Here is a 72089-nt window from a genome sequence, read left to right as displayed (position 1 = left end):
CTGTCACAATTATTACATAATCGTCTAATCGTGATTATTTGACATTATCGCAATTATTTTGTCATAATCGTCATAATCGTGAATGTTGAAAAATTTCAAAGCCAGTCAGAAAACAAGCCATAGTGTCTAATAATGGAGTGCAGTCCACAAATGAATCCACACAAACCACGATGCATGTTCAGTGGTGAAGCCGCACTATATGGGACAAATTCGGATGATATACTGTATCGTCACGCCATTGAAAAACTGCCTGCTTGTGGGCATGTCAACTAGTGTAGTGAGGCTACATGTACCATTGTTTCCTGTTGAGATTGGCACATTTCACCCAGGTTTTCATCTCACTCACGTCACTTTGTCTGCTGACCTCACTCAGCAACAAAATAAACAGAAAATAAATAACATAAAACATTTCACAGGAGGCAAGCAGTGATCACCCCATGATGTGCACTGCAGTGTAGTTTCAAATGCACTACATTGCATGCGTTTTTTGAGAGTGAAAAAATAAGAAGACACATGTGACATGTGTGATCTGGGCAGCTTGCCCCAGGAAATGTGCCAAGCTCAATAGGCAACAACGGTATATGGAAATTGCGATCTTTATAAATACTTCATCAATATGTATAAAAGTACTTTTCAAGAACAATGTTGGTGATTTACAACTACGATACAACTTTAACACATGGGTTTCACATTGACTTTCACTTCACCAAGCATTTCCTGGCTGTGAAGACTGTTCACTCCGTGTTCGATTATGCCCGGAAGTGGTTCTGTTTCATGATGTCATGCACATGGCAGCATGAGCTGGGATGACAAACCTAAATCCCAAATCTGGGAAATCCTGCATTTCAGCTTCAACATTTTATATAATTCTTTGCTCCATTGTTGCCCTTTAACACAGTCATACACAGTGTGTAAAGCTTTAAACCCCACCAGACCATTGCCATAATCCTCTTGAATCGCTAATCGGTAATGAATATTTATTTACATACGTCCAAAACCATATCTTGTTTGTCTTTTAAGATATAGATCATGTATATTACTAAAAGAGCTGCTGGTGTGTCCGTCTGTCTTCACTTATAGCTTATAACATTTTAAAAGCCTCTTGCCTCCCCGGGCGTTCCTTTTCACATGCATAATTTAAGAAATCAACCCCCCCCCCCCCGCTGCTTTACAGAGAGACAGGCGAGGAAGCTGTTTGGAGACATAATCAATTACCAGAGGTCTCTTCTGTATACTTTGCCAGGACCATTTCCAAGTTGCATTGTGGTTTGCTGTGAAACAATGTGCCATGTGCCTTCCGAGCAGCCTTTGCCAAATGGTGTCCCCGTGGGTGCAATCAAGCGTGAAATCACCGGACGAGGACACTGACCACAAATAGACAGTGTTCTTCTGAGACTTTTTCTGGTCCTTATAGCCGGTGACCCCGACCAGTGTACTTTGCATAAGGAGGACGCAGAATTCACCAAAGTAATGGCCATGCACAGAGAGAGAAAGTGTCATGAAAATGCGCACACTACACTATGAATTACTATTCTTATATAATACAAGAGGCTCACAAAAATTGGAAATGGTGCTTAAAACATGTTCAAACAGCATACATTGTAAACTAATGTCACTTCTAGAGGACTTATTAAATATCTAATCAGTGCTTTGTTGTTTACTGATCTGCATTGTTAATAATTCAAGGACATTAGTACATATGTAATCAATTATGTTGCTTCATTTAGTGAGGCTTCCCACTCCCGTGGCCATCATTTACATTAAACTTTTTTTCCCCCTTCAGTTTCAGTCTGTAAATTATTCACACATCTTCATTATTGATGATATGAACTGCATTTAAACATTCTTTGCATGGTACAGTATAGGCATACGGCATGTATTTGTCAGATTCTTTATTCTGTCTGTTGTGTTATTATCATGTATACCAGTAAGACTCCCTAATCGGGAGATAAGCGACCGTAGGTCACATGTATACACAAAGAGTAGGGAGCAGTGTCCCCAAAAAATGTGGACGGATCCATGTTGATGACATGAGTGTAGACATACTGTGTACCGAGTTGAGTGATTTTAGGGCAAAAATTGGAGGAGCAGTGTCCAAAAATGTGTTTTGCAAGAATCGGCCTCATGGTGGCGCTAGAAGAGGGCCATGTGAGAAATGAGGGGTGGGGTCTCCGCGCCGCCGAGGCGGACGAATAGGTACCGGCCCCGGCTCTCCCGGTGGCTCCTAGGCCAAGTTAGGGCATTTTATGTGCGCTGCAGTGGCAGGGGGTCCTCCACTGGGGGCGCCACCACTTTTGCATCCGTTCTGGAGCACAAGGAGTCGGTGGTCCCCGGGAATTCCCCGTGAGCAGCCCCGTTGGGGTGGTCATTTGGTCATTTTTGCACATTTGGTCATTTTTTACATCTGGGGGTCCCCCAGGGACCTGGGGGTCCCTGGAGCTCCGGGGGTCCTTGGAGGTTGTAGTTTGGCAGGCAAGGAGTGTGTGTGCAAAATCTGGCATGGATCGGGGCAACGGTTGCGGAGATATGAGCAGGGCAAAAGTGTGACGTGTGACGGACTGACGCACGGACACCTGGTGGAGCTTTCTGTAGTAAGTGCGACCTACGGTCGCAATTAATCATCATTCCTATTATATTAGCTAAAAAAAAGCACAAAAAAAACAAGAACGACGAAAAACAAAACAACTTTTTGCCTTAAGTAATGAAGCATTCTATGTCTTGTCCCAAGTGATATGCCATGAATGCTATTAAGCTCTATGGAGTAGTCATTTCATGAGCGTAATTGTAACGGCATCAGATCCAGGCTTGTGTGTGGATGAATGAAGCACTAGTGTTACTAACCTCCTATGTCACTGTGCTGAGAAGAGGAAAGCGAGTCTGCAGTTGAGGAGCACGAAGAGGGAGATCTTGCCATCAACTTTTGTGTTGTGAATGGCGAGGAGGCGGGGCTAGCACACTCCCCAGACTGCTGCTGCCCACTGGCATCCCCGCATCCTCTCTGGGGACTGGGACTGGGTGTCCCATCAGTGACTGGAGCAGTTATTTGGATGCCCTCTGTCAGAGAAGAAAGGATTAGGGATGGGACGATAAGCGATATTATCATTTATCGTGATAAAAAAACACTCACGATAATCGTATCGTGGAGATTTCATTTATCATGATATCGTCCTCCGTCATGCACTGGGATCAATTCACCTTTCATTTGCCGAGCTGCATATCCAGAACCACTTAAACACTCTATAATTGGTAAAAGTTACTTATAATATACGTATTTGATAGTCTTTTTTTTCACTCTCTATCAAATGTCTTTGACAAAAAAATAGTCGATCTACAAGCTCACAACGCGTCGCAAAACGCGACACGTTGTGAGCTTGTAGATCTGCTATTTCTTTGGCAAATTTTCCACCCCAGGATAATGGATTTGGGATTTTGATTATCGCGATAATATTGTAAATCGCAATTTCTTTTGTCACAATAAACGTGATATGAAATTTTCATATCGTCCCATCCCTAGAAAGGATGCATAACGTTGTTGCCAAGGATGCCAACCTTGTATGTCCAAAAGCATTTGTCCATTTCGTATTCATCGTTTTAAAAATGATTTAAACGCCTCCGCGATGACGATGAGGCGGGGTTTTACTTTACAAAGAAATGTACACATTTGGAACTTGGATATACAAGGTTTCTGCCCGACACAGTGACAATAAAATATCCTCTGACCATGACATTTCAGCAATACGCCCCACTTATGATTTGAAGTAACGTCTCCAGCTGGTGCCAGCGGTGGGTTTGTTGATGACTCACGGTGCCCATGCAAGCACTTCCCTGTGCCATCACCTCAATCCAAATGCCAACAAATCAGCGGAAACATCACTTTGAGATGAAGGTCTAAGTACTGGCCATCAATATCAAACCTTTCATGTGGCTGCATTTCAGTGGGGAAGGAGAATGCTTCTTTGAAGTTATCAATCACAGAGATTATTCACCGAATGATGGACATTATCGATTGCAGAGTGTGAGTTTGTGACCTAAAATGAACTTGACAACTGTATATTCTTCAGCTTCTGCTTATACAGTAAGCCGTCCTCTATTTCTGCTAATGTATCATGTTGAAGGGGGAGCCAAACAGCTGTCAGAACTTTATAAGGTGCCGCCCTGGAGACTGGGCAAAAGAAACGTCATGTGGCAGCTAAGATGTGTGGTCCAGTAGTTCATGACAGTAATGCCCAGTGGCCTCTTAAACATTGAACCATGAATATAGTGCTGGCACCTCTGTCATTCATTAAAAAAATAATACTGGTAACACTACACATATACAACAATTTGTGATTAAAGAGAACATTCTAATTCCTTAAATAACGTTTGGAAAAGACAGGTTTTGACCACAGAGAGCAAAATGTGTGTTAATCTGTATAATTTCCAAGACACGGACAGATAAATGTGTGAGAAGAACATTAATGTGTTTGTTAAGAGCAGATTTCAATAGCTATTTAATGAATTATTGGTGTTGCTGCCGCTTGTTTACTTTTCTACTACCTAATTCAAATGCATTATTTACCATTCTATTCTCCAATTTATTTAACATTTAATGTGTAATGATTTATTCACACACTCACACAAACACATCCACAAGCGCATGCACGCACGTACGTACGCACGCACATGCGCGCACACGCGCACACACACACACACACACACACACACACACACACACACACACACACACACACACAAACTTATTTTGTAATAGGGAATAAGCATTATTGGTTTTGACAACATTTGGGGAATAGAGATACAAATGAATGGACATTGCTCATGGCTGTCCACCTATAGCCTTCTGTCAACTTGAACTTCTGATAGTGTCTGACAATGATCAAAACAGTCTGACAATGATCAAGACATAATTGATGGAGGGATTAGTACATCAGTACATTAAGTATATTTACAATTTAGAACAAGCTAAGGGGCTTCAATTTATGCAATAAATAAGGTATCAGATGCAGCCGGTCTATGACCATTAGCTGATAGAGAAATAAGGCCTGCAGGCATGCTATGCATTTTTCAGGTTTTGTTCCAGTGATGAACCATACCTCTCATTAGCAACCACAAAGTTATTATTGGGAAACTTTAAAGGCATAGTATGTATGTAACTTTGCCCTGTGTTTACATTCATATATCATTATATGTAATAATACCCAAGTGGATCCGAGAAGACCCGGCCTACTACTGTGTGATTGTGTGTGTGGCGCGCTGCCAGGCTGATTTGAAAACACTGGCGTTTTCTAATTTAATAGCCTATACCGATCTGCATGTGTATCACCTATTTATTTATTATTTATTTTTGTATTTGTTTCACTTTTTGAAGGGGTGTCTGGGTCCTCTGGGACAGGTCTCTCGGAATCTAGGAAATAATCGGATTTCGGAAAACAAATTTCACAGGTTACGGTAATTTCACAGGGCCATTTCGGTTCAGGTTCATTTTTTGAGACCTGTGAAGAGCCACACTACTCAGTGGCTGATGACTGCAAGTATTGAGGGAAATGATGGGTAAACATTTTATGTTGTTTGGATGTAAACAAGTTACATACTATGCCTTTAAAGGAGGATTCAAATCGAAGACACAACAAAGTGTACAAAACATGTGTCAATGCAATGACCATTTAAAGAGATTGACAAAGTCTGTTTTGAGATCTGTTCTATTCCTAAACTTTTAGGTAAATGTTTCAAAGTATTTGGTCCAAACTAATGTAACTTTTACAGTTGTTATCATGTCAGAGTACTGAATAAAGTAATTTCAAAACAACATTAGTGCCAAAATAAACAAGCAATTGAGATAATATTAATCCTATTGCAATAGGTTCAGGGACTGTCCTAAAAAAAAAGAAAAACACCACTTACCCTCTCTTACTTTGCATTTTGCTTTAGCTTTTTCATATGCCATCTGATCCATCTATTCAACACAAATGAAAGAAATTGCACATATTATGACAAAAAAATAGTGGCCATGCTTATGCACAAAACTCATGCAGCTATGCAACTCCACATCATGTCCAGCACAATACAGTAGCCTACACTGAGTACAGTAGCCTATAATAGCTATTTCCATGCACACTAGCCTGAATAAGGCTAGACTAGTGTGAGATCTCTCTGTGATTATTTTGCAGCGAGACAAACAAAAGGTCTCAAACCTCAACAGAAGAATGCAACATGCAAACTAGCCTATAGTTTTACCTGTCAGTCTGTGTGCATTTCGCTGTTGGAGTGTTATCCTCCTCGGCTCTGGCTGTCAATGCCCACAGCACTGTGTAGCAGTACACTGCATGCTTCCATTTGGCCTGCTGCCCAAACCATCCTGTTCCGTTGACGCTAGCAAGAAGAATATACTGTTGTTGATCATCAAGTTGTATCAACACGTTAGCATCAGAAGCTATGCTAAACACCCTGTCTGCACGTCATATTGTGATATGAAGAAAATAGACGAAGACCACACAACTCGGTGTGTATTTAGTTTTAAAAGTTACAAGTAACTCTCTCTCTCTCTCTCTCTCTCTCTCTCTCTCTCTCTCTCTCTCTGGTGGAAAAAGTAGCCTACAGTAATTTCTTTTTACTCAGGTAAAGGTAGAAGTATCAATATTGCACCAAAGCAAAGCATCAAAATTACTTAAAGTAGAAAGTACTCATTATCTAAACCTCCATAATTATCCCATTTCACAAGTTTTCAAAAGTGTAAAATGTATAAAAAATATCTTGAAAATAGCTAGTAACTAAAGTTTTCAAATGTAGTGGAGTAAAAGTATTCACCATAATTTAGCCTATGCCTCTGAGATGTAGACTAGTGGAGTAGAAATAAAAGTACTGAAAATACTTGAGTAAATGTACTCACACCACTGCTTATCAACTAGTTTCATGTAGCCTAAATGGTAAATGTATATAGCACCTTTATCCAAGGCACTTTACAAGGATCTCAACATTCACCTATGGCGGAGGAAACCATGCAATTAGTGCCTTGCTCAAGGACACTTCGACACTAACTCTAGGGGAGCCCGGTATCGAACTGGGAACCTTCGGGTTCCCAAACAGCCACTCTACCTCCTGAGCCACTGCTGCCCCCATGCCCAACATGGTCCCTAAATGTGACCTAGTCAACAAAGACACACACACACACACACACACACACACACACACACACACACACACACACACACACCACTCGACTTCAAGCTTGTGAGTCAAAACCGTTCTGTTGGTTAGGGTGAGATATGGTGCGAGTGTGTGAGACATACTGCGCTGCATTCCAATTTCTCTGTGCACAAGCAGGCCAATCTACTCTAATTAGGCTGAACACCAGAGTTGCATTTTAAAAGACACCCTGCTGTGTTTGCATATGTTTAGAGAACAAGAGGCATGCTAATTGAAAAATTAAGATGTGAGAGTATTTGTCTACTGGGCTCCCACTATGCACTGCAGTGCAAATATAACTTCTGAAGAGAAAGAAGTACCCAATTTCTTAGCCCAAAAGCCCCCCTCCTCTCCTCTCCACCGCTCTTTAACTATCTAGGGTGCAACAGTTATTCAAACTAATCGAGGTATTTGATTCTAAAATAGATGCTCGGTCATTTAACACTTATGTTGCAATGATTTTTTCTCTTCAATGTCTCGCGTTGCCATGGTTACCATAGACTTCCATGTAATTGTGCAATTGTGTAAAAAGTGCACGCCCATGCCTAGATGATGCACCACGTGTGTAGATGCTGTTCACAGCTTTCAAACAAAAAAATCCGCTTGGAAATCCGTTCAGGCATTCATGATTTAAGGGCCATTATGTTTTCTTCAGATGTAAACAAACATGGCTGCCATGTTTGAAAGAATGGGTTGGTATGGGGGTTAAACATGCAATTTCGCGATCGCGATCATGCCTAATACATTTCTGGAGGTCAAAAAAACTTTTTTGAAAAAAAAGAAATTTGATTTTTTTTTTTTTTTTTTTTCAAAAACGTCCCAAACTCGGTAAACTCGGGGTTGGCACAGCGTTGATATCAATACAAACTCGGGAAACTCGGGGTTGGCACCAGATGTGTTAATACAACTAGACATGTTGTACCCATTGTCACCGTAGTGTATGTACCTATTGTGAAATCATCCATCCATCCATCTTCAACCGCTTATCTGGAGTTGGGTCGTGGGGACAGCAGCTCCAGTTGAGAGCTCCAACTTCCCTCTCCAAGGCAACATTAGCAACTTCCTCCTGGGGGATCCCGAGGCGTTCCCAGGCCAGATTGGAGATGTAATCCCTCGTCTGGCCCTCGGTCTGCCCCAGGGTTTCTTCCCAGACATACAGTGAGGACCTCCCTATAGGGAGACGCTCGGGAGGCTTGAACATGGTGTTTGTTATCGTCATTCCATGACTAGCACAGAAGTCCAACAACAAATCAACACTAAGGTTCCAATCAGGGAGACCGTTCCTATCAATCACACCAGTCCAAGTATCTTTGTCATTGCCCATGTGTGCGTTGAAGTCCCCCAGTAAGACTATGGAATCCCCTGACGGCGCCCCCTGCAGGACACCATGCAGGGTATCCATTATCCAAGAAGGCCGAATACTCTGAAATCTTGTTCGGCGCGTACGCCGTACGCACAAACAACAGTCAGAGGATGCCAGGGCGTGTCCACACACCGGTGGGCTTGCGCAGCTCACCTCTGGGGCCCACTGCTGCTCTGAGATCCCCTTCAGTTTAGTTTATTGTCTGCAAGGACACCGTATCCGTGTGTGGCCACAAGGAGGTACTGTAGGAGTCTTGTCGGTTGAGAGGCTGTGTACCGAGAGGAGGCTTACACACGGAAGGCTAGTCGGTGGAAGTAGCTAAAAGCAGTGAGTAGCAGGAGCAACATGCAACATACAACATGCAACATGCACTAGCTACACGCACTTATACCCAGTACTACTGCACTGATGCATCACACACACCCTGTGTGCAAGCACACCCACACACCTATTTATTGGGTATCAATATGATATAATTGAAGCACGTTTCCCACTATTGCGTATTTATGTTGGCCCTGGTTGTGACAGCTGCTTCTATTTCATTGGTCAACGTCAATCAGCATTAGTGAGGTGCTGCAGGTGACACGGTTAATTTGGCTATTATGGAAATGTGTTCCCGGTAAAAATGAGCCGTGTGTGCATTTGCGTGCAGAAAAGTCACAATGGCTGACATCGTACTCCATTAGAGCTTTGGTTAATGTAGCCGTAGATGGACCCAGATCAGGTTCTGGTACAAATTACAGTACATCTGAGTGACAGCTTGCTGACCCCTCCGCGGCTCTTATCGTCCACTCCATTATTTACAGTTGTAAACAGGCACCTCTGTCCTCCAGTGCATTTGCACATCCCTTTCAACCCTATGGTGACGTCCTGCTCTCCATTCCCTCAGTCTTACCCATGGGCAGGGAGTGGATCTTCTTAGACCAATACTGTATATTGTAGGCTGCTAAACACAAGCATAGAATAAGTAAATAATTAAATAGCAAAAACCTAACAAAGAATGAGTCAATATAATGTAATGGTAATAATAAAGTTAAATAAATTCTGACTATCTGGGGAGAAAAGGTTTGTGCACATCATCAAGCCATAATGGTTTAACCACTTGAACCTAGCTGATCTAGCAGCATGACATGTGAGCTTGTAGACTCCGGCACACAACCAAGCATACTGTATACCAGTGTTTCTCAATGGGGGGATACGCAGGGGTACTGCAGGGGGTACAGGAGAACATCAGAATATGTATTTACTGTTATGGTAATGACAAAACATTGAACGTCATCTGTAAATTGTTAAACCAAATTACATCAATACCTCGACTAGTAAAACTGTTATTGAATAGAAAGCAATGTTTATTTGCCATTATGCTGTTTTATTTTCAACATATTGGCATTGGAACTGGACTTTTGATGTCAATTTTATAAGCAAAATGCCGTAGTCAGGGGAAGGGGGTACTTGGCTTCAGAAATCAGTATAAGGGGGTTCTGCAACCAAAAATGTTTGAGAACCACTGTCTGTATGCTGTATCAGCCACTGGTCAGTAGGGCTGTCACAATTATTACATAATCGTCTAATCGCAATTATTTGACATAATCGTGATTATTTTTCATAATCGTCATAATCGTTTCCATGTTGAAAAATGTCCATATATTTTTTTTAAAAGTCAAAAATAGTGGAAATAGCAGATCTACAAGCTCACAACGCGTCGCATCGCGACGCGTTGTGAGCTTGTAGATCGGCTATTTCCACTATCAATGTTCTTTTTTAAGTATAAAGTTGTCAAATATATCAGTAATTTCTTTGTATATTTAGGTTATGTGTCATATCTACCATCTGCAACTTCAAAGCCTAAAAGCCAAGCAGAAATGTAATTGTCAACGACAAAAACACAATTAAATTGTTAATCGCAATTATTTAGTCGTGTAAAATGTCATAATCGTGACAGCCCTACTGGTCAGTGCACAGGGACTCGCTCCACCTCTAAGGCCAGTGCCCCTTGGTCAAGCATTGTGTGTGTGTATACTCTTTCTTGGCAGGTGTTTCATAGGGGTGTTGGAATGGGCAGCTTTGTTGATAATCTTGTGATGGTGGTCTTAATGCCGTAGTTTGCTGAACATGCTGTGTGCCCTGTAATGAGGCCCATGGAGACTTAAGTGTCATAGTCGGGCATCACTGATAAGAGCATGTCACCTTGAGAGAGGCTGAGACAAAGACAGAAGGCGAGATCTGATATCATAATTCAACTTTACTGTTTAGGGAGGTATTCATTTTGTAAATAATTCATAATGAAGTCACCGTGGTCACGTGGTGACATAGGTTTGCTATTTTTCATGATTAGATTTTTCATTTTCCTAAACTATTACAGAAATAAATCAAATCTTTTACGGATATGATGGCAAATGATTGACATACTTGATTAAAGGAGTAGATGACCCCATCAATCATTTGCTCTGCTCACCCTGTGATGAGTTGAATACAAGGAGAATTTTCTTTACGGTAAATGAAGAATCCAAAAACGAAGTTAAGTAAATTGGGTGATTAGAAGCAGAAGGTTAAGACAACAAAACTATATCAGAAAACTGTGTGATTCCAAGTGTCTTCCATACAGTCATATAGCACTCATTTCAAAACACTGAGATTTGCGCCCGCTTCTACTGTTTTATATGTCATTTGAAGCTCACCAATCCACCAATCCTCAAGCTTATCGGACATATGCCCGTTTATGCCCATTTATGCCTATCTGGCATATGCTTTTCTATGGGCATAGACAGCCGCTCTCGTGGCCCATATGCCTCTATAATGTTATATGATGGCATAAACACAGACACTCAGTCTGGGACAGCTGTCCCTGTTGACATGTTTGTCCCCTTCTCATCTCTGCCACATCTCTCGTGTGACAGTTCAATGTCAGCTGACATTTCTCCATTTCCCTCCCCTTCTCATCTCTGTCACCTCGTTCGTATGACTGTCTGTTGTCCGTCGACAGAGCTTTTCTCTTCATGCCGAATCTTTTTCTGGGAAGATTACTTAAAAATTCGGATTATAACATTATTGCCAGATTTTCTCATTCTTTTATAGTCTAGGTCAGTGTTTCTCAATCTTTTTTGGCTTGAGTACCCCCTTCCCCAGATATTTGAATCCAAGTACCCCCTTTACCCGACAAAAAAACGTTTCCTTATAAAACTGCAGTAAAACCATGAAACCATCACAAATAAGAAGGGGAGTGAGAGTTTCAAATGGTGCTTCCTGAACATATTTTCAACACTGTGGCCATAACATTTCAGTCCAGTTTTCATGTCAATAACTTACATTCAAACATCATTTATAACTAGACCAGGTCAACCTGGTTGTGCCAGACCCCCTGTCTGTCATCATCATTTATGACATCATGCCTTTTGTAGGCATGTCATCATCATATATACCCTTTATATAGAAAAGGGACAGACCGACATTTGCTTATGTAGGCCTACCCATTTCATGGGTCTGGCAAAAACTGGTCTAAGTGACGTCATCACTCCCTTGTCACTGTTCTTTCAAGGGCTTTCCCATTGGATGACGTAAACACAGACAGTCTTACTCATTTATGCCTTACCCGTATATTTATAGTCCTTACCCGTTACTACGGGCATAAACACAGACACTCACAGACATACATAGATTTGTATGGCCCGTGTGGCCTACTTGTGCGCCAGAAGAGCGCGCCTTGTAATTTATATCAGGCCGCATTTGTTGCGTAGCCAAGAATATTGGTCCCTCATTAGCTGTTGATGGTGACGTAATCACTCAGTTGATGACGTCACTCAAGGGTTTTCCCATTGGATGACATCACCCTGTGTTATTTCAAGGGTCGCAGACACACAGACAATGTATAGATAGATACTGTTGTTTAGATCTTTCTTTGCAGCACTGGTACTAGCTTACAATAAATGTCTAGAAGCCTTAGTAATTTAGCCATTGAAATATATATGACACTATCCATATACAGTAGTTGAGATGCAACTGAAAACAAGATTTTGTTCTGTATTGACTTTCCTGTTTCTGGGAACGTTGCCCAAAATGTTGCCCGGTGTATCAATGCATTACTTAGAGATAAGTGCATTCATCTTTTGGGCTCTGAATGTCCTATACTGTGTTAGCTACTTTGCTCATCAACTTCTTGTAAATCACACAGAGAAAACTCCTATTTATAGCAAAAAAATAAAGGGGGGAAAAGTGGGAACAATCCCTTGCTTGTCACCATGGACAATAGGACTTTGATTGAGAATCACAGTATTTCAGAGAGTTTGACTGATTTAATGTAGATAGATAGATAGATAGATACCTTTATTATCCCAAGGGGGAAATTTAGTTGTCCAGTAGTAGCACAGCAGTATACAGTTATTTACAAAGTTACAGAGACGTAAGAAAGATAGATAAGAGGGAAAAAAAACAAAACAAAGACAAGAGCAGTACAGTACCAATAAGGAGAAGGTGCATCAATAGAGGGGGGCGAATAATATATAAGTATATATACATAAAGTGTCTTGCAAAAGAGACCATAGCAGTCAATGCTAGTTAGTGCAAACAAGTATCTCACTGTCATTGTTAAACAAAGCAAAGATACTCAGAAACTACCAACACTAACAACCTAATAGTGCAGTTTCAAAAATCAGTGCGAAAAAACGAAGAAACTAGGAAGCGTGTCACCGCAAGGCGCACCTGAGCACTCTTCCTGGAAGGTCCTTAGAGTTCAAAGTCAATACAGCAATTGTTCCTTAGAGTCAATACAGCAATGGTTCCGAAGTCTAAGTTAGGAAGGGAGACCTTTTCAAGCGTCCGTTATGTGTCTCGTTGTACAGCTTAAGGGCAGCCGGTACAAAAGATTTTCCTAATCTCTCACATCTCCGTACTGGGTAGGTAAAGCGGTCGTTTCCTCTCTTACTCCAGTAACTGGTGATCTCTAGATGGAGGGGGTGGGAGGAGTTCTCCAAGATGGAATCTAGCTTCTTCCCAGTGCGCACCCTGGTTACTTCCTCCACCCCCTGCAGAGAGGACCCAACGACAGAGCCAGCTTTCTTCACCAGTCTGTTTAGGTTAAACGTGTCACCTGCTCTGTTGTTGCCACCCCAGCATGTTATGCCAAAAAAGAGGACACTTGCCATGACAGACTGATAGAACATCTGTAGCATCCTATTGCACACCCCAAACGATCTCAGTCTTCTCAGGAGGAACAGCCTGCTTTTCCCCTTGCTGTGAATCGCCTGCGCGTTGTCCGACCAGTCCAGTGAACTATTCAGGTGTACTCCAAGGAATTTGTAGTTATCCACGAGCTCAACCACCTCACCGTTAATGGTGCTTGGCACCGGGGGGACTCTCTTGGAGGTGCGGAAGTCCACCACCATCTCCTTAGTCTTGCTTGCGTTGAGCTTGAGATGGTTGTCCTCGCTCCACTGCACAAAGTCCCTAACCACACCATCGTGCTCAGCCGTGTTGTCACCCGAGATCTTGCTGATCACTACGGTATCATCTGAGAACTTCTGCAGATGACAGGTCTTGGAGTTGAAGCGGAAGTCCGATGTATAGAGAGTGAACAGGAAGGGTGAGAGCACAGTTCCTTGAGGGGCCCCCGTGTTGCTCACCAGCACATCGGACCGACAGCCCTGCAGTCTCACAGACTGTGGTCTTTCTGAAAGGTAGTCTGTGATCCATGCCACAAAGCCCTTGTCCACCCCCATCAGCGTAAGCTTCTCCGCAAGCAGAGACGGTTGGATAGTGTTGAAAGCACTGGAGAAGTCAAAAAACATAATTCTGACTGTGCTGCCCAGATCTTCCAGATGGGTGAGAGACTTATGGAGCATGTAGGTGATGGCGTCATCAACCCCAATATCAGCCTGGTAGGCAAACTGAAGGGGGTCCAGGTGATCACTGACCGCCGGTCTCAGTAGGTTCATGTAACTAGCCCTTACCCGTTCAAAGATATGAGCTCCGAAATGATGTGCAGTGTGTGGGTTATGGGATGTGCACTGTGCACACAGTATATGAGGGATGGAAAGTAACTTTAACTGGTGCTTGCATGCTAATATGTAGGAGCATCAATGTAAGAAATACCCGTTCCATTTAACAGCTACAGAGATACTGTGTACCGATCTGCATGATTTTTGGACAACATCTGTAACAGGGCCAGAACCCCCCCCCCCCCCCACCCCACCCCACCCCCCTGTGTGTGTGTGTGTGTGTGTGTGTGTGTGTGTGTGGGTTTGTGTGTGATTGTGCATGGCCTGAACAACAGCGCCCCTCCCTTAACATGTGTGGTCACAAAAGGTACTGTAGGCTAAATAGATATAGATACACCATAAAAATGCGAAAATACAGCATATGATTTGTGAAAGTGACAAACGGGCTTCACAGTTATGTCAGGTGTGTTCATATGCTAATGGTGATGCGATTTCAGATCAATTGCTCCAGCCACTGAGGAGAAACGCTGTTTCAGACAGACAGACAGACAGACAGACACTCACTCACTCACTCAGACAGACAGACAGACAGACAGACAGACAGAAACTCACTCACTCACTCAGACATTCGCAAAATTATAGTATAGATGTAGGACAGTGTACTGTAGGTACATTTTGAACACATATCTTACATTGTGCCTATTGTAGTGCGTTCCGTGTTCGAACGAGGCTGAATTCCGAACACTTCATAATGAGTTCTGTTGTGAGATTGTAGATCTGCTATATTCACTTTCTTTACCATTTCTTTTTGGGGACATTTTTCATTTCTCAAAATTTAAAATGTAAAAAGAAAAATGTAAAGAAAATAAATAAATTACTTTGTAATGTGTACGTTTAAATACTTTAAAAAATGTTTTAAATTCAAGTACTCCAGAAATGTTTTACAGAGCAACTTTCACTTGTTTGGGCAATATTTGACCAGGACTATCTGGAGTATACTGGAGTTCAGTACTTTGTTCATCACTGCTAGTGAGTAACTCAGACCACCTTGTGTTGAAAAAATATTATATTCTTTTATCATCACTCCAGTTCCTCATTCTGAGCCTTATGGTTGAAATCACCTTGTGTGCTTTGGGGAGTGTCTCAGTCCAACCCATTAAGCAGTGCTGTCATTTGTCTGTAATTGGACATGTCTGTCATATTCAATTCCTTCAACATTTTTGAGGACACCACCTGCTGCCTTTATACCTTTATGACAGGGAAGTCGTCATGGAAGCAAAGAAACTCCTGCAGGTTGACATTGAGAAGCGAAATCACCGTTTCCAAATTAAGATTTTAGATAAATGACCTTACAAAAAAAGGAAATCAAAGAAGTGTGGCAATGGGGTAAATTGGATTCTTTGGCGTCTAACAGTATATGACTTAAACCAACTGGGGATTCTCTCTGCGGCGGAGGAAGTGTGTGTTTCCTAAGGCGATGGTCACCCCTGGGACACCCTGATGATCCATGGGACCTTCGTAAAAAGCCTTGAAGTTATTCAACCCACTAAAAAAGGCTAAATAGATTTCTTTTTCTATTAACATTATTTCAGAAGTTCTGTTTTTTGGTTCAGGCGATCTGTTTCACTTTACTCAGTCAATATTCTGTATTTAGTTTGCATAGCTGAAAGGATTGATGGAAGAAATCAACACTGTTCAAATAATGGAACTTAAGGCCAGTCATCAAAACTTGAGACAAAAAAAGACTAGCCTACCCTTAATTTAAAATAATTAAAAACTGAGTTTACAGTATATAAAAAAGGTTCGATTTAGGATATTACTGTTTTGCAGGTAAGGCGACTCAAGATGATTCAACTGTAATGTCAATTGGTTTAAAATTTTTACAATAATGTGGTTACAAAATACATAAATACTGTATTAGTAGACTTAGTAGAATAGCATACATTTTTTGAAAAACGTCTCGGGCTTCACACACATGTGAAATAATCATTATGGACACATTTTCTCCCCAACAGATAATCAATGTTGGCAATGACTTAGTCAAGCCATGCTCCACAGGCTAAATGCTTGAATTGATCATGAACGCTTTCTCACCAATAAGCAGTTTAAAATGACTAATTGGGTGGGGCCGAGAGTAGCCCAGGCTTTTTGCTATTAGTGTAATGATGATATGACATCAGACAATTTTCTGTAAAGTATTGTCTTGTTGTTATTGCAAAAGACGGATTATGATTGGGTTTAGTCGGTGCACATTATGAGATGCTCCTTAAGTAGTGTTCATAAAGAAGCACTACTTGCTGTGTCAGAGTGATAATAAGCCTAGTGATTCATATATACTTTAGGAGTCAAGGGGAGCATTGGGCCAGACCTGTATTTTCTCATATTTGTCCTTGCTGTTAGGGATCGCGGGGTGGAAGCTTGGCAGCGTTTGTCCCACAATACCGTAGTACATCAGAGATTAGAAGAGCTGTCTGGAAAAGGAGCTGGCCAGTCATTGATATGCCACCTCTGTTTTTACAGACTGTCAATTTATCTTTCTCATTACCATCGTTAATAAAGACACAGATACTGTACATCTTATTACAAGGTTAATTGGGACAAATCTAAAATTGAGTCCCATTCACTCACTAATTTGGATATCTTTCAATTGCTCAAAGTAGATAAGCGTCATGTTAGGTCCCCAATAGATGTTAATGTTTCACAACATTATATAGTCATTATCACAAAAAAAATGCTTGTTTTTGGATCGTTTTTGATGGCATGTTAAAATGGCAAGTTAATTATAGGGAAATAATCTACAGAAACTTGAACATACTGTAGATCTGCAACTGTACACCCACGCAGAGACCACTAGTGGACAATCAGTGCATATATACTGTACACACACACACACACACACACACACACACACACACACACACACACACACACACACACACACACACACACACACACATTAATTTTCCCTACCCATTTAAATGTGCATACAGGCGAGAAGACTCTCTCGCGCACACACATACACACACAGACACAATCACACAATCACACTACAGATGTATTTTTAGCCATTCCCCGTTACTGTTGGACTTCCATGAAGTCTTTCTCATCTACAACTTAGTTCCTTAGCCAAATATTGACTTTGGGATCTGATTATTAAGCAATTTCCACAAAACTTGAAAATGACTATCTGAACAATTATTTTAAAGACGTTACCAAGGCCCAGTAGACCCCCAAGGTCCTGAAACTGATTATGCAAAAAGATAATTGCTATGAAGATTTAAAAAGAATTAAATTGGTTTGACAGACCTATAAGTTGTTAACTACTGCTCAGTGCAAAAGAATACATTTGCTGACAAGGCCACAAAGAACCAGAGTGGAAGGCTTTTCCCTCATGCTCAGGTGGGCGGGAGGTATCCCTCTCTTTATTATCACAGCTAATGGCGTTCCAGATCTGTCCTCAATTATGCAGGATGAGATGAACTATTAATTAATAATTCTTCTGATAGATAAATTGTGCCACGTTCAGCAGATGTGCCGTTCCCGGAGATGAAAAGAAACAGACTGAGGCTATTGACCAATACTGGCCTTTTACTTTAGTCTGCCTTGAAAAGACTCTCGATTGTGTTCTCTCCGTCTGACACACATATACGTTCGGTGTCCCCTATATGGTCTGATTTAACCGCCAAATACATCATCTACAGTTCAGTATGTTTTCCTGATTTAGTTACTGGACAAAGCCAATGTAGCATAATTTGTGTTTTAAAAGGGATATTAATCGTTCTTTTCCTCACAGAAAATCTTTTTTTCCCCCTCTCCTTCCCTAGGTTAAGTGTACATTGCACTGAAAAATGATACATTCACAATATAATGCTGAGGCCGAATCGTATAATTTTCTCATAAGCTTGGAGCATTTAAGTGTAGAAAGGAGGAATTATATGGCTATGAATGGCTTCCTTAATAGTGATATCACTTCCCCAGAACAAAAGAGAGAGGCACTGCAATGTGCTGAGAGCTATATGCGGACGCTGCTCGATTGGCCATTTCCCCGGCTTCCATTAAGGTCACGGACTGCGCCACCACGCCGGAGAAGAGTGCATGAGTGACAACACGGCCCAAGACGAATGGGGCACTCTTCCCCACAAACCTCGTTAAGACTGAAATCACCGAAAAAATAATAGTTATTAAATTAATTGCAGTCGTAATCTCGTAAAATATGTGTCAAAAAATTATATGCGGTTCGATTAACACATAACATGGGTGTCAAATCTGTAATAAAAACCTGATCAATAAAACAATAACCATGTTGTTAAAAGCAGCCATTGAAAGGTGTTGCTGGCAGCGGGCTCCAGGGGTGAGCAACCCTTTTAATATAAACGGATTTCATCTTTCCACCGTGTCATCTAAATCACCTCAATGTTTGTGTATACAATTAATATAAGATAATAAATTGCGGCGATGGATGGATTACGAATGCTCTCTTCGACCCCATATATCAGCCTTTGTCAGTGGCCCAGAAAATGCATGTCTAACAATCTGTTGATTACAATGCGGTGCAGGGAAGGGCCCCGCCGAGGGGAGACCATGACGGTTGCAGGATACATTATTTTAACATATTGTTATGTTTAAATCGATAAAGTTTTAAACGAGCGCTAACGACTGCTATTAATTAGACTTTCAAGAATCTTTATTAGAAATGTTACCGCCTCTGCTGTTGATTTAATGAATGGTTTATTATTTCATTTTGGTGGCCTTGACCGTTATGTCCAAACGACTGGCCCTTTATCTTGGAAAAAAAAGAAATAAGTCAAGGCACAGTTTATTTGCAGTGCCGAGAAGATAACTGAGTTGAAGGGCATATTTGTTTAAAAGCTTGGGAGGAGTAACCATGAGTAGTTCTTGATACGGCCTGCCTGCCTCTAAACCATATAGATATCATTTTCCACTCTGGTGTGCTATTTGGCCCTAGAGATATTATTATTTTTATCAGTGTGTTTATATGAAATCATTTGAGTGTGAATGTCAATTTGGAAATGAAATTGTCTGTGCAAGGGAATCATTCAAATTGGAAATTAATGGTATTGCAATTAAAACTCGGGTACTGTTTTTGCTAACAATTATGATAATGATTCTAGCTGGAGGTGTGAATTTTACAGGGCCTGCGTGTTAACATGTGTGTGCAGCACTGGGAAGCTCCCTGTACTCCGGTAGCACATGTGCAGCACAAGAACATATTAGAGTTAAATATCACTGAGGATTTCACTGCAGAAGCAGCCAGCAATGTGTGTCACAATTACGAAGGAGATCCTCTGTGAAAGGAATGGCGAATGCATTTCTACCACTTCCCTCATAGCTTAATAGAGTACACTTGCAAAAAAATATATATATATCTTTGCTTCTTCTCTTTGAAAAGTGTGTTATTCCATTACTGAGTGCAGATAAACTGCCTTTTTTTGTGTGTCATTGCTGGAGGAAAGCCTTTGCTCTCAGGCTGCCATTGACAGAATGTGTCCTACATTGTGCTGTGGTAATAGAGTGGTTTATCAGCTCATGTTGAGAGTAGCTATAGGCTAAGTATGGTTGAGAGTCACAATTACCAACAGACACAACATGCTGTTTGTCTGCTCATGATTAATGCGCTGGATCAGCGTGGGCCTCGTTTTTTCTTGGTCTTTTTTTTTGTTCTCCTCGCACAGACGGAGGGTGATGGAGGATTCCTGGGAGATCTTTTTTTTTCTTCTTTTTTTCTTCTTTTATTCTACACACTGCTATCAGCCAAATTGGATGATCAGGGGGGGGAATTCTCCCACTCTCTTGGGTTTTCGCTGTGGTTTGTAGATTTTGCCTTCAGGTTTAAAAATCACTCAGACTGGAGAAGTCCTCCATCGAGGGACTGGGCTTTTTTCAATTGAGCATTAAGTGGGGGTCCAGATGGGGGGGGGGGGGGGGGGGGGGGACAATCGTCTTTTTTTAGCAGTGCCAGAATGTTTACTCTGCCACTCGCAAGCATTGGTAATAGTAGGAGCGCACTGTTACAGCGTGAACTGAGGATCGCTGTCTACATCAATGAATACAGCTTTCTGTGGTGCCTTATTGGATGAGAGGGCCACTCCTGATTGAGTTTGTAAGGACTGCATTAGCCATTTACTTCTATTGAACAGTCACTCCAATACACTTAACCATTAAGCAATTTAACAACCAGCTGCTCACTTTGCGACCATTTAATGCCATTCCAGTCAGTTTTCTGATGGAGGCTGGATTATTTTGTCAGATTTGTGGCAGGTACTAGCAGGCACTAGCAAATTTATGCTTGCGTGTGAGTGTGTGTACAAGTAAATGCTTATTTGTCTGTTGCATCTCAAGGCCAATGGCCTGAGGGAGGGAGTGAAGTTGGTCAGATCTGCGGTTGACTAGTGCCATGTTTCTCAAAGTTTTATATTTCAAGTTCTCCCCTTAACTCTGACAGTGTACAATTGGAACCAAATGGACCCGTTAGGGTCCATTTGGTTCCATTTGTACACGGTCAGAGTTACAGACTTGTATGGGTCCATTTAGACCCCTTAAAGGAACCCACAGTCCCTGGAATCCACTTTGAGAAACACTGCACTAGTGGGCACCAGTCTACTGTATATGGTATTAATGCACAAAAAACAGTATATCAGTATACCGTACTTCATAAGATTTTATGGTTTGGGTGCCAAGTATGTAGCCCAATCCCCGAGTGTATCAAACAATATTACACTGTAATGTGCTTTTTCTTTCTCCTTTTTTTTAAACAATACCCAGAACGGTTCATTTAAACAATGTACAGTGCATGGCACCACAGGGACCAGTCTTGGCTTTTTACCTAGGTACAGATGATTAAGCCCTGGAGCCTTCGTCGGAGAATAAGATGAGAATTGCACATCCATTCTTTAGCAGATTCAGTGGTCAATAATTGAATGAGTGAAGCCCATTGTCCAATTACCCGCATTATCTGTGGATACTCCTCTCATTAAAAGGCTAGGGAGGAAGGAGAATAATTAAAAAGATTTGCGGCATGGGCATTTAATGATCACGCTACTTTTGCCTGATATACTCTCCTGGACCAGTGAGCTCATGTGGGATTGAGGGCAGAGGAGCCCCCCCCCCCTCTCCTCCACCCTCCCATCCTCCACCCACCCACCCACCCATCCTCCAGCTTCTTGACTTCCTTTCTTCTGACAGCGAGTGGGCCACAGCACTCATCTCCGTCTGTAGGGAGGAGCTCTCACTACGCTTGCTTGCTGTGGTCCTGGCGGGGCCTACTACAGTATAAGTCTGAAAATGTGCCGCTCAAAGGGTTCACAGTTCACCGTTTTGCATTATATTCCTCCCGCTTGCAAACATGGCAAATTTGCTTTCTTTATGTAAATACATGCGGAATGTTCAAATCAGCACAGCACATTAAAAACAAAGCGCAAAGTGCAGTGTAAACACTTGTTAGATGAGTGCTAAATTACTGTTTGGCTGACAGTGCTTGTTGGCAGTTGGGGCACATACCTGTGGTGGGAAGGAACACCCCCCGGTCAGGTAGAGATTCTTTGCACCATTAAGCATGTTATGTACTCCAGCCTCCCCTCCGTTCCCCGCAACCCCTCCATGGTGAAGCATGGCTTTAATTAGCGTAATCTCAATGAATAACACAAGTGCAATTTGGTGGAGATCTTACACCACGGGAGACTGCTTACTTCAAGATGTTTTTTTTCCCTTGCTCTCAATAAGCACATCACACGGTCAAGTGGTGCTCTCGCGTAGCGCAACTGGAGGGGCTCTGGCGTTACTGTAAACAGACTAGAAGTGTTGCCCGGGAAACCGCAGACCAGGATGCTTTCATATTTCAGTGGACGTTGTCCAAAAAAATGCAGTCTGGGTGATGCAACGAGCTGACCATATTCGGGCGTATCGCCCTCATTAAGTACACTGGTGAGGTTTTTTAATAATGCTGTTTAATAACACCTCTGGGCTTGATATTTGATGTCTTTTGAAACTACATAATTGGTGTAAATATTTGTACAAATGTTTTCCAGAAGGCTGGATGGGGTCAAGAAGGCCGCGTTCTGGACGGCGCTGAGAGAGAGAGGCGTTTGATCTAGCAGGCGGCGCTGTGCGATGATGAAGTGGTGCTTGTGGATCAGCACATGCCCGATTGGCTACATAATATTATTTAGTGATCGCCTGTTGACTTTTCACAAACATTATTTGTTTGTGGGTATATCTCTCTGATAGTGTGCCAAGTGACAGGGGCGTCACGGGGGGGGGGGGGGGGGGTGGGGGACAGTGGGACTGATGAGTTACTAGGGCCCAAGGTGGAGGGGCCTGGAATTATTTATTACTTTAGCTATTGAAAAATAGAAGATCTACAAGCTCACAGCGGCTGCAAGCTTGTAGATGGGGGGCGATGGGGGTCCGTGGCCAAATACATATCATTTTGGGGGTCCTTCACATGAAAAAGTTTGAGCACCACTGTCATAGAAACATAGGTTTTTCAAAAAACCTTGGAAGGATTTGAAATATTCATGATTTTTCAAAAATAGCAGATCTACAAGCTTACAGCGCGGCACTCGGTGCCGCGCTGTGAGCTTGTATATCTGCTGTATTTTCAATAGTTAAAGCACACAATGTGAGTGAATCCTTGTACCCAGGGCCCAGAATTTGGTGCGACACCCCTGCCAAGTGATTTAGAATAGAGAATGTGATGTCTATCTGCTATCCTTGTTAGTTACTTTGTAGCACTTAAATGTTTTCTTGGCACTCTATTTAGTTGACTGCTCACCTCGGTGTCAGTCGATTCATGCCACTATACTCCATGCTCTGCAAAAGAGAGTCTGCTAAATGCCATAATTGTAATTGTAAAATTGCAATGTAATAATATTATTATAATTATGGTCAAACCCATGTAGCTAAGGATTATTTATGGTTTATGTAAAGTAGCATGAAAAAAGAAAATGTGGTTAGGCCAGGTATTCCTATTTTGAATCACATTTCAGTTCCTGATTAAAGTAAAACTGCACTTGTGAATGTGAAGGGGAAAGTAAAGCCAAACATTTGGCACTGCAAAGGCTGCGGTAACCATTATACATTATGTAAATATTCCATTAGCTACATGCATAAAAAGCGCTTGCATATCTTGTAGCGTGAACGAGTTTGTGAAATAAAATCTGATCTGTTTGAGCTGTGGCCGCCAAATAATGGCTTACATTGAAATCGATTACCGTGGCGCTAACCATAACCTGAAGGAGAAGGCGGTATCTGGTTACCCAACAAAACAATTTAAATGAAGCACTTAAGCCATATACAGTACTTGGACATGCAGTACCTGATCTACAAGCTCACAACGTGTCGTGTTAGCTTAAACAAGATGTGCTTTCAGCAAACGCTGCCCTGTTTTTGCCAAATGTTTGTTGCCTACCGTACAGTGTATGATATGCCCAGAATAGATGAACACTAGAGCAGGGGTCTTCAAAATGTTCAGGCAAAGGACCCCTTAGCTGAGAGAGGGATGAAGCAGGGACCCCCACTACATATTGTATAAATGTGTGATGCAGACTTTCATCGATTTCATAGATGGATTCATAGACTTGTTTGACAGCACTGTCATCAGTCTATGTTGGATTCATGTTAATGTGTATTTTCAGACATTTAACCACTTAAATCAATATTTTGTAAACTTGACCTTTCACTATGTACTTGGTGTGCTCTTATTTACCTCCACACCAAACCTATTTGCCGAAAATAGCAGATCTGCTATTTTTGGCTAAAGTTCTCCTCGGAATATGGATGCAAAATTAGAACAGTCAACTGATATGCTCCTTTCTTTGTGTGATACAACACAGCAGTACCACAATCTTTTCATGTGGCCACGTAAATTTAACATGTTCTTTTGATAATAATAATAATAATAATAAAACTTTATTTGTATAGCACCTTTCATGACATGAAATGCAGCTCAAAGTGCTTTACAGAGCATAAAATGAAGCACACGTGCTTAACAGAGAAAAAGTAAAATAGAAATAAAAAATACATAAAAAAGAGATAAGTAAAATGATTACAATAAAGCAAGAAAAAATAAAAGGGTACCGTAACTCCCAAATACTGCACTGGCAACCTGAAGTGAGCTCAGGATACTGTGTGTGCGTGCGTGTGCGCGAGAGAGATAATTGCACAAGCACAAGAAATTGAAGCGGTGTTAGTGGTTAACCTCTGTCATCTGTGTTTATGTTTTTCAAATTCTAGGTTCAGTTTCCCCAAACTGACACAAAATAAATATTTGTCAGGAGCTGAAAATAAGTCTTAATTTCGATTTTCCAGTCATTAAGGTTACCACTTCAGATTGTCTGGGAAATTTAGAAAATTGGTCTCCGATGTGCTGTATTTAATTCTCACTGAACCACATGATGTGTGTTTTATACATGGTGCATGATATAGAGGTGAATTTTAAATGGTACATGATCCATGATAATTCCGTACAGGGTTTTTGCAACCGAAGGTTGCAGTTTACCATGAGAAATGTCACAGCTTGTCTGCGTGTATCACTGTGACATCACAGGTGATATCACCCAAGTCCATATATGGACATGGGTATTCCCGAGAATCCCTTTTATGCCCATATGAAGATCCCTGATGTCATTGATAGGCTATATTTGGCCAGATGGCCAAGGCATGGCCCATATCTGTGTAGCTGGTTCAGATAGGGATCTCCATGTATGGGCATAACATATATTGCATGTTGTGATGTCATGGGAACCACTTTAACAGAATCCCTTTTATGCCCATATATGGAGATCCCTGATGTCATCAACATTAAGCCCATATCTAACATGACTTCATATGGGAATGCCCATATATGGAGTTAGACAGCCCATATCTGTGCGGCAGGTTTAGACAGGGATCTCCATGTATGGGCATAAAAGGGATGTACTATATAAAGTACATGGATCTCCATATATGGGTAACTGGTCCGATATACCGGTACATCACTGGCCAGATGGCCAAGAATTAGCGCAACCTTGTCGCATGTCGCACTGAGGCGTCTTACTAATAAAATCACACTCAGTGTGAAGTGAGCGCTGCCTTTGAAAATACAGTATATACTAATGTTTGATGTAGTTGTTAGTGGTTAGCAGTTAGCACCGCTCAAAAACATTGTACTTGATTCAGAGGTGTTTTAAATGTGTTTTTTGTTTTGTTTTGTTCTGCCTCCGAACTCACCCAGCAGTAGCTGTGTGTAAACTAGAAATAGACCCTCGGTTTAAGGTTTGCCCTGTCTCCGGGTCTCCTAACTTTTCAGAGAGCAGAGTTCTGTCTCAAAGTTGAGCGGCGCAGGGCAGGCCAAGGATTTTCCTTAACCTCTTTTGAGAAATGGACCGCGGGGTGAATTCATAAAAGAGCAGTCTGTTGGACAATTTGTCTTTTGACAGAAGGGAACATTGGAAGCCACCAGAGGGTGGTCAGCGGTGAGTGGCACAGGCGAGCCTGGGGCGGGTACCTAAAGGCTACCCTGCCTCTTGATTTGTTCTGGAGGTGGCTGCGGCGCGGGCCGCCATCTGGCCCCAGCTGGGGAATTGGGTGGTTTGGAGGTGCGGGCAAAGCGGGCGCGTGGCCGGTGTCAGTACGGCTCCGTCAGGGCTGTTTGTGAACAGATGTTCTGCAGTGTTGCTCGCTCCGACTGGGCTCAGGAGGGAAGACGTGTCTATCAGTGGCTGCAGGCTTTCAGGGGGAGCATGGTCGACTCTGACCTTGAGGCTGCCGCATGTCAATTCCTGTGTCCCGTAAAGCCCCGTGAGACGTTTCAACTGCATGCCCTATTTGGATACCAAATGGAACAAGAATATCGTACATAACAATACATTTGGGGGTCTGGAATATATGCATTGATTAACAGAGGCCTTCTGAAAGGGGGGGAAAAAAGAGGTTCTATACACGATTAGCTGAGCGTTTAAAAACCTGATTAATTTTTATCTCGCCTGATAAAATTCTAACCGCAGATTATTGCCCTCAGTCCTCCGAAATGTGGTGCTAAGCAGGGTTTTTGTTGGGAGATCAGTTTCCCGTTCCCACCGTGTATTATGCTGCCTCATGGACAGAGGACAGTGTAAAATGCAAGGGCAAGAGTATCCACATCTCCCGTCTCCATCATCCGGATCTCGGCAATCAATAAGCGTTTAATCAGTCAATTATATGGCACTAATTTAACACCCTGCAGGTAGGGCCATCTCCGAGCACTTGCCTATGAAAATACTGGCCATAGGAAATTTATCTATTGGAAAATGTCAGTGCAGAAAATGAAGTTTTTAAGCAGGCGCTGTAAAAATCGACAACACGTCGCCGACCGCGTGAGATAGAGCGCGTCACCGGACCCACTTGTCTCCTCATCTTTTGCATAGGCCTAGCCGTTTTGATTTGAGGGGGGGGGGGGGAGTTGATAGATATGATGGAGTACAAATGGTTGGAGGTTGGAGTTAGAGAGAGAGAGAAAGAGGGAGAGAGAACTGAAGGGACAAATGCCCATGGCAGCAGAGATCCCTCAACCAGCAGTATCCCAGAACGCCTTTCTAATCAGACCATTGGGGGGGACATGAAAACTCTAAAAGCTATACCGTCGTTGTCGGGTGAAAACCTTGTATGTCCAAAACCGTTCGTTTTGCATTTTTCATTTAAAAAATGATTTAAACTAGTGAAAACAGTCGATCTACAAGCTCGTGTTTGTTTTCACTACCTTTGTGCGACGGCCTTGTACGATGAAGCAGGGCTTTACTTTGCGAAAGAACATACAAATTTTAAATTTGGAGATACAAGGTTTCCACCCAACAACGACGATACGATAGTTACACTTTTGCTGTGTATGGTCCTGATAGGAGAAGGAATATCTGAAATGACTTATTCAGTGACTCCAGTTCATATGAGTTTCCTGACAGTAATTTCAGGGACAAAATATGAATCAAAGTGAATAGCGTGTAGCTGTCTTCAACACTCTATGTTTGTCTTCGACCAGGAATATTATCCCAGAAAGCATTTCTAATCAGTTTGCAATAATTGGAGGGAGTAAAATGTCTAAAAGCTATACACAATAATACATAAATGTATTTATGTATGTATTTTGGCGCAAGTACAATCTTTGCATTCAGACATTCAATTTGGAGCAGTATGTCCTGTTAACTGAATTCTGGGAATCACAGTTCCAACAAACAGCAGAGCTACAGAAGTGTCGCCAAAAAGACATAAAATGGATGTTACACAGTATGACTTTGATAAGTCAGGGACGTTTGAAATGAATTAGTTCGTAAATGGGGCTATTTTCAGCAAAATCTTTCTAATCAATCCACATTTAAAATGCATTAAATCACAAGAGTAGCATAGGTTTCACAAAAAAATAACAATGCAATGATATTTTTAGTGTTATTTTCATTCTGTAGCCTACTCCAATGATTTAATTGAATCAAAACCATGGTGTACTTTGGAAAATGGTCATCAGAGGTCTACAGAGAGTTGTACTCATTGAGCTAAACATGCCAGACCACCTCTATGATCGTTTAACTACTGAATTAATTACATATTCAGTGACTCCATTTCACGTACTGTAAGTTACTGGACAGAGACTTCTGGGGAAAGGTTGAACGGTAGCTATAAATGCAACTGTGTGCTGTACAGCAATGGTTCTCAAAGTGGGGTCCGGGGACCGCCCATGGGTCCTTCAGTGGGTGATGCATATCAAATTTGGGGTCTTTAAAATGAAAAGGTTTGACAAACAATACTGTAACGCACTATGTACAGTAGCTGTAAATGAGAAGGGCACTTGACAGGTGAATAGTGTAGCACTCATGCACTTTAGGCCAAATGTTTGTAGAGACTGATATCACACTTTAAGGAGTAGTTCACCCCCAAAATGACTCTTTTTCTATTGACTACTCATGCCATGGAGACCTCCAGACGTTCAATGATAATTTTTTGTATTTGTCTTATTCCTAAGACAAAAAATGTATAATCTTAATACACAACTTAATATCTCAAGTTGTGTGCTTGTAGATCGGCTGTTTTCACTACTTTTGTGCGACAGCCTTGTATGATGAAGCAGGGCTATACTTCGCAAAAAAACATACTTGAAACTTGGAGATACGAGGTTTCTGCCTGACACTGACGATGTAGTACATTATACTTTTGAGTTGTGGTTATCAGTCTGCAGAATTGACTGCATTCACTAAATAACCTTTGTTTCTTTAGTCTCACTTTTTTGTCTTTTATAACGAATAACCTTGCTGCAGTAATGTTTTTTTATGGCATAATTCATGCTGTACAAGGATATAAAAAGAGTTATTTGTCAGATTGAAAGGAAATTATTCCACACGGACCTTTGTATTTGCCGTCTAAAAAACCCAACAACTTCTCCCTTGATTTGTCTTTCTTGCAATTGTTTCGTTGTCCAGCCCTAATTAAACAGTCGGCTTAAAGCTGTGTTGACCTGACCCTTGGCCTTGACCCTAAATGTACCCCCATTGATTATGACCCAAAAGCATTTGGGTCCCCATCCGCCGGGCCTTGCATTTGGTCCCCATCCAGGGCCATGCATTTGGGTCCCCATCCAGAATCAATGGGGGTAAATTTACTAATATAAATGTTTTGTCTTAGGAATGCGACAAATACAACAAAATATTATTGAACTCAAGTCTCCATGGCGTGACTAATCAATAGAAAAAGTCATTTTGGGGGTGAACTACTCCTTTAAACGCACCACTACTACTCATCTTTCACTGGCCTATTGTTCATATTTCTTTCTTCTGTCACAGAAAACAGTCATAATTGTAAATAAATACCTAATTGTTTGCCTTCAGAACATGAATGCTGATATTTTACTTGACGTTGTTTAAAGAAAACTAGACCGAATTAATTGCCAATAGGCTGCACAGCATTAACATATCTGTCTTCGCCAGCAACCTGACCTGTACAGTAATTCCACACTGTCAATATTTGAATTGCTGAGGGGAAGTGTTACAGACACTGTCTGTATGGGAGCGCAGTTTAGCTCCTCGTCTATAAAAACCAACATCTGTTGAAGCATACATTAAGTTTAAAAATAACTGTACAGAGATCACCGGCTAAAGTACAGTCAACCAGATGTCGTTTTTAAAAGTGCCAGATGGAACAATGAAACCGGGATTGGAAATTAGAAAGCGCTGTGAAAGGTCAGATCAATTAAGAAAGCTGCGTTGGCTTGCCATATGACAATTAAGGCAAGTTTAAAGCACTTGAGCATTGGGGCAGCAGTGGAGTGGCTGTCGCGAGGAAGAACTTCTCGGGGGCATGGGGGGGGAAAAAATGGTGTGATATGGGAAGCTCTCCTGGACAGAAGTGCGTTTACGCCAGGTCAAGGTTAATGACCCGCACAGATAAACCTGATAGAACGCCTCACAGCGTCGCTCACGACCTTTGTCCGTCAGTATTAAGGAGCCAATAAATTACAGCTGTGACTTTAAGTGACATTGAAATTTACTCTGCTCTAATGAGAGAGAGAGAGAGGGGGGGGGGGGGGGTTAGCAGACGTAGAGAGGGAGGGAACGCTGGGAGGTGGTGGGTCGAAACGGAATAATTGCTCAGTGCAATGTACTTTATTTATTTTTTTACTCGTTCGTTCGTTCATTCATTCATTCATTCATTCATTCAGGCACGTGCACACACACATAGACATCAAAGGGGGCTTGAGCCCCTGCCCTTTTACCCGCCTGTAAAAAGTGCCCTCTCCAGACCATGAATTTAGTTTTTACTATGGTGAAAGAAATGCAATTGCCCTCTTTCCTTTCCATGCCATACCTGTGAAGGCAGCATTCAAGAGAATTGCCTTGTCCAAACTCTTCCTGAACTGGAATGCAGCGTCTTATGCAGCGTCCAGTAGTGACTTGAGTATGCTTAGATCATTGTGGTATCACGCACCGAAAATGCGCTGCGACGCGTTGTGAGCTTGGAGGTCTGCTATTTTTGAGATTTTCACCAAAAGGCCCTTTTAGAAATTTCAGCCCCTGCCTCTCTAACATTCTCTGCACGTCCCTGTATTCATTAATTAATTCATTAATTCATTCATTCATTCATTCATGCTTTCATTCAAATAAATGTTCTCCACACAGGATGTGCAGGAAATCTGTCTATTACTGTTTTCCTCCTCCTCATTCAGCTTCCGGTATTAGGGAATAATCACATTTGGCACTTGGGATCCTCCCTGCATGATAACGGCATGAACTGCACGAAGCCAATGTTGCATTGCATCTATTGCTTCTGTGCCATCCCAGTTATGTGAGCGATCCAAATATCATATGTGCATTGTGCATCAGTTTCCTCTGTTCCCAGATGATTACATGCTCCCTCAACACCTGTGACCATAGCTAGACCACAAGGGGGCAATATTTGCATTGTTTGTCTGCGTCCTCCCCAGGCACTCTCTCTCTCTCTGATTTACATTTGTGTTTTGCATTTTGCACGTGTGTGGATCAAGTGCAGTTTAGTTACATCCATTTGCATTATTATAACATGCAAACAACAATGTTAAAAGAAGCCACGATAACACATTTCCAGCAAGACAGAGTGTATACAAGTCCTATGAGGAGCAGGTTCACAGGCCCCCTTTGTGTGCGATTTACATGCAATTAGCAGCCACACTTTTCAAACAGTGGTTTCTCTCTTCCCCTCTGATGTGTTTTCAGTACCTAATCTGCACTTTGGGAAATGTAGGCTACTATAACATCTGTTGTATTCACCTGCTGTGATTACCTTTCCCTCAGAATAGGGGTGGGCGATATGGTGATAATTATCGTTGAGACGATGCAATGTCTCCACGATATGCCTTTTCAGAGGTATCGTATATCGTGATACAATTGAGAGAGCCTTGTAAAAAATCCTGTTGAATTGTTAATACAGAGATTCATTGCAGAATTGAATTTAATCCTGCAATTTTGGTCTAAATCAGTAGTTCTCAAACTTTAAAAATGTCAAGGTCTCCACTTAACTCTGACAGTATACAAATGAAACCAAATGGACCCGTAAGGGTCCATTTGGTTTCATTTGTATACAGTCAGAGTTACATATTTGTAAAGTTCAATTTAGACCTCTCAAAAGGAACCTATAGAGTCAAATTTTTGTCAAGTAACTTGAAAAATAACCATACAAAACTATGTGAAAAGGAATCGTGATAAAATCGTGTATCGTGATACAGCTTGGGAAAATATTGTGATATTGTATTTTTCCATATCGCCCACCCCTACCTCAGAACGGTAGAATACATGGTGTTCTACTTCTTCTAAGTGCATGGTCTGGTCAAGCATGTGCTGCTGGTGCTGCTTGCCACACAGCAGCACACTGACTGAACGGCAGATCTTCTCTCCTGCACTGAATGCTTTGAACCAGAAGACCATTGAGGAATTTCTGAGACAATTTGTTCAGCTGATTCCCTCCAAAGTTCCGCTGTAAGCACTTTTTGTGGCGCACAAACGGAATTATTCATTGTATAATGATAACATAAATGCAGTGGCGACAGAATTTAATGTGCTCGCCGAGTTTAACTTTATTTACTCATAAAAAGAATACTTTAATTGAGTGAGTTTTTATATATATAGTATCAGGCCTTGGTTAAAAAAAAAAAAAAAAAAAAAAAGATTCATATGAACTCAGTCACTATCACGTTGAGAATGATATGTGTTCACTCTGCTAATATTTCCTTTTGCACGTCCTTAAAATACAGTTTTAATTATAGATAAGGCTAACCTGTGATAACACCAAACGCTTAGCTATTACAGCAATAATACGATACGTTCTTATTTTGTTATTCTAGACATTTCCAGATTAATCTTAAAGGTGTTCTCTCGTGAAGATAAGGCTGAAAATAAGTCGCAAAGCTTTGTTGTACTCTGCTTTTAACCTGACCTTATCCGTGCTGACACAGTGCTAATAATGGAAGGAATCAATGAAGGTACTACAGCTGGAACACTTCTGTCATTCCTGTAAAGATTCCTGTAATTTCTTTTTGGAACAGCGACTGGAGGAAATATTACATGTTTTATCTTCTTAGAAAAGACAGAAAGTCACTGCTGGAACGTGCAACAGGTGCATCTTGTTTAATGTTGCACAGTACTGAATGTGGATATAAATCAGGTGTTAAAGGAGTAGTTCATCCCAAAAATGTCTTTCTTTCTATTGATTACTCACGCCATGGAGACTTGAGTTCAATAATATGTTTAGTTTTTTGTCGCATTCCTAAGACAAAAAATTGATTATAGTAAACTTACCCTGATGGTTCCATTTGGGTCCCCATCCAGGGCCATGCATTCGGGTCCCCATCCGGAATCAATGGGGGTAAATTTACTATAATCACATTTTTGTCTTAGGAATGCGACAAATACAAAAAAAATATTATTGAACTCAAGTCTCCATGGCATGAGTAATCAATAGGAAGAAAAAGTCATTTTGGGGGTGAACTACTCCTTTAATGTAGGCCTGTAGGACGGTAACCGTGATGCTTGGCCTAAAACACGCTCGCCCTCATGCTGATCACTCGTTGGGGCGGTTCTAGTATTCTTGCATTTGTTTTTCTGAGGATAATTTAGTAATACGTTTGGGAGTTGAGAATAGCTTTACCGAGGTTAAGATTAGGAATAGGGTTAGGTTTTGGCACCGTTTTACTGAGGTTATAGGAATAAGGTTAGGTTTAACCGTTTGGGCATAGTTTACAGAGGTTACGTTTAGGAATACCAGGCAGAGACTGATCTACCTTTAAGCCTGAGAAGCCTGTGTTTTGCTCTGGTATTCCTGTAGCCTACTACTGTGTACTGGGTTCTGCCTGGGCCCTAGCTCCCTGCGTTCTGGCCACATGGATTGTCAGACATGGCTGCTGGAGTCAGTGGAGTGTTGGAATTAATTAGATAATTTGTATAATGGACTTAGGCATATAAAGACATGCAGGGCTCGATCAACTCAGTGGCGATATCCTGTGGCGTCCATTGTCCTTGAGGTGCTCTTATCCAGATGTTCAAACGGATTGGAGGCCGACCTATGCACCCGCTCCTAATTATCATCTGAATGACAACATGGCCCAGATCAATAGTTCCCAGTTGCAGTTTGGAGATCACAGATAAGGAGCCACCTTGTTGTCACTGAGAAAATGCTAATGTAATTAATGTTCAATAATCCACCGCCAAAAGACCTGCATGTGGATATTAATGCTCGATATTTACTCAAAACGGGCCCGGGAGGGAGAATACATAGACTTGGCAAACATGGTTTTTTGATGGTTTTAGGACTGGTTTGAGTGGCCTGTCAGATGTACATTTCTGCTTCAGTATGCACAGACTGAAGGAGAATGGTTCCTTAGCTAAGTTAGCTGGGGATGATGTCAGTGGTACAGTGAGTTCTGCACGCGTGTGATCTAAGTGTCTAAACTCTGCCTGCACTGTAGCTGTAGGAGCAGTGCAGCTAGGAAAGGCGGAGCATTATGAAAGACTGATGTGTCATTAGTCCGGTGTGCGGTTAGGGTTAGGGTTATGGTTTGCGTTAGAGATGCTGTTAGTCAATGGGGAGTGTCGGACGAACGCCTGGGCTCTGTGTGCTGTTGTCATGCGGAGGCAGTCTGCCTCAGGAGTAGAATCACTGACAATAATTACTGCACATTTTATGATGATGCACATGCTGTACACTTTCAACTGTTTGTCTGCACTAGATTAGCTCAGGTTGGCCCCTCGCTGTCAGTGAACGAAGGTCACAGTGCTAACAAGCCGTTTTACGAAAGTAGAAAACAAGAAAAGAGACCTTTTTTTTGTTATGATTGCAAATATAAATGGTAAAGGAAATATAAACGATAGTATTTTGCACTTGTTTTGACTCTAATGCGTTTGTGTGTTATTTGTGATCTGGGAGTTGTGGAGGATGAGTTTCATTTTGTTTTTCACTGTCCACTGTATCATGACTTAAGAAATGTCAAAAATCCAGATTGGATGTCTGAATGTTCCATGTTACGCTGGTTGTTCACTAAGGAAGTTTTTGTTTTAGCAAAATTCATAGAGAAGGCATGGCAGTTGCGTTGGAGAACATTGTATCCGTAAACAACAGCATGGACAACCATTACGTTTTTCTTTTGCATTTTTGTGTGTGGTTTATCTTGGTGTATGTATATACTGTATGTACTATGTTTGTGAGTGTCTTGTAAGCCCTTGCGGGCTGGGCATCGTCTGGTGCAGGACACTTTAATAAAAGCCTATCAATATAATATGAAAGTGAATTGTATTTGTATGAGAGCCTTTGGGAGATCTTATACACAGTGTCATCATTGAACGTTACAAATTGACAACTTTCTGTGAGTGTGTGTGTGTGTGTGTGTGTGTGTGTGTGTGTGTGTGTGTGTGTGTGTTGCACACGTGAAGACATCTGCCATAGACCGGTTTCTTGTTTACAAACATTGAGACTAAATGCACAGCTGAATGTATCATGTAATCAATTCCCGCCAATCCCCAAACCTGTTGTTTTGGGGAGCGCTGCATGGTTTCTATTTATTGGCTAATTTTGGTACCGACCCATCAGTGTGACGTGGACCAGAAACCCGTCTATACAGCTGTGTTGTTTCAGCTCTTCAGTAGTTACTGCTCTTTACCTGATTTTTTTCCACAGGTTTCTTTCCCTGTTTTGCCTTTATAATTTTTAGGGAGAACGGAGCGTATTTTTGCAGAAACTCACAAATGTCAAGAAACCACCCCATTCCCATTGAAAAGCAGAATCCACCTTCATTCAGAGAAGGTCATAGAAATTGCAAGAATAGCTGATCTACAAGCTCAATGTCCTGCAAATCCCCTGAAAATCTACTGTCTTGCCAGGACATGGCAGGACATGTGAAGTTTTGAAATGGCAAATATATGCGTGTGTGTGCGTGTGTGTGTGTGTGTGTGTGTGTGTGTGTGTGTGTGTGTGTGTGTGTGTGTGTGTGTGTGTGTGTGTGTGTGTGTGTGTGTGTGTGTGTGTGTGTGTGTGTGTGTGTGTGTGTGTGTGCGTGCGCGTGCGCATGTGTGTGTGTGTGTGCGCTATGTGAGTTTGTCATACCAATGCCAGATCCGCAGCAGATCCGGCTCACAGCTCACAACTATCTGACTGACTGGGTTCATGATTAACTGAGTTTTCCCCCTACTCACACAACAATGCTTCCCACTGAGGCAATAGCAATTTAGCTGAAAAGTTGCGCTCCTCATGATTCAAAATCATAAACCCAGCATGCATGAATGAGCATCCAATCCCAGACTTTCACAAAGATGGATAAAACATTTCTTCTTCTTTCTTTTTTTTTGGGGGGGAGGGTAGTGGTGGTAGTAGGCAGAGATGCCCAATTAATGAAATTGTTATTGTGAAATAGAACGAGATCTCATAGAGATTTTTTCCCTCAGCAATCATCCCATTTTGTGTGAATGATCTATACGAGGTGATGATGACAGGAGGGGAGGGGTGTTTATGTCCGTGTGGAATGGTGTGTTCGTTACAAGAGATGGAGCGAGATGGAGTAATACAATCTATTCCTTAAGTGAGGTAAGGGCCGTATTGCCTACCATTAACAGAGCAGATCGTCTGCATGGGCTGATAATTAAGTAATCCACGAGCGCATAAGCCATATTGGACGATCACTAACATCCACTGCTCCTTCGCCACATCAAGCCACTCTGCCTCTTCCTTTTATATCCACCAGCATCATTTCAGATTATGCTGGAAAATATTATTGCATTGTGATTCGAAACTGCTGCAACTGGGGAAAATGTTCTGCTCCCAGCTCCAAACTAATGATTCCACGGAGATGAGCTCATTTCCAAGAACATTCGTGACGCCTGTCACACTATTCTGATTTGCTTCTCTTTGCGAAGTTTATATACTTCATATTGTGTTGAAGTTTACCCATGCTATTTATAGATCTAAAAAAAAGTGTGTTTGTGTTTTAGAGTGGTTCTGCATGCCTTACTGAGTATGTGCTGATATCAATTCATAATGTACATAGTACATCATACAGTATGACAAAATCCACTGCAACAACAGATTTTCAAGAAATCCTTGTTTGTTGCATATTAGTCTTATTTTTGGTCTAAAAAGAAGAAATATTCTTGTCATTTCACACTAGATTTTGTTTCTCATTTTAAGGAAATAATAACGTATATTTTCTTAATAGGGGATTTAATCAAATATTGAGCAATATTTAACCAGCAACAAGCAACAACAGTGGTTTGCATCATATCCCAGCAGAGGCAGAAGATTATTATTTTAAGGAAAGGGAATCTAAGGAATTTTATGCAAAGTGTTTCAGCTGTTAGCTTCAAGTCCAGTTGTTTCACTGCCCCTCCCACTAGTGGATCGTATACATGTATATCTGCCAACATCCCCAATAGTAAATACAACCCTTTTTCAGTTGTTGCTATGTTTGTACAATACACGTTTTTCAAAGCTTGCTCTGTGAGCTTTCGTTTACTATCTGCATTTTTCGCTTTTGGCAAAACTGACAGACAGTATATTGACTTGCATTTCACCATGTCTTTCCAGTTGCTGTTGAAATATTTATCCAGATTACAATTTACAACAATCCACAATTTACAACGGCAGCCTGCGTGATCCATCTTCCTTGCTTGTCCAAATGCATTTCCTTTGTTACTTAAAAATAAATCTAATCATGGGAGGTTTAGAACAAGACTCTTCAATTGTCAGCTTTTCTCTCTCTCTCCCTCTCTCTCCCCCCCTATCTCTCTTCTTTCGCTTTCTCACGAACGGGAAACATTTTAATTCTTTCTTTCATCCCCCAAGACTGAAAATACAATTTCATGATCACCTCACTGCTAGAGCCATGTTTAATAATTCCCAATTATGCAGCCAGGCACCCAGTCCACAGCGTGAGCCCCTCCACGCAGCCTCCACAGCAGCTGGCCATGGGCTCTGCATGTGCTCAGTCACCTTGATATCATCAATGAGCATGTTCCCCCGTCTTAGCAGGTTACAACAGCCAGGACCTGTGCTGTTGTATTAATAATACAGCATGGTATTGTCCAAGAGGGAGTTTATGCTGTTTCTCCGCCTCCCAGGCTTTTTAGCCCAATTTGTTACGCAGTTTACCCAAACATGGTGCATGCCGTTCCACTCCTTGTATGTGACGGATGCACGGGCGCACAGGGACAACCGTGCACTTACTGTGTAAAGAAAAAAAAAAAAAAAAGGAGACCAGTGAGTGAATGAGTAGTGGCAAAAGATGGTCAGAAAGTGTCTACAACTTTAAACGGAGTCCAAATGTATGTTTGTTCCTATTTCAATAATAAGAAAACTTTCTTTTACCTTATTTTAGTTTGGAGGAATGTTTTCACTTTTTAGCATAATTCTATTCTCATAACATAGAAGACATAATATGCCTTCCTGGGTAAAATCTTGATATTTCTACGTTTCATACGTTTTTAGGGTTTAAGGGTTAGAGTTAGGGTTACATTTAGGCATAGTTTTACTGAGGTTAGGGTTAGGATTAGGCATAATAGCATTCACCAGGTTAACATCCACCAGGTTAGCATTCACCAGCATCGACAGGTTAGCATTTCACCAGGTTAGCATTCACCAGCGTCGAACTAATGCGACGTCAAATGTTGCGTCGCAATATCGACACACTCCCATTTTCCTGGTTCATTAAAAAAAGAAACAAACTAACTTAATGAAAATTCAGTATTGGCCACGTAGAGGAGTAATACTACCCATGTATGGTATAAGTAGCACTGTATAATGTTTAGTTAATAGCATCTCTACAGATAATCAGCATATGATTCTATTCTTAAGACTGATTGTTCATAAAGTCATTGTAAGAGGCATACACTAAAAGCGGGGGGAAAGATTCTACTTGTGGAAAAAAGGAAAATATTTCAACGAAACTTCAACAAGTAAAAAGCCTCCACATTTTACATTCCATGAATTGAGTGTAGGCTGTTACCAGGGCTGCAGTCAGTGCAGGCAGATGACTGTGATGAATGAGGAGCAAACAGACTCATACACTGACTGTTGTTGAAGGTTAGCCCAGGCTGCTGTGCTTGGACCCGTGGTGCTTGCTTTACTCTCTTATTTAAAAAAATGTTTTTCCTCTTCAGTTTGCTCAGTTTGCCTTTTTCAGTTTCCTTCCTGTTCTTTGTTCCTCCTCTAAACATATCTCTCACTCACCCTGGGTGTTGCAACGGGATGTTCTTCTCTTGGCCTCCAGCGATGCTTTATATCTACTTGCCTTGGCATATACTGTATGTGCTATAACACTACAGTACAGAAGCAGTTTGTCTTAGTGTTCTTAAAGCCATATCTATACTTCATCGTATGTGACACGCTGTGAGCTTGTAGATCTCCTATATTTTCATCGATTGGTAAGAAGTGAACTGTGGATCGCTGTCTCCATGAATCAATACAAGTTTTTGTAGTGCTGTATTGGATGAGAGAGCCGATCCTGATTGTGTTTGTAAAGACTGTGCATTCTATTACACTTAACTAGTAAGACGCCTTAGAGCGACAAGCGACCTCGCCCTAGAGGTCGCGCCATCTGTCTTGGTCATCTGTCTTGGCTATCTATCTGTCTTGGCCATATATGGATTCTGTCGGTTCTATTAACGGGGCATCATCCCCATATATGGAGATCCCTAACAGAATCCCTTTTATGCCCATATATGGAGATCCCTTCTCTGAGTATCTGACATCACTAATCCCTTTTATGCCCATATATGGAGATCCCTAACAGAATCCCTTTTATGCCCATATACATGTATGGAGATCCCTACTCTGAGTATCTGACATCACTGTGATGTCACCTGTTTATGCCTATATATGGAGATCCCTGCTCTGAGTATCTGACATCACTGTAATGTCACCTGTGATGTCACAGTGACGTGTCAGGGAAACCACGGTGTCAGGCGTTACACGTATACATGCGGTCAAGCTGTGACGGTTTTCATAGTAAACTTGCTCCCTACGGTCGCAATTAACTATTAAAGCAATTTCACAACCAGCAGCTAACTCTGTGATAATGTAATGCCATTCCAGTTGGTTTTCTGATGAAGACTGCATTACTTTGCTATACCGTATTTGGGGCAGGTACAGTAGTTGATATGAATATGCTGTATACGATACAGCTTGTTTCTCTTAAAGAAAATGGTAGACCCCAACATACTGTCTAGACACGCTTTGTCAGCTGGCTCTGCAGCAACATTTCGCTTGCCAATTGAATGCCACTTTTTTCACCCTGACTTACCATACAGTATGCATCCTAATGAATGGAAGTATAATATCGTCTTTGTCGGGCAGAAACCTTGTTTCTCCAAGTTTCACATTTGTACATTTTTTCGCAAAGTAAAGCCCTGCTTCATCATACAAGGCCGTTGCACAAAAGTAGTGAAAACAGCAGATCTACAAGCACAGAACGCCTCGCGCCGCAAGGCGTTGTGTGCTTGTAGATCGGCTGTTTTCACTAGTTTAAATCATTTTACAAAATGATAAATACAAAACAAACGGTTTTGGACATACAAGGTTTCCACCCGACAACGACGATATGCCTGACACAACGATGGAGGTGGATGACATCATTTTGAGCGCAATGTTTACCCGTTTTCTCTCTCTCTCACACACGCACACATACACACGTGCGCGCACACACGCGCACACACACACACACACACACACACACACACACACACACACACACACACACACACACACACACACACCTGTAACATTAATAGGCATGTCACAGAGCTCTCTGTTACTTTATCCACCGTAAAGCATGGGTAAGAATGAAAACGTCTGTGAGAGTGGCCGACCGTGACACAACACCGCTCGTTACTGTATATTGTTTTTGGTTTTGTTCCTTTTTCTTTCTGCTTGTCCTCCTTAATACTGAATTCCCGCTACATATGGGAGCAAGCTCAACGTTAATGATTGAAGGTCAGGCAGAGGTTAAACGTGTGATCAGAACCATGTGGTGGAAACATTATGCGTGCATTTTTTGTGTCAGTCCTTGTGGAAATCAATCTTTTGCAATGACCCACCCATATACTTTTGAAAATTGGAGAGCATATTTGTGGGCTTACAGTACTCTATACATTTGTTTTGTGTTTTTAATACAATAATGTATTGCACCATTTGCTCAGCCATTTATTCACATACAAAGGATATGCGTTCAAATAACATTCGCTAAGTTGTGCCTTAGATGTCAAATGAAATACTCATGCCTGTGGGGGATCTACAACTGAACTTCAAAAACAAATCTCAATTCATTATAAGAAATTCTCCATTGTGTAGTACAGTATAATGATCTTTTGATTATGCTCTTTTAGGTGCAGCATGAATAACCAAGGCATGTTAGTTTGTTTTAGAACATATGTCAGTAGTTTCCCTGTGTATACAACCTGTGCATGTGTGCTCACTCATGCATTTTGTGTTTGTGTGTGTGTGTGTGTGTGTGTGTGTGTGTGTGTGTGTGTGTGTGTGTGTGTGTGGGTGTGTGTGTGGGTGTGGGTGTGGGTGTGTGTGCAGTATGTTATATATGTAATACATATGTACAACTTACCAGGCACGTGCACACATATACATTAAAGGGGGCTTGAGCCCCTGCCTTTTTATTGGTCTGTAGAAAGTGCCCTCTCCAGACCATGAATGCAGTTTTTACTATTATATGGTGAAAGCAATGCAAATTACCCTCTTTCCATGCCATACCAGAAGGCAGCATTCAAGAGAATTGCCTTGTCCAAACTCTCCTGAACTTGAATGCAGCATCTTGTGTTGAAAGAATTGCCCTCTCTGTCCAGAAATCCACACCACATCTCCAGTATTGCCTTTTGTTAATGCTTAGTTTAGTGTTTTATAAAGGACCTGAAAATAGCCGACCTCCAAGCTCACAACGCGTCGCAGCGTGACGCGTTGTGAGCTTGGAGGTCTGCTATTTTCAATATTTTCACCACAAGGCCCTTTTAGAAATCTCAGCCCCTACCTCTCTAACATTCTCTGCACGTCCCTGCAACTCACACATGTGTGCCTGTGTTTGTGTATATGTTACCGGATGTTTGGGTAACTCAGGACGTTCTATGTAAGAGCGCTTGTTTTGTCGTTCACCACACACCAATCACCACCAGGTGGCGACGACAGCCATTCACTAGTGAAGGCGCTGACGTCACTCGTTTGCGACTCTATTTGCGACTTTATTTACTAGCCTAGCCTAGCCTAGCCTAGCCTAGCCTAGCCTAGCCATTAGCTCCATTGTAGTCACTTGGACAGGGCGTTTATCGTGGGCTTGCCCAGGCCTTACGGCCTGGGCATAAATATAACGATTGCATTCACCACGGCTTCGTAACTCGCGCGGCCGGCCCTCTTCGCGGCCACTCGCACCTGCGGTGCTCGGGGGCGAAGAGCAGGACCAAGGTCCGCTGGCCTGCGCGCCGCTTGCAATGTCGTGGACAATCGAGCGGCTCCGTTCCGCCCCGTGCTGCACGACGAGTGCTCCGTTTCTCGACCGTCCTGTTTCTCTAACAAACCGTGACATATACATTTACGCGTGAACGCCAGTGGACTTGCTCTTTGTTCAGCCCTCACACCTCTTCGCCGCGCACCGGTGTGCCGGGCCACGCAGGCCTCTTGAAAGAGATCACATTCCATCTGCTCTCGTGTGCCACGAGCAGGTCAACTCACGCCACTGCTCTGGAGAAGGGGATTTCAATCTTCCCTGTCCCTGCCCATTGTCTGCCCACGGAGGCTGCGGAGAGAGCCTGGCGGGTTCCAGGGCGACACTGCCAGCCCCTAATATGGCAAATGAATGCATGAGCGAATACAAGGGTGAATAACTGAATGAATAACCAAAGACAATTTACATAATTGCACGTAGGGTATGTATTTTTCTAGTGTTGGAGAGCCCTATTTGCATATTCAGACTCTATAGAAATTATTCAGTCAATACTGTAGATCCGGCATGTAAATACAACTCCTTTGAATTACGGAAGGGGGGGTGGGGGGGGGGGGGGAGAAAAAAAAAGTCAAACAATAATAATGTTAATGATGTTTTTCGCCCTCGGGGTGAGAGATCCTCCCTGCCTCCAGAGCGGTGTGGCTGTCAGTGCGAGAGAAAATAAATAAAAAAAACGTGTGATCCTTAAAACCCACCGATGACATGTGTGCTTTAGCAGGTAAATAACAGGCAAGAACAGACCGGATTTGGAAAGTCCTTGGTTTCTGAATTCTGATGTCCCCCCCCACTTTCACTCTCACCACATTGATCCAACAATCCATACCAACTCTATTTCATCCTTTTCAGATGTCAGAGGTCTTTGTTTCCAACGTGCGTTGATCACAGTCACCATAATTGTCGGCGTAGTCTCGTTCCGTCATTTGAAGTGCTGTTTCCCCACCCTGGCGTTGGCCGTCCTTTGTGATCAAGATAGACACGGGGGTTTATGTGCGCTGGCATATCTTTTGAACAATTCAAAAGCGCTGCTTCTCCTCGATGTTGCTTTTGTTTTAGATAGGATAAGAAGGCGGGTTAACCTTCACTATTAGCTGCAGTGTGTCGGTTGCTTCAGACTGAAGGGGGGTGGGTGGCTGATGATGGGGGGATTTGGGGCGGTGTGGTGAGTGAGGAGAGTGGCAGATGAGGAGGGAGGTGGGGAAAACAGCGAGTGTGTGTCTGGGTGTGTGTGTGTGTGTGTGTGTGTGTGTGTGTGTGTGTGTGTGTGTGTGTGTGTGTGTGTGTGTGTGTGTGTGTGTGTGTGTGTGTGTGTGTGGGTGTGTGTGGGTGGGTGTGGGTGTGGGTGGTAGGGATGGGACGATATGGAAATGTCATATCACGATTATTGTGACAAAATAAATCGCGATTTAAGATATTATTGCGATAATCAAAATCCATTATCCTGGGGCGGAACATTTGCCAAAAAATAGGTGATCTACAAGCTTGTAGATCGGCTATTTAAGGGCAAAGACATTTGATAGAGAGTGAAAAAAATACCTTTTACCAATTATAGATGGTTTAAATGGTACCGGATATGCAGCTCGGCAAATAAAAGGTGAATTGATCCCAGTGCATGATGGAGGACGATATCACGATAAATTAAATCTCCACGATACGATTATCGTGAGTGTTTTTTAACACGATATATGATAATATTGCGTATCGTCCCATCCCTGGGTGGTGTGGGGTCTTTGTGTGGGTGGATGTTTGCAGGCGTGTGTGAGTGCTAACCTCGCTACCCTTCACCTTTAGTCTCACTGTGTGGAGCGGTTGTGAGCGCTGGAGGAAGACATGGCTGAGAGGGAGTAGACCCTGTCCAGGAGAGCTGCGGCCCTGCATGGGTTGCACGCCCCGGCCAAACCCTTCCCCCTTCTCCTCTATCTACAGCTGTGGTTCTCAACCTTTTCAGGCCAAGGACCCCTTAGTTGAGAGAGAGATGAAGCAGGGGCCCCCACTACCTTTTCAGAGATTCCATATAGTTTCATTGTTTGACAGCACGATCATCAGTGTATTTTGGATTCATGTCAATTTGTGTTTTCAGATAATTAACCACTTGACCCGTCAATACTAGGGTTCAGGTTGTTAATATAAAAAGGATTGGAAGATTTGGAGGACTTCCTGTAGTAATTCTGAGGACCCCCTTGGTGTCCCGGACCCCCTGTTGAAGACCCCTGATCTACAGCACTGTCTCCCAAACAGTGGGTCGCGAGCCATTTGTGGGTCACGGACCAATTCTTATGGGTCACAACTCGAGTAAAAAAAAAATCCCATTTTATTTTCCTACGTTTAAAAAAATCTATAAATATATTTCAAAAGATTGTATTTTTATTTAATTTAATTTTGTTTTGTAATCATTTTAGACATTTTAAAAACGAAAAACGAACAAATCTAAGAAAGTATCTAGCGCTTGTAGATTGGCTATTTTCACCAGTTTGGGTCCCGGGCAAACGCCTAACCTCTCTTTTGGGTTTCGACCTGAAAAGTTTGGGAACCACTGATCTACAGTAGCTTTCTCAGGGAAATCTCGCTTTCGACTACGGAGCGTCGGCAGGTATCGCTACTCACCCCACGGAGGTTAGGGTTAGGGTTGGTTGTCGAAAAGATGACTTGTAGAAATAGCGAAATATCTCTCTCTCTCTCTGGTTCTGTGGCCTGCAGCTAACAACACACATTTGTTGTGTTCAGAGGCAAAGAACAGAGACAGGGGGGACACACAAACTCAAGGCTTCAGTCCCATGGATGGAGCGAGTAGTTGTATTTGACCACCTCAGACGATGTTGTCAATGTCACGGCACTCTAAGCTAACGAGGACCAGTTTGTGTAGGCAGATGGGCGGTCGCGGCAAATCTCTCCGCAAGTCTCTGGCCAATAGCATGTGTTCTCCTCCCCCACCCCCCTCTGCTCCTCTGCTCAGCGCAGAGAACGCTGCTGCGTCAATGACGTCAACACATTCGGTGTGACGCTCTCTGCACTCTGATTGGTTAGGGAAATTCTACACTTCCTCCAACAGTGATCATAACGTGATCGCCCAGGCTTCTTTTTCTTCCTATCGCCAAAAGAAGCCTGGGTTTCGGAGGCTAATGTCACGGTGGTGCTGAAAAATGGCATCCCCCTTTTCCTTCCCTTGATCATCTCACAACAGAACTGGCATTAAACACTTTTAAGTCTTTTACTGTATACCTCATTTTTCTTCTTGTCATACTTAAGAATTTCTTGTTTGTCAGCCGTAATTCCAAAACCCATGAATTAGTCATGAGCATAACTGCTTTCATTTAGCAGATTTAACCTGTGCTAAATCCTCCTTGGCTGACGTTTGCAGTACAACACACACCCACACGCACACACACACACACACGCACGCACGCACGCACACACACACACACACACACACACACACACACACACACACACACACACACACACACACACACACACACACACACACACACACACACACGCGCGCGCACGCGTGTGCAGATCCAGCCGGTGGCTGCAGGCAGCGAGTGCGTGTAGCCTGAACGGATTCCACAGTGCTCTGTCCACAGACCAGGGAGGGAATGCAAATGAGACATGGCCTGGGGGTCCTGAGAGGGACCACTGTTGATCACCGTCCACCACATTAAGCACCACTAACCCCCCCCCCCCCCCCCCTCCCCCCCCCCACAGTCCCAACAGTACATCCAGCCTATGATGAGGTTGCTCCCACACACAATCATCTCATCATATGCAAAACAGGAGCTTCCCCAGCGCGCAAAACAACAACAGCCACGCTAATGAAATGCTCGCCTTTAATGTGCTCCTAAGTAGCAGGTCATTGTGGCCGAAGATGGCTTTGATGCAATACTTTTGAGCGAATCTCAAAGTGGAGTTTGGTGAGAAGATGAAGCTCTCCATAATGTTGGTGGGTAGTGCAGAGAGGAGAGGGACGCAGTAAATTATTTGTTGCGAGAGGAGGCTAACATCCTGGATGAAGAGTTATGGCGGCGTGGCTGTAGATTAAGACTGGTAGTGGACGTCTCCCGTGTTGCCTTGTCAATACAATCGGCTTTCAATCACGGATGCAGTCAATAGGACAACAGATGAGAGCGTAACCCTATCAACATCCTTCACTGGGATCATAAATCCCTGACGGCGTTCCAACACAGGTTTCTGATAATACCGCACATCGCCGACGGGGCCTTCACTTTACGACTTCGTCAAGTGACAAACACAACAGAGGCTTCTTTTCCTTTTCGCGATTTACTCTCTTATTACCCTGCCATCCGCTCGGCAAACAAGTTGCGAATGGGGGTTGTTTACAAGCGGATGTGAGATTCGCAGCGGTTAACACATTTTGTACTCCCCGAATGCCTCTGTTTATTAAACTGTGTCGGCGCATTTTGTTCACTTAGCAACATGCCCACCTATTTGTTCCTCTACATGACAGGGTAGAGCTTCCTGTCAGGACTGTTTTTGTTTCCTCTCCGTGTGCTTCCAGCGTTCAATTCTGCTGAACACACAGCACGCGGCAGGGCGGGAGAGGAAGGGAAGCGCAGGAGCGTAAGCATGGTGGAGTAAACAACGCTTTGGCTCTTTAAATAAAACATTTGTTTGTGATTGAGGCTTCATGATGTGAACAGCATGACCTGTTTTACTGGGAGTCTCTAAACAGCCAGTCAGTCGCCCTCTCAGAAACAGATCCCATCTCTCTACCCGCAGACTCTGGGCCCTATTTATATTGCATGAGAACAAATTTTTCTGACAACTTGAGTGATAGATTTGTACAAGGACCGAGTGTTTTTTCGTCCTTTTTTTCTGAGGAGGCCCCTATCTGAGTGACATGAATTGCTATTAATAAAAGTTTTAACAATACATGGCAAATGAGTTTCTTCTGTTAACATGGTATGAGCGGGAGGAAATGGTGCCTCTGGTGCCTGTCCTGGGAATACTCTTGCTGTCTGAGTCAACATTTGAAAAGAAAGGGATGGGAGGTGAAGAAAGCATGTAGTACATTATATACTTTTGAGTTGTGGTTATCAGTCCGCAGAATTTACTGCATTCACCAAATAACTTTAGTATTACCAAATAGTTCTTTAGTCCCCACTCCCACGGAGTCCCACCCTTTTTTTTGTCTTTTATAATGAATAACCTTGCTGCAGTAATGTTTTTTTTATGGCATAATTCATGCTGTACAAGGATATAAAAAGAGTTATTCGTCAGATTGAAAGGAAATTATTCCACACGGACCTTTGTATTTGCCGTCTAAAAAACCCCAACAACTTCTCCCTTGATTTGTCTTTCTTGCTATTGTTTCGTTGTCCAGCCCTAATTAAAACAGTCGGCGTACAGCTGTGTTGAGCAGTTTGCAGGTTTGACAGTGGGAACGCAGCACGACGGCTAGGATTCCATAGTTGGCCGTGGATCTCTCCTCTGAGCGTTTTGTCTCGCGCTTCAGCTGAAATAATTAACTGTGTGCATGTTTGAAGGCGGTATTACAGTTGTCTAATTGTAGTGTGCGTTGTCATGGAGACTATCAGGCAATCGGGTGAATAAACAGCCCTACTTGGCAGTGTTAGGCTAAAACAGGGCTTTGTGCAGATGTCAGACATAGATTTATGATGGCGAGGCAGATTATATTTGGCAGGAGAATCAATAGGCTGACCACTCTGGACTCACTGCTTATTTTGATAAACAGCTCTGTTGATGTAACCTGCCCAGAAGCTTGTCTCCTCATCTGTTTACTTTGCATGAATTAATTAAAACTTTTCTTGTGAAAAACAGCATGGGTAGGGTGTTATGTTCAGGCTCTCATGACGTGAGTCTATAAATCTACTTTTAAAGCAGGTGAAAAAAAAAAGTAGTGCTTTCGCAATGTATGCGCTGTTGTTCTTTGCCGGACTTGATTTCGTTAGCAACTTGAGAAGTGAAAAGACTGATATTTAAAGTAAAATGTGATTAATGCAAAGCAGTACGTTACACTCCCCCCAGTTTCTTTCTTGTGAGCACACAGTCTGAATAAATCCATGACAACAGGAATTTACCAGAAGCCGTTCAGAAAATAACTGAATAATGAGACACAGCTTTTTTTCTTCTTTTTTTCTTATAACGTTCAACAATAAAAGACTCACAGTGCCGTGTTGATAAGTGGTGACATTTAGTGGATATTGTAATAATGTTCTGCTCCTGCTGTAATAACACATACTTGTTTTCCGCATCGTACCCTGACACCCTTTATTCCAGCAGCTTGAGGCCTCCACTCCACTGTGGGCATCCATTATGTCTGGGGTTCTCAAACGGTTTCATTTTCAAGGACCCTCATAACTCTGAGAGTGTGCGAATGGAAACAAATGGACCCATTTGTACACTCTCAGAGTTACATACTGTACCTGCAAGAGTCCATTTGTGGGTGGTGGTGGTGGTGGTGGGGGGGGGGGGGGGGGGGGGGGGGCTCAATTTACTCCCTGAGTGTGTTAATTTAACCTTTACCTGTCCATTTGTACATTTTCATTGTTCTATTAACATTCAAGAGTTTTCTGTATGCCGCCCATAGGTTTGTTCAAACTTAACAAACTAATAGTTTAAAGGTAATCTATACCCAAGGCTTTATATTTAACATAATACACTATAACACAATATAACACATGTATTACTGTTAAATATTATGATGACCATAACAAGTGGCTATGTATGCTTCTCCTGTGAGCTGTTTTCAGCATATCTCATTAGTTCTTCTCCTTTAGAACTGAGTAAGTTGTCAGACTTTTTCTTTTCTAAGGGAACAAATTGCCACAATTAAAGCCAAAATGGGCCAAATGAAAGCTGTGAATGTGATTTTTCCCATAATTACCTTTTTATTCTCTTGTGTTGTTTGGCTACTTGTTATTATGAAGACAACTGGCGTTATACGGTACATTGAAATTCTGATGCCTCAAGAACAGACAAGATTATACACACAACAAATATGGACAAGTTAAAATGTACACCCTGTCCATACAAAACACTCAGTTTAGCAGGGGCTGGCATTCCGTATTCTCTCCACTGAAGGCAAAACATACAGTGTAGTCTACTGGTAAATATCAGTGTGTCAGCACATACATTTTGCATTAATTAAACCACCTAAATGGATGAATTTATTAAGTTTTATCAATAGTAAAAAATCATGTAAATCAAACAAACATAATATTATGATATCTGAAATAGCATTTCACTCCCTCTATCTATCCATGGCATTGTATTATACACTCTGAGTTGCTGGACAAAATGACTTTGTGCTGAGATGTCAACCTGTACTTATATCATGTTATTCTTTGACAGAGTGCTGCCTTTATATAACAAGAGGTTATCTAATTAATTCAGGCGTGTTTTTTGACCAAGTGTGTCTGCATTCTATTAAAATGAGCTCATGCATAGAATGTTCTCAACACCAAAATAAGGAGCACCTATACCTTTATGGTTCCCTGTGGTTAAATGCACTGATATCAGGCATAATTATTTTTAGTTTTCTTATTTTTTTCCCCCAGTTTATTTTATTGAACAAATGCTTGAGATGTATCTATCTTTTATTTGGCAGTGATCGGCTTCCACCAGATATCTAGATCTCTTACAATTGTAATTGTACCACATCAAAGGGACGCAATGGATCCAAGCTCTTTGGCATTGTATGTTCCAAAACCATATCAAATTTGAAAAGGCATTTTAAACCTAATCACTTTACAAACATAACTTCCAAAATAGATGATCCAAATTAAAGAGTATCCTACTGCCCATAATCAGATTCTAACGTTTATCTCAGATGTAGGTATCTTGTGCCAGTAGGGACTGCAGCAGTTGAAAATGTTATACAGCACCAAATATACTGGGCCTGCTCTTGAACGCTCGAGTAAGTCCACATTTATATTCAGACAATATCGGTTTCAAAGTGTTTCCATGCACACCTATATATGCCTTCAAACTTCAGTTCAGTTACCAGTCAGGAGAAAAACATTGCAGGAGAACAGGAAGTCAATAAAGCCCCTATCCCCCTCAGGGTGCACATTACCATTGTTGTGAGCCAGGTTAATGTACTCCAAACAAGGTTTATTACATATTGCAATGTGCAATGGTGAGCTAGAAAGTGGAGGCAGATTAGTTCTTTGACCTTGGTGTTGATATTATTTAAGAACTAATGTGTGGTGCAGTGGCCTATGCTGTAATATTGAATAGATTGGCCACTTTGGGTGAAATGTGATGGGTTGTAGCATTCAAGAGTTCACTGTGCCTTGTTAGTGAATATGTGGGAAAAACTGTTGGCGTGATGAAGAATGGAATATACAGTAGAATCAAGGAAGCACATTGTGCAGGAAATTACATCATTACAGTACTAAGTAAGGTGTGGTTGTCAAGTGTACACAGTGTTTTGCTTGGTCAGTAGGTTAGGTGAACAGTACACGTAATTTCCTCTTTTTGATGTTTGGTTTAATTTCCTCTTGATCGGACCATGCGGTCACCACTGAGGGGGCAGAGATAGTCACTCTACCCTCCCAGCAGGCCCCAGAGCCAGTCAGAGGCTTTTAGGGAGCCCCGCCCCACCGAGGGGACGGCCCATTAATATTGTATGGGAATAAAGTAGGCTGCTGGTGCTTGAGGACAGCTAGGGGTGCCGAGGCCTAATGCACATCGCCAGGCCCTGAACACTCCAATGAGGAGGGCAGACAACAATGTATACGGAAATATAGATTTACTGGCCAGGAGGTACATGGATACACGGCGCACACTTTGCCTTGGCTGCTGAATAAATGATAGGAAAACACGAGGCCTACAAGCACACTCTCAAGAAAATGTTCCCAGGGGTAAAGAAGGAGATAAATACCGCTTATGATGTGTCAGAAACCAGTCTCTTCTGAGACAAAGTCAGTCCAGAGTGAATTATTGCAGAGGTGACAGTGGGTCATCATTCACATCTGGCCTCAGTAAAGGTTTACTAATAGCAAAGTATCGTTTGGTCCAAAAGTGGTACTAGAGTGAAGGCCCTGAAACACTGAAAGCATCATTCACCCGTGTCACGCAAGTCAGCCTGTTTATATTGGCTATATTTATTTCTTCCTTGAATGATCAAACATTCCCCATGTATTCAAGCATTCGGTGCAATACAAGTTTGAAATGAAAAGAGGTTACTTTTTGCATTGCTTTAGTATGGTCTGTACTTTTTTGGGTCTGGACTTTTTATTTATTTCCACTCAACTCCTGTAACGTAATGACATAATTTTAGTTTTTCCCCTTTAAGTAAACATCTTCGCTCTAATGATAGGCCTAATAAAGCTTTCTCCTGTCACAAGATTACACAGTTTATAATGATGGAATCATGAATTCTTATTTGTTCTTTTCGCCATTTTCTGAATTCTTTGACCTCCGGCAGGATAATGTGTCGGGCAAGCTGCGGCAAGGAGTTGGCCTTGATATGGTACGGGCTCTTGTTGAGCTACCGGGATGGACCCATGTTTCTCCTTCTAAATCCACAGCTAAATTATTCACCAATTGTTGCGCCATCTTCTGTTTGGGAGCTGCATTGTGGCTGACAACAGCGCTGCAAAACGAGTTTTCAGCTGTGTTGTAGATGAGCACTTGATGTGCTCACTTGACCTTTTGCAGTGACCATAGATTCCCCTTTCATTCTTTTAATGGACTCCCACCACCAACCTGGTCGTTGCCCGTTTTCCTCCAGACAACCGTAGAAGAATGCACAGCTCCACCTCAAAGGGATGGAAGGACTACCTTTATTTCCATTATAAAGTACTTTGGATATGACTGACATCTTTGAACACAGCGGGGACCCCAAAGCCCCGTGTGGTCATTATAATGCACTACCTGAGATGAAGGCCTACGGTGCCGACAATAAAAGACCAATGAACGCTGTGTATCCTGTATTGACTTGTTTGCTGAATATCAGAGTGCATTTTCAGATGTATTTATAATGGCCTTATTAAAACCTCCTTTCATCTGAAGAATACAACAATAACACAAAGCATTTTGTGTTGTTTTGTGTCCACACCATCCAAGATCAACCCTTGTAAAATGTCAATATTCACTGGGGCTTCTCTTGGACAGCCGTTTAATTATTTTTCCTTTTAATCATAAAATGTAATCTTTCTCGCAAGGGGTAGGGGGGGCTGAATGCGATATTCCACTGCATCATTGATGCAAAGCTGTTCACAACAAGCCAATTGTATTGCTCCATATAGCACTTTTTGGTAAATGAAATATTCCATTTGATATACAAACATTTTAAATTATTGAAGTTGATACAGTATCACATTCTACACAAGCAGTTTATTGTCTCCACCAGCCGAAGGCTGAGGGAGAGTATGTTTTCCCCTCCGTCCGTGTGTCCGTCCGTGCGTCCGTCCGTGCGTCCGTCCGTGCGTCCGTCCGTGCGTCCGTGCGTCCTCGCAGTTTGTGAGCGCCAAATCTCAGTCGCCGTTGGCCCGGTCGCTGCCAAAGTGAGCACACACATTCCCTGGATGCCAATCTACAACCTCTGCCCTAAATTTTTCAAATGGGCCTTTTCTAGCGCCAACTAGTGGTCGATGTTTGCTAAACACATTTCTGGGCACTACTCTTACAGATTTTGTCCAAAAATCCTACAAATCGGTAGGCAATATCTCGACAGTCATGTGATCGACACGGATCGGTCCGATTTTGCATATTCCATCCTGATTGGCTAAGATTGGCTTCCAAAGTTTGTGGGATTGAGCCGTTTTGAACAAAATGCCTCAAATCACAAACGCAAAGTGCAATTATCATGAAATCGCGCACACACGTTCCCACTAGGCCGAGGAAGAAATGCCACTTAATTATTTTTTAATCAGCCTCATGGTGGCGCTATAACAGCCCGATTTGTGGTTTTACCTATAACTCCACCGATCAGTTTCAAACTTTGTAAGCGCACTCCCTAGAGGCTAAGGATAAACCTTTGCCCTGCATTTTTCACATCAGCCTTTTATAGCGCCACCTTTGGGCCGACTTATGTAAAACACATTTTTGGATATTACTCCTTGAGATTTTATCCAAAAATCATGCAAATCGGTACACAGTATCTCTATAGTCATGTGATCAAGTCCGATCCGTCTGATATTTCACATTCCATCCTGATTGGCTAATATTAGCTTCCAAAGTTTGCAGGATTGCTCCGTTTTTGAACAAAATGCCTCAAATCATCAACGCAGCCTGCGATTACCGTGACATTTGCCACACATATTCCCACTAGGTCAAGGAACAAATGCTACCTTTTTAACATTGTCCTGTTATAGCGCCACCAGCAGGTAGACTTTAGCAAAACACATTTTTGGAACACAATGCTTGAAATCATGCATGCAGCGTCCGATTGCCATGAAAGATCTATGGTGAAGAACATATGCCACCCTTTTTACATTGGCCTATTATACAGTAGCACCACCAGGACGCACGGCCTGGTGGAGACCTGTGCTCGGAAGAGCACTGCTTCTAGTTTCCATTCTTTCTGCTATTGACATTGAATAAAGAAATGCAACTATTAGGATTAAGGTTGCAATACCAGTGATCCACACTGGTATTGTGAAGACAATTAAATAGTTTTCTAAGAGTTATAAAAGCAAGTGAATTTCATAAACATTTGATTGCGACCGTAGGTCGCACTTACTATCAAAACCTGCACAAACTGTCAGTCGTAGGTCGCACTTACTATCAAAACCTGCACAAACTGTCAGTCAGTCAGTCTGTCTGTCTGTCTGTCTGTCCGTCTGTCTGTCACACCTCACACGTCACACTATTGCCCTGCTCATATCTCCGCAACCGTTGCCCCGATCCATGCCAAATTTTGCACACACGCTCCTTGGCTGCCAAACTACAACCTCCAAGGACCCCCGGAGCTCCAGGGACCCCCAGGTCCCTGGGGGACCCCCAGATGTAAAAAATGACCAAATGTGCAAAAATGACCAAATGACCACCCCAACGGGGCTGCTCACGGGGAATTCCCGGGGACCACCGACTCCTGGTGCTCCAGAACGGATGCAAAAGTGGTGGCGCCCCCAGTGGAGGACCCCCTCCACTGCAGCTCACATAAAATTCCGTAACTCGGGCTAGGAGGGTCCGGGAGAGCCGGGGCCGGTACCTATTCGTCCGCCAAGGCAACGCGGACACCCCACCCCTCATTTCTCACATGGCCCTCTTCTAGCGCCACCATGAGGCCGATTTTTAAAACACATTTTTGGACACTGCTCCTACAGTTTTTGCCCTAAAATCACGCAAATCGCTACACAGTATGTCTACACTCATCCCATCACCATGAATCTGTCCCATATAGCGCCACCTTCAGGCCGATTTTTAAAAACACAATTTTGGACACTGCTCCTACAGATTTTGCCCTAAAATCACGAAAATCACTACACAGCATGTCTACACTCATGTCATCAACATGGATCAGGAAGATTTTGGAAAAACACATTTTTGCCCTATTTGTGGAGATAAGCGACCTACGGTCGCTTATCTCCCGATTAGGGAGTCTTACTGGTTATAGTTACAGGTACGGCAGAGGGTCAACTCTCGAGTAGATAGTGAGGGATGAACAGAATATGACACATGATATCAAGGGAAACTCCAGAGACAACGACACATTATGTCACATAACAGACTAAAAAAATAAAACGAGACAAGAAAAGTACGCTCCTCTGAGCGCAGGTCTCCGTCTACTATAGGCCCGGAAACATTGGATGGAAGGCAGTCATAGTAGCCAACTCAAAGATCTGAGTCATACATCTTGATCGTCTTGAGATACTGTTTATCTCTGGGGTCTTTGACTTTTGTACAAAGTCTGTAGCAGTAGTAGCAACAAGTCGGTTTAGAGGAAAACACAAATTGACCGAAAATCTAGTCTTGAGCAAATGGCCTAAATGATGTTTGTAAATAGGAACGATTGCCTCTAGACAATTTTTTTTTTTTTTTGTTGGCTTTTTACGCCTTTATTCGATAGGACAGTAGACTGACAGGAAACGGGGAGAGAGATGGGGAATGACACGCGGCAAAGGTCGTCCGGATCGGGAATCGAACCGGCGACGCCAGCAGGCATCATAGCCTAGTATATGGTACGCGCCTTGACCACCAGGCCAGCGGGCGCCCCGCCTCTAGACATTTCAACCAGAATTGTCACCATGTAAAAACACTTCTAGCAGTCCAGAATGCAACTAAATTCTGACCTATTTCTGGACTTCTACCAGCTGGTTTCTATATGCTTACTTCATGTCACTCATGTTTTATTGAATTAATATTGTCCAGACTTCTTAGGAGATAGATCACTCTCCTTATTTCCAAGTGTTCTTTAAAGTAATTTGTAAGCCAAGTGGGCCAAGGATATCAGTGGGAGAATGATATAACACTTTATGAGAAAGGTTCTGTATGCACAAGGAAGGACGCTAAAAGAGGTCATGTTTTCACCTTTTGTCAGTACATTTATTATAATGAATTCTCAGGTTGGATATTTATGGAACGTTTTTTGGCTGCTTCACTGGTGTGGGACGATGATTCAAAATGCAAGAGACCTAAACATGGTTGTGCATGCTTGTCTCTCAAATCATGTTGAGGTGTTTGAATCCTTTGTGTTTTTTTTGTTGTAAAATTCTCTGTCCTCTTCACTCACTTTCCATCAAATATCTTTCCTTCTTCTGTGGTAGGATTACCAAGTGTAAATGGGCTGTTTTTTAACAACAAAAATCTGTCGTCCACATTCGCGGAAACTTGGTCTAAAACCAAGAACATCATTTGACTTGGCAGGACTTTGTGTGTGACCAGTTGCTACTGCCTTCTGCCTTTGTAGTTGTAAACCAGAAACTAATTTACACCCCTTATGGATTCAGTCACTAAGAATTACTGAGCTAGACAATTTCTAAACAGCTCTTTCTGTCTGAAGGGACGTGCATAGAGTACCTGTTTCAAATTAAGTCTGAAAACAGAGCTACAGATAGTGCCCGACTGATCAGATTTTTGTGTCAGATGCCAATTCCAATTTTGACACATGAACTTTGACACATGAACTGCATAAATGTTGATGCCGAATAATCACACATATATCGGTCTGGCTGTTTCAAATTAAAGGTAGGGTAAGTAATGTCCTTTGTTAAAGTAAGTGTTACATAACTCTAGGCCTATATAACTCTAGGCCTATATTCTGATAGTATATATCACTATCAGATATACAGTATACTATCAGAATGATCTTTTTTTCATCTCGAGTATATAGTATATATCATACTCGATATGAAAAAAGAAATAGAAAACCTGTACCGATCGTTCTGGTGTATCATAACATCAGATTAAGGCGATAAAACAGCTAGTCAGGAATTCTCCTTTAACTTTGCACATAAGCTCAAATATGACCTCATATTGTTCGGCTTGATAGAGAAATTGCATGTGAGCGTTACTCATACACAACATGTCGAGAAACACGCCATTTTGAAAGTCTGAGTGCGACTGGCTTAGTCAACGTGGACGTTGCATGTTTCATTCACAGTGTTGCTGAAAGTCATGCGCTCAGTTGCGACGTGATTGAGAGACAGCTGCTGAGCTGCCAACATATACAAATGACTTGTTCTGCTACTTGCTGTGTTGATGGGGTGCTGCACTGCATGTGCAAAGGTGCAATGTATGGAGTAGCCAGAGTAAACTGTGCTGTGATTGCTTCGAGCTGAAACGGTTCCATCTGAGCAGATCACTGGTCCCCATACACTGAGGCCCATGTTTAGTTAAAGTGAAATTCCACATTATACTATAGCTGTGAAACAGTTTGACTAGAGCAAATATCATTCATACATAAAAATATCATGCTGCTAATGTCTTTTTGCTGACCTTATAGTATGTTTTCTTTTTTTATATAGATTCTGTGGCACTGAACTTCATTTTACCACTGTGACTTAATACAAACCAGTACCCAAATAGACCCTTTGCTATAAAGAATCCATATTCAAAGTGCATAAAAAACATCAGGGGATTTTACATTTCTGTAAATCGTTTTACTCAAGAAGATTGGTGAAGCAGTAAGTCGCCAGATGTGTTGGAGGCAGGAAAAGGATAGAATGGCTTTGTTGTTCTCTCGTGGCAAGACAAAATATTGGACTTCTGTTGAAGACTTCGGATTTTTGTGTGCCATTTTTTTTCTTTTTTTGCACCGCAGCAACAGCAGCGTAGGAGGCATTGGTTCAGTCAGATTACTGGACATGAGACAGACAGAGGGAGGGTAGGTCATAAATTCGTATTAGTTTAAGGTTTCATACCTCAGTATGGAATGGTCTGACTCTACTCAATGCCAGCAGCGTTTGTGACGCCGCGAGGAGGAGGACGGCCCTGTTTGTCACGTAACCCGAATGACATCAGCGAGGGGAAACGGTTGTGGTTTCTTTCCGACGAACGCAGAATAAGTCACTTTGTGTGGCACTTCTTGTCTTTTTTTGTTTGTTTTTATCCTGCTTTTGCTCCTCCTATAAAATTCCCCATGTTCAATACCAAACTAAGCATGCCCCACTTTGCCCCAGACGCCTCTGCCATGCTCAATCGCCACCACGTCTCGTGAAAATGCGCCCATTTCACGAGAAAATTAAAACAACTAACGTAAATAAATAAACAATTCAATTTCTCCACAGACTTTATTCTTTTCACATTTCAAACAAAACAGCAGCTAATTATAGCCTTAAGCCAAGCGCTTTGATGCATTTTTTCCCCCAGCAGGAACCCCTGTCCTTTCTTTTCCTGGAAGTGCTTTTCTTTAGGTCCCGAGGTAAACTGGCCCATGGCTAACAGCAGGCTCTGATCATGCTGAGCATACAGTATAGCACACAGTGGGTTTATGTACGTATGTGAGCATATAGCGCGTGTGTTTGTGCGTGCGTGCGTGTGTGTGCGTGTTGTACTGTAAGTGAGAGGCAGAGAGAAAAAGTGAGAAGGTGTTAGGGGTGGGACGATACGCGATATTATCGTTTATCGTGATAAAAAACACTCGCGATAATCGTATCGTGGAGATTTAATTTATCGTGATATCGTCCTCCGTCATGCACTGGGATCAATTCACCTTTTATTTGCCGAGCTGCATATCAGGTACCATTTAAATCCTCTATAATTGGTAAAAGGTACTTTTAATATACGTACTTGTTACAGTCTTTCTTTCACTCTCTATCAAATATCTTTGCCAAAAAATGGCCGATCTACAAGCTCACAACGCGTCGCAAATGCGACGCGTTGTGAGCTTGTAGATCGGCCATTTTTTGGCAAATGTTCCGCCCAGGATAATGGCGTTTGATTATCGCGATAATATCGTAAATCGCGATTTCTTTTGGCACAATAATCGTGATATGAAATGTTCATATCGTCCCATCCCTAGTCAAAGGGTGTAAGAGGGAGAGTTCATCCCACAACATCATGGCTGCGCCATAAAACGCCACGAGAACGCCCAGGATTTGTTTTGATTCTGGTGGACGCGTCTACTTTGTAGGTCTCTCTCCGCTGCAGCAGAAGCAAACCACAGCTCTCGTTTTGACTCCTTTGCTGAAAATATGCGTCTCCAAGGTCAAATAATACCTCCCTTGTAAAAGGAGGTGATGTTGTTGATGGTGGCATTCCATGTCTAACATTGGCGGGGTTCTCCGTGCACACGGCGCACAGGAACCAAGATCAACAGAGAGGGAGCCGAAACCACCCGGGGTGTTTGGTGTACCGCTGTAGACGGGCTATGTCACACGCAGCACATTGCTGCTGTCACACTCAAATGGATGGTGTAAACTTGTCTGGCCGCTAGACAGACTTGGGGGGAAGGGGTCATGCGTGCACATTTGGGGCGGAGGGTGTATACCCTGGGTACTGTCATTTCCTCTTGGCTCCCTTCCCAGTCTGTGCTGTGGCCCCACACCCCAGGCAGGCATCCAGGCTGCTTTCCCCTCCTCACGTGCAGAAGTGTGAATGAGAGGTGTGTGTGGCGGTGGTGGTGATGGGGTTTTTGGGTTCCATTAAAGATCTAAAACCAATGAAACGACGCAGAGCTATATCCTAGACAGTAAAAATCATTCAGTGTTCATTTTGACTAACGTTAAGAGTTCCATTTTGGGTTAAAAAAAAACAAACAAATCAGAGTTCAATTAAAAAAGGATTTGTTGTTTGTGTATTTCTTCACGAAAAGGAGTGACGGAGTCTCGTCTGAGGGCGGGAGGGAACAGCAACCCCCCGACCGCACCGTTATTGAAGTTGGCCTGGGGTGACATACATACGCCATCCAGACATGCGGAGCATAATTGTTTTTACTGATGCTCCCCGATGCAGTGCTTCATCTATGTATGTATGGGGCTCGTTGTCTCTGTGGGCCGCGCTCATGTGTTTCCCATCAGGGTGAGTCTGTGGTTACCTTCCTGATTTTGCTGGACTGGAAAAACATAGCTAATATGGTGTGATCTGGAAAAAAAGCTTTGATGCAGAGGCTTTACAAATAAACCTCCGAATGCCATATGGTTTGCATTCATCTCTTAATTTATTTCCTATAAATGTCTATTGAATATTCTGCCGAGCCAACATGTGTGTGTAACCAGACTTGGAAAACAGAAGGGACCAGGGAGAGCAGTTTTGTGGCAAAGTGTGATTATTATGATTTGTCTTTTTTTCTCGTCCAATTCTTGCATGATAGATGAGACTGGAGCCGCGCTAAATCGTTCCAAAATAAGCAAACAAGCAAACAGGCAAACAATCCCTTTTCTGGACTAAAACAATAATCTCAGCTCCCCTGGCTATGCCAGCTACACAAAGAAAATTCCAGCAGAAAAAGCAATTAAAAGGTAATGAACTTACGGTTGACTATGACTCATCAATGGACAGACCTTTGTATTGGGTTACCAAGGCTCTCTTAACTAGCAGACAGCAAAGCAGCCAATGGTGGTGGTGGAGGACATGGAAGTGAGCTTTCCAAATACAGCAGAGTTTCCTACAGGGACGTCACACCAAATGATGGGCCCTGGGTACAAGGATTCACTGCGGGCCCCCCATGGATGTTAACTATTGAAAAATAGCAGGTATACAAGCTCACAGCGCGGCACCGAGTGCCGCGCTGCAAGCTTGTAGATCTGCTATTTTTGAAAAATTTTGGAAAAAGTGTGCAAGAAACCCATGTTTCCATGTCAGTGATGCTCAAACTTTTTCATGTGAAGGACCCCCAAAATGATATGAATTTGGCCACGGACCCCCATCTCAAAATATTTAGTTCCAGGGACCCCCCCGGAAGCAAAATTTGAGTTACAAATGTCCGCTTAAAAAATACATATTCAAAGATTTGCGCACATTTTCACGACTTTTCAAAAATAGCAGATCTACAAGCTCGCAGCGCGGCACTCGGTGCCGCGCTGTGAGCTTGTATATCTGCTATTTTTCAATAGCTAATGTTACTAGGGCCCCTCCACCTTGGGCCCTGGTAACTCAGTCCCACTTTCCTACCCCTTGTGACGCCCCTGGTTTCCTACACTGTCTTCCAAAGCCTTTCGACCCGAGACAGTGTGGAGATACCGTATAGCCTGCCCTAACCTGCTTTCAGTTGGAGTCTTGACTCTGAGTCAAGGACTTTGTCAACATAAAGTATCTTGAGGCAAAGGCAACCAAGTGGGTGTCAGAGGTATAACATTTATTGATGGTGTATTATTAGGCAGCAGGGACGAGCTCCCAAGCAAATCCCCTACTCTTTAAGCAAAAATACGTTTTAGAAGCCAATATCTAGAGGACAGAGAGGAAAGAAATTAGTTTGAGGACAAGGAGATACGCAGCAGGACTCGTTGTGGCTCAGTGTGTTTAGCTCTTGGCTGAATAGTTTTCATGTTGTTTGTTCAAGCTCCATTACTCTTAACTTTAAAGTACTTTTTGAGATAGAGTGAAAAGATGCCAGATGACAGTGTGTTAAGCACATACTCATAGCTGATGTTTTAGATGATGTCATAGTGTGATTAGTGTCAATCAGTGTTCGAGTTATACTCCCAGAGCTATGGGGGCCCTACATGGGGGGGGCGCGAGTATATGTAGATCTCTGCATCTGTGTGTCTGTCTACCTGTGTCCCTTTTATGCCCATATATGGAGATCCCTGATGTCATCAGCATATGCCCATAGCCTGTATATTGGCATGCCCTATATGGGCACAAATAGGCTACGGGTACTTCCATATAATCAGCTAGGTCTTGAGCTGATTATATGGTCTGAATGAGTCTGTGTCATGCCACACACTAGTACCCCGAGTGTGTGGCATGACACAGACTCATTTAGCTTCAGAATGGTTGTGGAAAAGGACATCCTCCACTCCAGTCTCTAGATTTTGGCAGTAAGGTTCCACTGTGATTTTTCGCCATAGTAATCACACATTGAAAATCAAGCACTTTCAGACAAACCTCATTGTATAGGTTCATGTTCTTTGATGGATGTATGGATCATTTAATTATTGTAATCTAATAAATGTATAACTGTTTGAAATATTTTTCAAACAGTTATACAGTTAACATTTTTGGGAAGAAAAAACGTTTTCTATCATAATGTTTACTTGTTTCTGTGACATCAACTACAATACCCATGAGCCTCGCCGATCTCCTGACCAATCACAAGAAGGCAACAACTGACATTCACAGTTTCATGCTGTGTCCACAGCGCCGAGCTCAAGCTGTGATTTCCATCTCCACCTATAGCTGTCAACCTCCTGCCGCGGTCCTCAACAGCTGTAGAATCCTCCTTCAGAGATGATGAGAAACGTCCGCTCGTCAACAAAGAATGTGAGACAATTGTTAGCCAAAGTGGTTGGGGTTTGCATGGTTTCCAAACCCAACAATAATCCAATAAAATATTTATCTGAAATCAAATTTGTCTAAAACAAACAATTAATCAAGGCATCATTTATCCATTTACCCCCATCTAATATTTTTTATCCATTTACCCACATCTAATATTACCAGCCATTTTAGTACTTATTTAATTGTTCCTCACAAAACTATTGTTAACTAGAAATGTGCTCAGTGGACTGCATATCTCTGCCAGAGAATCTTGTGTGATCCATATGGCCATCAGTATGACGTCAGCACTTGGAGGCCAGTCTAACCTTGAGGAACAAAGTGGTCCCTGGGACGGTGAATCTGAGATGATGAGTTCACAAAGAATGAATGAATAGTTGGCAGTTGGCAGTTTGCACAGAGTGATCTAGTGATTTGTAAGATTAGCCGTGGACAGACACAAAATATTTTTTACGCACGGGCGCACACACACACGCACACATTTTTGGTGCAGTAAAGGTTACATTCGCACACTCATGGATATCTCCTTTTGATTCAACACGCATGTCACTCAGTAGCGGCGGCTCCGCCATATATGGCAGCAGGAGACAGCACAATACTTTGCCAGCCTTTCTGCCATGTCTTTGGGCATCCCAAGTTGTCGAAACCCTCCAACAACCAGTCACCAGAGGAAACAAAGTTCTTAGTCTTACACTGCTGCTTGTTGTTAAAGCGCTCTCTGTAGTTGCTGCATTTACATAATTTCACCAGAAAGGTACCAAAAAATAGGTTTTTGTGAACCTGAGAACAGCCCAGAGTCTTCAGTATCAACTTGTGATGGCCCAAGGTATAGTCTAAGAAATAATAGTGAAAAGGATAGCAGAAAAAATCCTGAGGGCTGGGCCTGGCTCCCGGCCTACTTGCAAGATTAGCTGTGTACAAACTAACAACACACACCGACCGACACACGCACACAGGCACACACGCACACACGCACAGACACAATTTAGGGCCATATTTTGAAGGCGGAAGATACAGTAGCACCATGGCACATGGTCTTAACTTGCGCCGTGGTGTTGTGTCCAGCGCTGTTGCTATTTACAGGATGCAAAAATGGCAATAGCACTGGGCGTGTTGTGCTCCGTGCCACAGGCCCTGAATTATTCATGGTTGTTTTTTGGGTTTATATCAGATTAACAAACAAACAATCAGATTGTCGGGCGCCAACACCTTTAAGAGCCAGGTGAGCGGTGCAGTCGAGGTCAAAATAATCTTAATTGTCTAAAAGGGAAATTTGGCTTGGGCTTTCACCCCTTACAGCCCCATAAACATACAGAAACATACAGTGCTATAACAAGAGAGGGACACACAAGTGCACAAATAGTGAGATTAAGCCCTCAACAATCAGTCCTATTTCAAAGCATAATTGAACAGATACAATGGAGTATTTAAATCTATTTAAGCCACACATGGGTAGGGTACCCTGTACCTTCTGCCAGAAGGCATTAATGTATACTCATCAGGCCGAACATGGGTAACGTCTCAGACTATTTTTTGAGCTGGTCTTAGGGGAGGAGCTGTCCCTGCAGTCTGCATCAGTCATCAATTTGGACCTCAGTTGCACTGCGAGATTACCACTGTGAGTGCTATCCAAGTGGCCAGATCAAAAGAGCAACGCTTTCCTAGCGACAAAAAACAATGTCCTGCATGAAGTGAATGCACTCGACACTCTGAGCAGAATTAATGATGTCTTATAACGATGTCAGGAAACATGGGCACCTCTGAAATAAGTGTTGTTCAGCCCCTGCTACACATACATATGTTTCGGTCATGCCCCTCCTTGCGTAGATATTGGACTATTGAACCATTTGAACCAACTGCAATGACGGCTATTTTTGGAATTTCTCCTCTACTCTGATCACTCCCGAAGCTCAATTGGTGGCTCAATTACCACTCTCTTGGTTAGGCGTTTATTTTTGATGAAGTCCTTTGCTCCCCCATCCCCTTCTTCACTGGATTAGATGATGTAGAGAGAATTAGAAGCACCTTGAGAGGCTCAGTATCTAAGTTTGGAAATACTTGGGGTCCCTTCCTTGCACTTGTAGATAACTTACAGTTCCAATCCATCTACTGTTCCAGACTGATTACGCATTTGAGTAATATGACAGTTCAGTTGTTGAACGTGAGTGTTGTTGCAACCGTAGGTCGCAGTTGACTATGAAAACCGGCACATCTTGTCCCCTTATCTCTGTCTGTAGGTCACGCCTGACACTGTGGTTCCCCTGACACATCACTGTGACATCACAGGTCTATGGGTTTATCGCTCTGACATCATGCTCTGACATCACTGTGATGTCAGGGGAACCACTCTTATCAGAATGGGTTTGCCGCTCTGACATCACGCTCAGGCTTCACTGTGATGGCAGAATCCCTTTTATGCCCATATATGGAGTTCCCTGATGTCATCAATATTAAGCCCATATCTAACAGGACTTCATATGGGTATGCCCATATATGGAGGCCACATCGGCCACATACCACACTAACAGAATCCATATATGGCCAAGACAGATGGCCAAGACAGCCAATATCTGTATGGCTGGTTCTACAGACAGGGATCTCCATGTATGGGCATAAAAGGGTATGATGAACTGAGTATCTCCATATACAGTACATGGATCTCCATATACCGGTATGGGTACCAGGGGTCTCCATATATGGGTAACTGGTCCAATATACATCACTGGCCAGATGGCAAAGAATTGGTGCGACCTCGGTCGCATGTTGCCCTGAGGCGTCTTACTAGTGTTCAGATATAATGGATTTTGATTACAATCTGTGTGTTGATTGTTTGTTTGGATTAGGCACTGTGGGTTCACAATGCGCTCTCTGCTCACCCAAAATAACAAAATCATCTGTGTTATCTAGACAACCTAGAGCACAACCAGTACTCGGACAAAGCTTCCCACTATGTCATTACAACTCAGACATATTGGTTGGATCGGCGATGCGACGTACTGTTGGTGGTAGGGCTGGGTAGCAGCCCAAACCTCTAGTAATGTAATAACCGCTCAAAATGTAATAATGGTTTGTAATGTAATCATGCAATAATCAGCTCATAGTGTAATGAAATCATGAGCGCATAACGTAATAACAATTAAGATTTTTGCATAATGTAATCATGTAGTAATGTGTTGCATTATGGACATTACTTAGCCGCTCATAATGTCATAGCAGTTCATAATGTAATAACGGCTCGTATTGTTGAGAAAAGTGTTACATTGTAAACACTTTTAACTCTGGCCGGGAGGCGGACATTATATTTATGCCCCTGTCCGTCGGACCATGTTTGTCTGCCTGTCTGTGTATGGCTAATCATGAACATTGCTGGACCGATCAGCATGAAACTTTACATACACACTTCCAGTATGCAAAGGGAAAATAATACTGTACATATTTTAAATACACCTGATGATGGAGACAGTACAGGTGCTCTTAGCCTTTTTTGATACTGACAATGATACTGACATGATACAGGCCATGTTACTGACATGATTATTATTACCATGTAACACTTTTATCAAAAGATTTGAGCAGTTATTACATTCTGAAATGTTATTACATATAGCCATATAAGTGGTTATGTAAGGTTCTTAATGTAACACATTATTACATTATGCAAACATCAAACCTCAGTTCGAAGTGGAGCGGTGTTGAGCAGCTATACCCTGTGCGTGTGTGTAGGCTGCACAACAGTGGTCTTCTCAATCTGTTCCTGTTTTTAGAGTTTAAAAATCCGGCCACGCACCGTCAAAACTTCACACGTCCTGCCATTGGCAAGACAGTTGATTTTCAGGGGATTTGCAGAAAATTGTGATTGTAGATTAGCTATTTTAGCAGTAAATACTGAAGAGTTGGAACGGCACATCTGTATCTTGATAATATTCAGAAGACAAACTCTCCACCTTGAGCATCTGTGTGCACTGAATATCCCAAAGTGACACGCTGAATTTCCTAAAGACAAAGAGTGCTTTGGCGTCCTCAGAATGAAGTTACAAACCATACACTCTCTTAAGTTCGTTGTTACTGGATTCAAGTGTAACAGACTTATATTGTAGAAGACTTGCATTGGTTTTGCGTTTGCATTTTATTCTGTCCAACCAATCAGAAATGAGGACAATTTGAAATTGTTGATGATGCCCCTGTAGAGGCATGATTGTACGGAGCCCCAAATCAAAAGACAAATTGTTGGCCCAAAAATGTATACAAAATCTGTCTGGAGCCGCAAAATATGTTTTCTTTTATTTATTTATTTATTTGTGCTTTTTCTGGACTTTCAATATTACTTTTTTAATGTTTGCTATAGCCAAGAGTATATAGTATACCAGTAAGCCAGCAGCGTTGACGGTGAAAGCAAACAAATGTGTCCAGGCATTAATACATTATTTAGGTTCTACTTATTTGGAATTTAAGACTAACTTTATGCCTACTACAATAATAAATTCTGAATAAAATGTAAAAACAAAAACTACAGAAAACCTCTTATTCCTTTACTTCTTTGCCCAAGCAACTGGACTGGGAGCTAGAGGGCCCAAGAGCCACTTGCGGTTATATATATATATATATATAGTCATTAAGAAGAAAAATAAAAGAAAGAAGAAAATAAATAAACAATATTTACAGTGAAAAAGGGCCAGTGATACTGTATACTGTCTATCGATGACACCAGGGATCTTCATATACTGTATGGGCATAAAAGGGATTCTGGGGAATACCCATATATGGACTTGTACATAGGTGATGTCACCTGTGATATCACCTGTGATGTCACAGTGATGTGTCAAGGGAACCAACCCATAGACTGTAAAAAATGTGTACACACACAGAGACAAGCTGTGACATTTCTCATGGTAAACAATTATGCCGTATGGGCAAAGGTAACCAGTTCAGCTTTGTTTATGTAGGCTAAACAGAATAAAAACATCCAATAATTGCATTAAACAACACAAGCCTTAATAATAGTTCTATCAGTGTATGCATTTTTAGCACGGACGACCCAGTATGTCAACCCGCTAACCCCCCTCAGTGTTTGCACCATGCTCCATCCATTTAACTGTACAGGGTACAGTTGATGAATGGTAATAATAACCATCAAAGGATGCATTATGACTTGCAACATCTGATACTTAGAAATACAGGGGAGACAGACGTGTAGACCGAATATTCATGCACATCACTTTGGTCCCCAAATGCATTTTAGATGGAGATAGTGGAGGCCTGTATTTACTTTCAGCGGCTGAGAGGAAGAGAGGCTATCATCGCTGATTGAAATGGAAATGTGCAGGTAGCTAACTGAAGTATCGGGGCTCAGGGGCGTCACAAGGGGGGGGGAAGTGGGACTGAGTTACCAGGGCCCAAAGGTGGAGGGGGCCCTAATTATTTTATACTTTAGCTTTTGAAAAAATCAGATATACAAACTCACAGCGCGGCACCGAGTGCTGCGCTGCAAGCTTGTAGGTCTGCTATTTTTGAAAAAATGTGTGCAAATCTTTGAATATATGTATTTTTTAAGCGAACATTTGTTACTCAAATTTAGCTTCTGGGGGGGTCCCTGGAACTAAATATTTTGAGATGGGGGTCCGTGGCCAAATACATATCATTTTGGGGGTCCTTCACATGGAGAAGTTTGAGCACCACAGCTGACACAGAAACATAGGTTTTTCAAAAAACTTGCACAAAATCGATTTCACAAAACGATTTTTCAAAAATAGCAGATCTACAAGCTCGCAGCGCGGCACTCGGTGCCGCGCTGTGAGCTCGTATATCTGCTATTTTTCAATAGTTAAAACACAAAATAATTGAAGTGAATCCTTGTACCCAGGGCCCAGAATTTGGTGCGACACCCCTGTCAGGGCTGGCGAGAAGTGAGCAAAGTGGATGTATGAATTCCAATCTCTCTTTGACAAAGATTTCTCATTGGACATTATGTAAATGGCACTATAAGTGAGCGTGGTATTTTAAACAAAAATCGATGCCGGAGCTGATAAGTAAGATAGGAGGATGGTTGACACAGGAGCTATGATTCTGAATACCCCATGGATAATTCCAATTGAGACTATGAAATCTGATAACAAATAAATCATGCAAACCGTAGTCGCTTCATAAATACCCTTAAATGGTTATAGAAGCTCTATTCAGCACGTTCTGTTTATCTTCCATGGTTGATTATTACTAGGAGCTGTAATCTCTGAACATATCCCGCTTTATTTGTTACTTTTAATAACCTAAAAGCCAATCTCTACATCAATTAGGTTTGTACGTAATGTAATACTGTACACTGAGCAAATACAAATCTCATTCTAATGCTACACTAAAATAACAAATAAGAGTTGTCTGTTTTATCTCTGTGGTGTTTTACAGTGGAAGTGGCCTTGACATGGAGGATTAATTGGGGTGTGCCAGTGGCAGGCCCGGTCTGCACCCAGCCCTGCACTCCGACTGTAAACAATAGGGGCGCGGATTAGCTTGGAAACAATGTGTTTATTTAAAAAGCCGTCTTCCTGTATGGACTCAACAAGTCTCCCATTAATTTTATTGGCGGCGGTTCCAGTTCTGAAAATCATTGTTTGGAGGGGGGTTGGGGGAGCGCACACAAAACAAAATACAACAGGGGAACTCTTTGCAATTGCACTCTGTTTCCGGTCTGTTAAAATGTCAACATCAAGAGAATTTAGCTGTGGTTATGAGCACTGTATACTACAGATTCTACCCACCTACATCGCACCCCGATCCGACCAATATGTCTGAGTCGTAGTGTCGGGGGCTTTCTTTGTCAGAGTACCCGTACAGTAGCTGTCTGTCTGTGTCCCTTGGAGCCACAGACAGGAGCTGACGGATTTGTTTGCGTCTGATGCCATGACAACACATTGAGGTTAAGACCACACACTCCATATTTGGGCAGAGCTGCATTGAGAAACTGCATTGGGTTATGGCTGAGTCATAGTGACATGAGCCCGCCTCCCGGCCTGTCCTCCCTTAAGCCAATTTGAATGTATATTTTAAGATGTATGTGTATATGTATAATAATCTCACCGATCCAGCTTCAGAGTGGGGGGTAAACCTTCAGATGTTTTTGAGCGGTGCAAAGCGCTCCTACAGTACGTTTCACTCTGTGTGTGTCAGCTAAAAAATGCACGGATCTCCATGTATGGAGAGCCATGCTCATATATCCTCATAAACCAGGCTCCTAATGCTCATACACATAAAGTAACTGACGTCACAGACAGAACAGCCCATACAAGGAGATATGCGTGTCATGTTTGCACCGCTCACTTCGCACCGGTGCGATTTTTTTTAAATTGAGACTAGATCTGTGCATGTGCGGTGTATTCTTTTTTTGTGTGGTTGCTATATCAACACACTATTGTTTTTGGTCCGATAATCTTTTGCCAACAAAGCGAACCTGCTTTTGGTAAACCTCTGCACAAACGTAAAAGCGTTTGGTCATGCTTCACACACTGTTGTCCTGCTTCACATGACATCACAATATCGTCACTATCGGGCAGAAACCTCGTATCTCTAAGTTTCAAATTTGTAATTTTGTTTTTCTCGCAAAGCCAAGCCCTGCTTCATCATACAAGGCCGTCGCACAAAAGTTGTGAAAACATCAGATCTACAAGCGAGGCGTTGTGTTGAAGCACAAAATAATTGAAGTGAATCCTTGTACCCAGGGAGATCCGTTTAAACCATTTTTGAAATGATAAATACAAAACAAACGGTTTTGAACATACAAGGTTTCCACCCGACAACGACGATATACAATATAAATGGTAAGACTGAATTCAGATCCCAGCCGATTCCTCACATCTCGCGTCAGGGCAACCACACTTGCAATCTCGACAGAATTGCACCGTTCTAGTTTTTATTTGCATTCCCGTCACACATGCATGGGGGAGGAAATACAAATCCTCCTAGTAGAGAATTTCTGCTTACTAGAAAAGGCCAGGAGGAGTGCTGTAGTACGATGTGCCTGAAGGAGCAGTGATTCAGAAGGGCCCTGTGAGAGCCCAGCAGCTACAGCTATGCCCACAAGCCCTACTGCCCAAAGCCACATCCTGTCCAAAAGGAACAGACTTGCACTTTTCTCCTCAGGAGAAACGGATGCATTAATGGAACTTCAGTTGCCTATTAAAGTCACGGGTGCCCTGGTGTTCACATCCAGGGACGTGCAGAGAATGTTAGAGAGGCAGGGGCTGACATTTCTAAAAGGGCCTTTTGGTGGAAACATCGAAAATAGCAGACCTCCAAGCTCACAACGCGTCGTGAGCATGGAGGTCGGCTATTTTCGATGCTTGATACCACACTGAACTGAGCATGATCAAGTGAATATTGGAGATGTGCTATAACGCCATGGATTTCTACACAAAGAGGGCAATTCTTTCAACACAAGACGCTGCATTCAAGTTCAGGAGAGTTTGGACAAGACAATTCTCTTGAATGCTGCCTTCAGATATGATATGGAAAGAGGGCATTTGCATTTCTTTCACCACAGTAAAAACTGCATTCATGGTCTGGAGAGGGCACTTTTTACTAGATGGATAAAAGGGCAGGGGATCAAGCCCCCTTTGATGTATATGTGTGCACGTGCCTGGTATTCACATCTCACTGGTTCTTGTGCTCTTTCTCACATTCTATCGTTGGGGTGGGTGGAGGGGGGTGAGAGGACTATAGTTTCCTAATTGTTTAAACATGAGTTCATCAAGATGACCCGTTTTAAAAAGTTCTGAGGCTTCAGACATACTGTATCTAAAGAGAAAAAGAAGAAAGGAAAAAGTCTGATATGCCATTACGCTAAAACCAAATCTTTTCTCCCCCCAATATGGAGTCGCCCCGGTGGAGTTTGGGAGTTCATTTATGAGACTGACAGATATGAGGGAGGATGAAAAGGCATTAAGGATCAGCGGTGCAACCTAGCCCATCCAGACATGTTCTCCGAAGGCCAAGTATAACAGGTAAACTCGGGGGAGGGTGTTTAAGCCCTAGTTAGGCATGTAAATCCCACCCTTTACAGGCACAGCGCTCCAGTAGATCCCTGTCAATTTCCTGCAGCTGTGCTTGGATGGATTTACATGAATACACTCTATCACTAGTGCTTAGCCTCCTGTGTTATACGTTTACTCGCCTTTTCGGTGTGGAGACAGTTGCGAAAATAGCAAATAAAATGTGCTAACCCTAAAGTATTATTTACAAGCCACCCGTTATGGCGTCTTTTAGCAAATTGACTCGTCAGTTCTGTCCACGGGCCAGGCACAAGGACGTTATAGCTGCCTGTTTCCTGATAAGCTGGCAGAGCCTATCAAAACCCCAGTGAGGAGATAGTGCTCTGTATTTCTGTCAAGCTTTATCATCAGCTGGGGTGAAACTAAACCGGTGTTAAAGCGAGAGGAGAGGGACCATTTCCCTGGATTACGGGCGTCAACTTTAATTTCAAAGACCATTGGTGTATCCAGGGAAGGTGCAGGCTTCGCTTGCCACGGATTGGCAGCAGGGCACCGATAAGGACTGAGTCGCGTTGTTCGCATTCACCACAGGGGCCTATTGATCTCCGAGCCGCTGGTTCGTTTCGTGAAACACATTGCAAAATGGTGTTAAAACAGTGCTATAAGGCTCCCTCGTTCACCAGACACACTGCACCCCGTGCCAGGTTCTCTCTCCATTGTGCTGGTGGGGAACAGGAAACACACTGCAGGAAGAAAGGGTATTTTTCAGGAGTCATTAAGGAAGGAGGTGACAGTTCAAATGAACAGTTTTTCGCATTTATAGTACAGTGTAATAAGCTGAAGAGAAAAAAAAACAGCTTTTTCTCTCGGTGCACAACAAAGCCCCGCAACAGATACGTTTCACTCTAAGCAATTTAAATAGTGTGAATGAAATGTGAGATGTAAGCCTTGCCACCAAGGAAGAGTGAAAAGTCAATTTGAACTTCAGAATCGTGTAATGCAAAAGGTATCGTTTGCAGTATCAGCCCAACAAAGAAAACCAGGACTCAAAGACGTAAACTGCAGGGAATGTTTAACGTTTTGCCATTGAAGACAAGAGTGCAATTCATATTGACACACCGCGAGCGCCCATTCATATCGAATTCACATGTTTGTGCAATTCTTTTGAAATGAAATTTATGAAAAGGCATAATCACAACACGAGGGTCCTCTTATTTTATTATCAGTGGGTGTTATTATTAGGAAGCCATTTCAGATGATATGTCACTGGGGACCAAATATCATTTACAAACCACTAATGACTTGCAAACACTCCTCTAGCCTCCGGTGGAAAAGGACGCCTTTACACAGTATGTGCTCTGCTCGCC

This window comes from Nannobrachium achirus (assembly GCF_963921795.1).
Source record: "Nannobrachium achirus genome assembly, chromosome: 6".
Taxonomy (NCBI): Eukaryota; Metazoa; Chordata; class Actinopteri; order Myctophiformes; family Myctophidae; genus Nannobrachium; species Nannobrachium achirus.
The sequence above is the reverse complement of the archived record's forward strand: the minus strand, read 5'-3'. Positions refer to the sequence as shown.